Here is a 72089-nt window from a genome sequence, read left to right as displayed (position 1 = left end):
GTATTTCTATATATCCCTGATGATACGACTGAACCATGCTGGAGACATATTTCTATATATCTCTGATGATATGACTGAACCATGCTGGAGACGTATTTCTATATATCCCTGATGATACGACTGAACCATGCTGGAGACATATTTCTATATATCTCTGATGATATGACTGAACCATGCTGGAGAAGTATTTCTATATATCCCTGATGATACGACTGAACCATGCTGGAGACATATTTCTATATATCCCTGATGAGGACTGAACCATGCTGGAGAAGTATTTCTATATATCCCTGATGATACGACTGAACCATGCTGGAGACATATTTCTATATATCCCTGATGAGGACTGAACCATGCTGGAGAAGTATTTCTATATACCCCTGATGATAAGACTGAACCATGCTGGAGACATATTTCTAAATATCCCTGATGAGGACTGAACCATGCTGGAGACGTATTTCTATAATACCCTGATGATATGACTGAACCGTGTTGGAGACGTATTTCTATATATCCCTGATAATACGACTGAACCACGTTGGAGACATATTTCTATATATCCCTGATGACAATGAACCATGTTGTAGAACGTATTCACCGTCACAACTGAACACCCAGTGTAGAGTCCACAACAAGGGCACTAGCCTGTGTGATCAGGCCTACTGACTGCCTGCTTCAACACGCCCGCCAGTGTAAGGCATGGATCCCATCACTCCTCCACATCAGTCGGCACTATACCAGGCAATGGTTTGACCCAGTTATTCCCCACCAATCAAGAGAAGTGCTGGTTACGTATGTCCCACAGGCTGAACATGGCGAAGGGTGAATCCCTCTTCCTAGTGAGTGGCGGAATCTGCACTGGTGAAATAATAGTGTCATTGTTTCCTTCACTTTAAGTAATTCTGTTTCAGATAATCAGTCCTTGAACAAGGTCTTCTTGTTATCTAGGAACAGTATGTGGGTTGTGGAACACTCTAAAGCCCTGGGAGATAGCCACAATGGCTGTGATAAAGACAACAACGGGTTGTCAGGTATTGGAATTTAAAGGGGTTGTCTGTGGTACTAGACTGACATGCCCATGACTGAGTCCAGCCTACGGAATACCAACCGGCCAAGCTTCCTGTTCAAGGTGAAAAGAATACACTTGCACCAGGAACAATGTTTAATATCTGTTTAAGAAAAATGTTTGTACACATGACAATCTTGGTATTGTTTTATGAAGAAGATGTTTATTTTAATTCCTGACACCTCCATCCTCTCACACGTCATATTAAAACACATCGGTTGTGTTGTCAGTATAATGTGCACACTGACATCCATAAACTCCACACAGAGTTACTGTTCCACGATGTAGAGTGAGTGAGTGAATCACTGAAATATGAGTTGCTTCCCTTCCCATCACACGTCATGGCTTCCCATCCAGGATTCAGGGCTCCAGATACTCTCTGAGCCATTGAGTACTTACAAGTTATCATTCAATCGGGTATTGATAATTCATGATTTATTGATGAAATATTCAAAGTAGTACGAAAACACAAAACAGAAAAGATAGAATATATCTTTGCATGACATACTGTCATCTTGTCACATATTAATACTTTATGTGTACATACTTTTTCTTTTGTACTCTTTTGTACCACCGCCAATGATTTGGAGAGAATAAAGTGTTCTGTTCTGATAGTTTTCTATGGGTATTCAATATTGTTTTACAGGGGAGGAGAGGGGCATGGGAGATTAAGTGTGTGTGTGTGTGTGTGTGTGTGTGTGGGGGGGGGGGGGGGGGAAAGCTAGGGGTCTGCAAGAAAAATGACAGTGAAAGGGAGCATGGCAAAATTAATCACACAATAGGGGGAGAGGGTTGGTGAGTGGTGGTGCTTGAAAAAATGACAGTTCTATTTTTTCAAACCTAAAAATTATAAATTTGATCATTATTTATGGAAATGGTTATAACAATAAGGGGGTGGGTCATGAAAAAAAAAAAATGTTACATAAAATAGGGGGGTCAGCAAAATACCAATCGCCCCACCCCTATAATTCAATGATCAGCCCTTTACTCTCTCGGGTCAATTCTACTACCATCATCAGTAACAAGACATCCAAACAGGGCTGTCTGAATGGTTCTATCATCAGAGTGCTTGGCGGTACAAGATACACTGTGCAGACAGGAGAGGCGATAACCATGATAACATGTGATCACATCACGATCACTCAATCAGGAGTGGATCATGCTTGTATTGCAACAGATAACATATTACACAGCACTTCCCAGGCCTCCAGACCTTGTACAACTATCAACCATGATAACTGACCACGTGTAGATGCAGCAACTTGTTCCACTAATAAGACAAAGTGGCAGATTCTGGTGGACTTACATCCTCCACAGAAGGTTAGAATTAAAAACTTGCTGAGCTGGTATGAAGAATCCTCTGTGTACTTAACATGCTCAAAATGGTGAATGAGTATTTCAGCTCTTATATTCTTATGAATTATGATGATCATGAGTGAGTGAGTGAGTATGGTTTTATGCCATTGTGTTGGTATACACGTCGCAAGCTCTGGCATTTACTTGATTTTTAACTTGTATGGTTGGTTCAAAGGGTACAAACTCGAGTGAGTGAGTATGGTTTTATGCCGCTTTTAGCAATATTCCAGCAATAACACAGCGGGGGCCACCAGAAATGGGCTTCACACATTGTACCCATGTCAGGAATCAAACCCGGGTCTTCAGCGTGATGAGCGAACGCTTTAACCACTAGGCTACCTGACCGCCTGATGATCATGATGATATGCAGAGATATGATAAAGAATAAAATGTTCACTTGTCCTTGAGCAAGTAACCTGTAAAAGATGTTTGTTTAGAATTGAAGGCTGTCTGGCCAGAACTAACATGATTAAAGGCACAATATATTTCAGTATATGAATTGTGCATTTCGTGTATTTCAAAACTATGTTCATCATGTTCATTCTAATTATTCGCAATAATTCACACTTGTCACAACAGGACAAAGAAAGATTCAGGAACAATGATATCAAAAACCCCACAGACAGGAAACACATGTTAAGATTGGGAATACAACTCACAAGTTCTAATACAAGTACATAAATGTTCATCTTTACTTTCTTACTGTGTTATCTTCACCACAAAAACAAATATTCTATCAAAATATTTGTTTAAAAAGTGTCCAATGATTGAATAATTGAGTTGGGTTGACCTCTGCTTTTAAAAGTATTCCAATTATATCACAGCATGTCAGCTTAATGTGGGATGAAAGTCCGAAGGGAGGCAGATCTCAGACGTTTACAACTTTGGTGAAACCCATGAGTGCAGGGTATGGTGCTGACAAACCTGGAAGCATAATCATGGTGAACTGGGATTCTAACCAACAATCAAGGTTTCTGGTGTGCAGTGTCCAATGAAAAAAATGACTCCAAAATGTTTGTCTCCAACAACAAATCCCAATGCTCTGAACATACACACAACTCAGCCAGCCCAAAGAAGACAAACTGAGGATCACCATGGAGAAGTAGAAGCCAGTGTTGTCTACACAGATCATGTCACAACAGCCTAACATGTCTCACAGTATTGATTTTCTAGCCTCATTAACCTGTGAATAAATCTCCTGGCAAAACCATAACTACACAGAATCAAAATATCTGATTTATAAATATGCATAGAATATGTAGAATGACTTATTGTTGACAGCTAATAGGAGAGAGCCTGCAGCCTGCTTCAATCACAGCCGCACTGCTACAGGCTCAAAGCTAGGATGGTGAAGCTGCCTTGTTAGAGCCCATTACGTACAATCTCCCGGCAATTTGGTAACAAGCACGACCTTTACATTCAGTAATATCACCAGCACGGAAGTGTGTCATCAATGGTGGTGTTTAACATGCTAAAACTTGTTATAATGAGTTGAAGTATTATGTCGTGGAGCTGTGCCACGCCTATGACTCACACAGTCTGCCTGGAATAGTATTACATCACAAGGATCGCTGCTGGTGATGCAAGTATTTATCCATTATCATTTACCATGTTTACCAGCATACTGCTTATGATCATTCTTATTGGTCCCAACTCCTTAAACTTCATTAACAGCTATTGGCTGACAACAGAAATAAATTGGCAGTTGTCTGCTGGCCGGAGTATCCTGAGAGACTAGAAGAATGTCAAGTGAGGTGAAAGGTCAAATGGGTTCAAGGTTATTGCACTTACGTAGTGCATGCGTCCGTGAGTTGGGTTAATGGAAGTAAAAGTCACATAACATACGGGTGTCATCAAAATAAGTCAGTTTCACAGTGTACTATCTCTACCTTGTACCGTATTCGACGTAATAAGCGCCCCGCTATAATAAGCACCCACGGCGACATTTGCTAAGATATTGGCTAGTGAAAAATCCCAATTAGCACGCCTTCCGATTGATCAATGTACACAAGACTTATTAATTCGCGTATAATACACACTCGTGTGTTATATGCACCCTTAATTATGGCCATTTAATTCAGGAAAAATATATCTGTCGTACATAAACATTTCAGGCTGTCAGCATAAACCAGGAAATTTATTTTTTAACTCTTTTTTTTCCCCACCAAAATAACATTCTAATAAGAGCCCCCTATTTCTAATTTTGAGAGCGCCCTGGGCACTTATTACGTCGAATACGGTATTATATTAACATATTTTACCACTAACATCTGTAACCAGACATCACAGCATGTCAGCTTAATGTGGGAGGAAAGCCTCAAGTGATGCAGGTATTAGACCTTAACAACTTTGGTGAAATCCACAAGCATGGATATGGTGCTGACAAACCTAGAAACATATCAGGCGAAATGTTACGAAGACCTCAAGTATGTGCATGTTTATGTCGCACTAATATCCCTGTCAATAATCAAGCCTGGATCAGGCATTAGCAACGATCCACGTTAACTGGGTACAATGCCACACAATCACCCAGCCCACATTGTGCCAACACAGTCTCCATTGTGTTGGTTTGTACAGTGATCCCTCACGACACCACGACCTTTAGGGTCAAAATAATTGGGTCAAAATTTATAGATGATCAGTGGTTTAACCGAGGTGGAGTGGTAGGGATACATGACCAACACAACAGTACATGCTCTGCCAACCTAACATGATCTACGTCGCTATAGCCTCATGTCACATGTTGCATATCAGAGTTTGAAAAAGATTAAAACATAATAGTTGTTCTTGATTCATAGTGTAATAAAAGATGTTTCGTGTATTATTCACAAGAAAAATACGTTGTATCCCTGCTGCGAATTCAGGTGAACAAATAGATGAAAACAAACTTTGTATGTACAACTAGAACCGTGGATTACTGGGCATCCATACTGCCATAGAATCCCCACTGGCACTATTGGCGGGGACACATCTGTACCTCTTGTGACCAAGGAAGGTATGGCTCTGTGAAGCAGATCTTCATAGTTTCTGTTTACGGATTTGATTGACTATGGCCTAAAGTTTGTTTGTTTGTTGTTTATCGCCGCACTCAGCAATATTCCAGCTATATGACAGCGGTCTGTAAATAATCGAATCTGGACCAGACAATCCAGCGATTGACATCATGAGCATCGATCTACCCAATTGGGATACGATGACATGCATCAACCAAGTCAGCGAGCCTGACCACCCGATCCCGTTAGTCGCCTCTTACGACAAGCATGAGTTGCTGAAGACTAATTCTAACCCAGATCTTCACGGGTGAGCTACAATCAGAAAATACAAAGTAAATAGTTCATGGATTAGAAAGATTTAAGATTACAAAAAGCTAACAGTTAATCTATTAAATAATAACTGATTAAAAATAATGTATAGGATGTTTGTAGTGAATGGCTACACCCTTATCACCCTTGGTAAACCATAAAATTTAGAAAGTTTGGTCTGTTGCCTCCTCATCATGTTCAAAAGTCACTACCATAAGCTACGTGGGAATTGTTTTATTTGTACATCTCTCACATCACAACTTGACATCCGTGGACAAAGGGGGGTAACTCTTTGCAACTGTCAGCTTGCTGTTCTCACTTAGGTACAACATGGGGAAAGGGTTTGACTCTTGTTTAACATCACAGGGGTATAACATGATAATGACACACCTAATTAATCAGTTCTAACATTGCAACCACTCTATTTGATTTTCAGTCCGTTGTTACAATGAGCATGGGGTATTTGGCCGTATTCCCGCTTCAGAATCACGTTTTCAGATAAGAGCAGATGACTGATTTTTTATGGACTACTCTCCATGTTCTGGGGACAGGACAAAAGATCTTTATGGCAATTTTACTTCACTGTAATAAGATTGATATTTCATTGGTATTATATAATCTGTTATGCAACAGATAAGCAAACAAAAACAGATCTGATGTGTCCATACAGCCCCATCATTGCCTTCTGGGTAGCAAGGTTTTGGAGGGTCAGTTGTTTTAATTCCGCCGGACTTTTGTACTTTTTAAAAATCTATTTGTGATGAGAAACGTGAGAACCCTGCCCGGAAGAGGCATATATCACATGCTCTCAAATCCTTTGTCCTTCAGTTCCATATGTATTTTATTGCCCCCATGTTCTGGTGTACTGGTCAAAGGGAAGTAACTCTTGGCTGTTTTGCTGAGAAAACATCCCGATATAATAACAACTAACCCAGCAATAAGAAGTATCATCATGATCATAGAGCTCATGACATGACATGTTCTTCAAGAACAAGAAAGTCAGCGAACAGATTACTGCTGGTACGTTAACACTGGCAATAGCAGGTTAACAAACTTATGGCTGGGTTTATCGAGCATCCCTCCCCTGCAACACACACATTTGTACCCAGCACACTTATTACAGCTGATATGGTAGCTAATGGCACATCTTCCATACTTCAAGGGCATGCTGAATGAACATACTGCATCGAAGCCTGTGAATTAATAATCATGCAGATGGCAGAGCCCCTCCTTAACATGCTTAATCTGTTAGTCCCATATTTACGGTATGTCATAATGTGATGGGTGTTGAAGTGTGATTGAAGTTCGGTGCCATGGAGACGAAAGTAACTACAACCAACATGAGTATTACCGTGATTACTAACGAGCATCAATTGATGAGTAACCATGGTATCAAAAGCTAGTTATATTTTCATTTAACTTTTGTAACATTTTGAGTAAAGTGCCATAAGTTGGTCTTGAGTAAATATAGTAAAATTGTCACAAATTGCGTCTTCAGTACAACAGAAAAGTTTTGGCTTATCCAGAGCTACAGATAATCAGCGTATTTGCGTAAAATACCACCCCCCTCCACCCCCAAATATTCAAAACCCAATTTCTTTCAATTAACTTGTGTACAGAAACGCATGCATTAAATGAAAAACTCAAATGTATAGAAACAGCTCGATACCCTGAGAGGCATTTTCAGCATGCGTACAAAGAAGCTAATTTCCGAAACACAATTACGAGCTACCAGTAATTTACTTCCTGAATCCAGGCTATATATGTAGAACAGTTATATCCATCTAAAACATTATTTCATTTTTTAAAATCTTAAAATGTTCACTAAGTTTGGGGAAAACCCAATGTGTGATGAATAGATGAGTGAAAAAATATTAGTTATCCAATGAAAAATGTAATAACCCAATTAAAATAGAAACCCTGGAGTAAAAACTCAATTGTTCAAAAAGTTATCTGGAGCTCTGCTTCTCCGACAAGCAGATACTATATTGGTTGTTGTCTATGCATTGCTAGTACTTCATGGGTTGCACTACACAACATTCCTCCATCAACCGTCAACCATCAGTACATACAGCTGTATGTATTCACAATGAAGGAGGAGGTGAGTTGGGTTTAACGCCGCTTTTAACAGTATTACAGTTATATATCGCAACGTGGCAGGAAAGCCCAAAGTGATGCAGGTCTCAGACATTTACCACTTTGGTGAAACCCATGAGCACGGGTATGGTGCTGACAAACCTAGAAACATAATCAGGGCGAACCAGACTTACAGGAACTGATAGTACCATACAAGCCTGCACATTCTCTTACATCAAAAGATCATGTGCTAGAGGTGCCAAAGTCACGTACCAAAACACATGGAGATAGGTCATTTCAATATGCTGGCCCATTTGCTATCAAACAATCTGCCACAAGAAATCGAGAAACAGAAAATCTGACAAACTTTAAAAAGACACTCTACACCTGTCTCTTCAAGAGAGCCTTTGACTAGATCAAACATGGTCCAAGCGAATTTGAGCAGTTGTTAATTGGAAAATTCTTAATTTAATTTTAATTTAATTTAACCAGGACAAGCAAACTGTATCAGTGTTCGATTCAGTTGCATCATTACCTTGAGGATGAGGTCAGGATCACTGATACAGAATGCCTTCTTCAATGCAAGCCTGACTGTTTCAGTGTCTTCATTGTCATTGATGTTCATGGACACGGCATTGCTGTCAATGTCATCTGAAACAGAGAGGCATACTGATTAACATACATCATCAACAATACACTTTGTCTTATAGTGACATACCGTTCATGATAGGGTATTGGTTGTCAGTTTTGGACAGTAATAAAGTCATATTATAAGTGCATATAGCATGTATAGATAATCACGTCGAGTCCAGGAACACCACTAGTTGATAGGATAAGGGATGTGAAGAAACACAATCAGCCAGATCAGACATTGTGACCAGCCTCATTGGCTGTTATGACAAGCATGGGTTAATTGGAAAACTATTCTGACAGAGAATTTTGCCAGCGAAACAATATTTATCATGCTATGAAATCAACTTCAAGACCAGATATACCTTTTTCATAAAAAAATATTCAAATATTTTAAATCCACTATTCACCGTGTAGCCAAATGTTCAATCAATTATATGTGTTTTTATTCATGCAGTTACAGGTAAATAAATTACATGATATACATCATTTCTTTTCTTTATCTTCCTGTCAAGTGAGTGAGCGAGTATGGATTTACGCTGGTTTTTCGCAATATTCCAGCAAATGCACAGTGGGGGTCACCAGAAATGGGCTAATGCATTGTACCCATGTGGGGAGTGAACCTGGGTCTTTGGTGCGACGAGCAAACATTTTAACCACTATGTTACCCCACCATCCACCTTCGTGCCAAGACACCTCAGTGGTGTATTAATGGTATAAACCCAAAGGGTCCACCGGTGATTGGGTCCAGTGGACATTTTGAGGAAAGCGTCCCCTGAATAATCTGCCCAATCTGTCAAATTACCATGATCTACACCCTGCTGACTCTTACATTTTCTTAAGGACCATGTGGTGTGGGCTAGAAAACATATATTGCCACAATTATCATGGAAGTTTGCAAACAAAAAACCTTCCTTGCACGCACACTTTGTTATTTTCAGTTGATTTATTGCAACAAATATTGAAAGTGTATTATGGTGAGGTGAGGTGAGGTGAGGTGAAATAGGGTTGAACTTCGCATTCAAGATTATTGCGTGTGTGGCTGCTTGTACTGTACCGGAAATATGCAAAATTTGTAGTGATAGTCCACCAAGATACCATCAAATGAAAGTGTGACAGAATATACACTGGCATAAAAGTGATTGAGCCAATACTGTAACTTTACGAACACCCTCAATGAACACTTATGAGATGGACCAGCAGCAGGGTTACGAAATGAACATATTCAGAAAAGATTGTTGACAGACAAGGAATTAACTTGGCAGAAAGCGTGTGAGGTGAGGTGAAATGGGGTTTAACGTCGCGTCCAAGATTATTGCACTTATATAGCGACGTGCATGCACATGTGTGTGTGTGTGTGTGTGTGGCTGCTTGTACTAGACCGGACTGATGCCGATTTATAGTGCTAGCTCACTGAGATACCATGCCACAGTTTAACATGCTTACCCCCTTTAGACACATTACACTGACTCAAACTTTGTCCTTATCTGATCCTCATTTAGTTTATGTCAAGGGCCAGACAGGGTAAAATGTAGCATCTTTTAACGTCTTCTGGTATGACGCGACCAGGGGATCAAATGAGTGAGCTGCTCTTAATCTATATATCTTTACCATTGGGGTAAAATATCCATGGGCCCTTAGGGTGTAATTTTTGTCAACAGGATGTTTGGAAACAGCCACGAGCATGATGAGCCTTGTCACTGACCAGCTGACTGACTCACCTTCACAGATCTTACTTCTATGACCTTTGCCTTTGGGCCCTTTACTTTCGGTGAATTACATTAAATAATTCATAATTTTCCGTTTTTACTACCTTGGCCTAAGCCTACCACTGACTCTATAAACTGTCACCTTGTAATGTTATTAGTAATTCACGGTTAAGAATGACCTGTCACATACTCAAGAAAATAAGGTGGAGTGTACTTACTGGACTAACATATTGCACTCAACGATGATCGAAAACCCCCCAACCCCCAACCTGGCAGAGGCGACTTAGTGATGTTATGTCATTTCGATTTGTAGGTGGTTTTAAAGCTTTCCAATTGTTTTAAGTCACTGCATATTACCGGATACTTGCACCAATACGTAGATAAGCCGTACATCTAGCTAAAACAATAAATTCCACTCGCAGTAACTTACCATCCTCGTCAAATCGTTTGACAACGACCCAGATAGTCTTACTTGCGGCCATTTTTGTTTACACTCAGCATGAGGTAAGGGAAGTAACTCTTGATCTAAGACGGGCACCTGTTGATTACGTAGCGGTCGTAAAATGTCTAAATCCCCTTGGATTCGATCCCCGGACAGTATGATCAGATGTCTTGTCCACATGACCAAGCATGTTAATATGTGATGTACAAATATCCCCATCTGGGTAAAGACGAAAGTGAAAATAAATGTTGTTTTATGTTTGTGGATATAAAATATAAAGTCGAGTGTGGTGACTAAAAAAATTAGGCAACCCCGAGGATAGGTTATTGGCTTGAGTGAGTGCGGGCGCGCGTGCGTGCGTGACAGACAATGCTGCAGTTATATTCAAGGCGTATTATGTTAGAAAGAGGACACACATTTTCAGACTCACAAATGCCCCTCCATTAACAAATTATGTTGCTTCTTAAGGTGTTAAGTGTTTTAAGTATCCATGGTATTCGTGATAACTCGAATACATGCTTGGGGATTCTAGGTTAGAATAGGTCCCAAGCACGCTATACTGGTCGTAAGAAGCGACTAAATGGACCGGGTAGTCAGGCTCGCTGACTGGGTTGATGGCCTGTTATCGTACTCCGACGGCGTGGATAGTTGCTGACAATATCGATGACTGGATTATCTGGACCAGACTCGATTATCTACAGGCCGCCGTCATTTAGCTGTAAAATAACAAACAAATCGATGGAACCTAGTAGTTTTTCTAGGAAGTGTCGAGAGATGACTGGTGTACCACGTTCTACCGGGTACCCGTTAAGTGTTGGGTGAACGTAAGCAAGTTGTAGCTGAGTCACGAGTCTACAGCGACACAATACAATTGATTGGTCGTGTAACGACCAGGTTCTTGACCTCCGGTCCTGTTGTGTGAACCTAGGCTACATCGACTACACAAACTGTTATTAATTCTCCAGATTATTGACTGAACAGTCAGTGTGACACACCAAAACGCACTACAGCATCTGAATAAATACTATTTTATTTCAACAGTTATTTCTATCAGCAGTATTCCAGCTATTGCATGACTGCTTGTAAATAGTCTAGTATTTATCAGTCAAACCAATGGTTGATAGCATGAGTCATGATTTCATTTCCCCCAGTTTAGTTGGCATTGGGTGCCGGGCATCTATTATAACCCGAAATTATCATACGTTGATAACAATAAATTTAAAAATTACAAGTTTTAACCAACTTTAATTTAAAATTGTAAATAACAAAAACCTGTCCGAATGTGTCAAGTTGTGTGTAAATCATCTAATATTCTAAGACTTGAGTGAATGTCTTTGTAGTTCATGTGGAGACTTGATAAGATCAGACTAAGATTTCTTTCAGACAGACAAACCGACAGACAGACCGACAGACAGACAGACAGACAGATAGATATTTTGTTTATGTCTCACTGAGTGTACAGCATTATTTACAACAAGAATCAATGTACATATATAATAGTACACACACCATTCCTTATGGAGTTATGAGAGACTAAAACGATTTAAAATACATTTAAACAAGGTTGAGAAGATAAAATATAAAATGTAATACTTAGGATTTATACACAAGGTTTCGACGACGGGTAAGTATAAAATAGGCGGTTTCGGCGACATGTTTAACAATGTCAACGGTGGAGAATAAAAAGCATAATTGACCTACATCATTCAGATTATCAAAATCTTCTTTAACATCTCGAACAATATTATCGAGAGATTTGCGGAGATTGTTATACACGGGGCATTTCAAAATCACATGTATTTCATTTTCTGCGTCATTACAACACAGAGGACAAATTCACTGTTCCAACAGCAGGTTTTTCAAAACGCCCAGTCTCCAGTCTTATGGGGGCAATGGTTGATAGTCTTGGTCGCCCATGCGGCTAACCTACTTAACGTTGTCAGCTTGATTTGGCTGTTGAACTGTCAGCTGATATGCTGTTAGGATTCACATAGCTAGGTCTGCACTTATATCTGTTGTTGTGTAGAGGAATACAGGTTATCACTATCACGGTGGGAAACTCCGCTCCTGTGGTTGCCATGACTTGGTGTTTTCGGGGCTACTCGGAAGCCGAGTAGTTAAGTGTCTCTCTGCACCCTAGCAGTAAAATGTTTTGCCTGCTCGATCAAAATAACAGCAGTAACATTTTCCATAAAGTGAAATTCCAAATTTGTACTGATCTCTTTAGCATTAACTGTCAGAAATAGGTATGTGCATATTTAATGAACTTAATGTCTGTATCATTAAAGAAAAATGCTTAATATATAATATTGTGAAAATATGAATTTTATGAGAGATATGACGACATCAATAGAAAAACAGAGAGAGAGATAAGATAAGTAAGGTCCCGGGGGTGCACTTAAGTTTTAACATGCAATATCTTGATAAATATTGTAAATCTGAGACAACCTTTGTTAATATTTTCTAATGTGTGATTGCGTGATCTTCAGGCATATGTGGTTACGATCATACGCCAATTAGTATTTAGATTCCGTGATGATTTTATTGAGTTGTTCAATTCAATATTTTAATTATATCTCTTTGTATCAGCTTAATGGTGGAAGGATGTGAGGCCGGATTCAGATCCTGCATGGGCACGAGTATGGTGCTGACAAACCAAGCATGTAAATCAGTGGGAAATGAGATCCTGGCACGCTAGGGAAAAAAGTATGTTCAGCGAACTGCGGGGCTTTAGACGACAGGGACACCCGTTCCCACGATTCGGAGAACATAAAGTGATATCATCATCATCATCATCATCATCATCATCATCATCATCATCATCATCACTGTCGTCGTCCTGGTCGTCGTCATCATCATCACCGTCGTCGTCGTCATCATCATCATCATCATCATCATCATTCATTATGAGCAGCAGCAGTAACAAACTATTCCAATCACATACTAGTATATGAAGATCAGATTAAACATTTCATGATAATAAAACAACTGCTGCACGAATAAATATTATTGACATTATCATCACATGCATGAAGTATTTATTTATTACATATAATTATCATGTCGTAGGTATGGTCTTAGTTCGTATTGCCAACTACAATTGCCGTGTCATGGGGTCACGTGCGCGTCGATGTCACGGTAATCACCTCCATTGTGTGAGGATTATATGACAACCACGTGAGGGGGCGTGACCACCAGGTGAAAAAAGGGTGTGGTCCTTTGTCGGTCAGTCAGTTTGAATCACAACGATGTCCAGTTCGGAAGTCACCGCTGCTCTTCTACTGTCCGTCATAACGGGGAGTCTGGGGCATATATGCATTGTCTTTCCCCACCAAAGGGGCCCCTTAGATATATCGACTGTGAGTAGATCTATATTTTTAATTTGTTCATAGTCACGCTTCTGTGTGATGAAATGCATGGTAAATGTGATTGGTTATACTCACCTGAATATATGTATTAAAGTTTTAAATATTTAATAATACACATGTCTAACTCGTTTAACGCTACATCAAATGACGGGCATCCCACGTTTATATAACACCTCAACTCTCTCACAAAATAACACCCGTGACTTTACATGAGGTTATTCGTGATCAAGAAATGAGTGATTGAGTGAGTGAGTAACTTTGTGTTTGACGCCGCTGTACATTGTTCATCTAGTTCAAGACTAGTAAGGGCACAGGGGCACGGGGGCACGGAGGCACGGGGGCACGGGTGGCCCAGTCGTCTAAGGCGCCGCGATTCGCTGTGCAGATTTGCGTCCCTTGGGCACGCCAGAAACCTATGATTGTGGGTTCGAATCCCGGTTCGCCCCGATTATGTTTCTAGGTTTGTCAGCACCATACCCGTGCTCGTGGATTTCACCGAAGTGGTAAACGTCTGAGACCTGCATCACTTCGGGCTTTCCTCCCACATTAAGCTGACACGCCGTGATATAACTGGAATACTGTTAAAAGCGGCGTTAAACCCAACTCACTCACTAGTATGGGCACACTTGGGACCTCCCGGGTCCCGGAATCCTCCACCGATGGCGGGGTCCTATAAGCTATCAGGGAAACAGTTTATTCATTTCATGTGACATATGTAATATTATATATTTGTAAGATGACCTAGTTTATCGACGAAAGGAATGCGGAGTTGTAAACAAGTTTAGCCGACTTAATCTGATCTTTGACCCTGTATCGTACTAGCGATCGTGTATCTTATACTACCAGGACACGCTGGTCGTTTGTTCGAATCCCGGATTTGATCCGTTCACGATCTCTTGTCCGTCAGCTTTATGCTCGTGGAGACCGCCTCTGTGGTCTTGTGGTAGAGCGTCCGCCCGGAGAGCGGAAGGTCCAGGGTTCGATCCCGGGCCGCGTCATACAAAAAGACGTTAAAAATTGTACTTGTTGTTACCCTGTCTGGCGCTCGGCATTAAGGGGCTAAAACAAGGACTGGTCGGCTCGGAGTCAGTATACTGTGTCTGAGTGGGGTATTCATGTTAAACTGCGGCATGGTATCTCAGTGAGCTAGCACTATAAATCGGCATCAGTCCGGACTAGTACAAGCAGCCACACGCACACATACACGTGCATGCACGTCGCTATATAAGTGCAATAATCTTGGACGCGACGTTAAACCCAATTTCACCTCACCTTATGCTCGTGGTGGTTCTGCCAAAGTGAGTGAGTGAGTATGGTTTAACGCCGCTTTGAGCAATATTCCACCACACATGGGCTTCACACATTGTACCCATGTCGGGAATCGAACCCGGGTCTTCGGCGTGACGAGCGAACGCTTAACCCAATAGGCTACCCTACCGCCCTGGTTCTGATGAAGAGTTACCAGCGACTCTGTCACACTGGTGTACCCCCAACAAGTAGTGATTAGACTGATTACTGTTTAAAGCGGCGTTAAGTATTTAGTCATTCAGATACTCAGAGATCGTCGTCAAGTGTTCTCTAAATTCACTCACTTCTTTGTTGTGTGGTGTATTATTTGTTTGTTTGTTGTTTGACGCCGCACTCAGCAATATTCCTGCCATTTGACGGCGGTCTGTAAATAATCGAGTCTGGAATAGACAATCCAGTGATTGATATCATGAGCATCGATTCATGCAACTGGGATACGATGACATGCATCGACCAAGTCAGTGAGCCTGACCGCCCGATCCTGTTAGTCGCCTCTTACGACAAGCATAGTCACCTTTTATGGCAAGCATGGGTTGCTGAAGACCAATTCTACCCCGGATCTTCACGGGTCTCGTGGTGTAGTGGATAGAGCGGGTGGTCGGAGGTGCGATCCCCGACCGCGTCTTACAAAAAGACGTTAAAAGATTGTACTTGTTGTGAAACTGTCACTGCACAAGCACACACACACACACACACACACACACACACACACACACACACACACACACACACACACACACACGCACGCACGCACGCACGCACGCACGCACGCACAAAGGAAAATTATATAAGAATTCTAGGTGGAAGTTCAATTCACCACACCTAACCTTACGGCTTTGGAGCATATTGTTTATACGTATGATAAATACGTTTTATGCGAAGAGTTTTAAGACATTGTTATTTCTAGAGCGGCAATCCGTCATGTTTTCGCCATGGCGCGCCTTGCGGGGGACAGAACGCCGAGGACCCTAAAGTGACCTTGGCAGCAGGCGGTACCGCCTTTATCAAGTGGCAGCAGAACTACAACCACTATAGCGTTGGGTACTCAGGTAAATACAACAATAGTATGACAGCTACACCTCGATAATCATGGTTTGTTTGTTTGTTTGTTGTTGTTTAACGCCGCACTCAGGAATATTCCAGCTATGTGACGGAGGTCTGTAAATAATCGAGACTGGACCAGACAATCCAGTGACATCATGAGCATCGATCCACATAATTGGGATACGATGACATGCATCAACCAAGTCAGCGAGCCTGACCACCCGATCCCGTTAGTCGCCTCTTACGACAAGCATAGTCGCCTTTTACGGCAAGCATGGGTTGCTGAAGACCTATTCCACCCCGGATCTTCACGGGTCGATAATCATGGCTTTTATATTAATATGTGTTTGGCACAGCTTCGCATAAGTTGTTGACACATGATACACAGACCATACTTGTTATATATAAACTACTGGGCAAAAGAAAACATACACCCGTGTTTGATGGAGGCTAAAACTGAAACAAACACGAAATGGGTATTGATTCTATGGTACATCTTCCCGAGGCAAGCGCGTCCACTAGGCTTTCATCAAAGTAGAAACTAGACTTTGATGTAGGCTAATGGACGCGTTTGCCTCGGGAAGATGTCCACGGAGATGTATTTGATATGGGTGTCATAGTTGTGCTTAGAACCTCAAGTTGCCACGTATCGGCGACTGTTTTCAGTCTAGAAACGTTGTCATAACGTTTGTAATGTTTTGTCAAATGTACACTTCTTTTGCCGGGAAATGTATGTACTTAATCATTTTGTTGATCAATTCTGATCCAGTTTTTCCATTAAATCGTGAGCGTTTATGAACGCGACTCAAATAAAAAACAAATCCAAAAGCACTATGTCATTATACCAGCAAATTATCATATATGTGCTTCGCGGGAGCACGGGTGGCCCAGTCGTCTAAGGCGCCGCGATTCGCTGTGCAGAGTTGCGTCCCTTGGACACGCCAGAAACCTATGATTGTGGGTTCGAATCATGGTTCACCCCGACTATGTTTCTAGGTTTGTCAGCTCCATACCCGTGCTCGTGGGTTTCACCGGAGTGGTAAACGTCTGAGACCTGCATCACTTCGGGCTTTCCTCCCACATTAAGCTGACGCAACTTGATTTAACTATAAAACTGTTAAAAGCGGCGTTAACCCAGCTCACACACTCATTTGTGTTTAGCGACCCAGCAGCAGTTAATTCCACCAAATCAATATCATGTTGTTCACAGTCGCTTCATCTGTATTTACTGATAGCAACTCTTCAGGAAACTGTTTGGAATCATTATTCCCTAAACGTCCATTTGTGTTCTGAGTGGAATATTGTCAATGTGTCTGACACTCTTACAGGTTACATGGATGTCGCCATTGCCCCGCTCTCTTCAAGTGACTTCCAGCTGTTGGCGGTTGTTTCCGACAAATACGTCTACGCACAGGACCACCAGAGAAACTACACTGTTGTCGTGGTGAGTTCGCGTCCCTCACGTACATAGTATACTGATCTTTCCGTCTTACCGACATGTTTTTTGCTAGACGTTCGAATTCTGTCCATTTTGGCATCATATTCAAGGTATATTCGAGAGAGTGAGTGAGTATGGTTTAACGCTGCTTTTAGCACTATTCCAGCACATTGGGGGCATCACAATAAGGCTTCTAACGCTGAAGCCATACAGGAAATGAAACCCGGGCCTTCGGCGTGACGAGAGAACGCTGTGACTACTAAGTGATTTAGATCTTACGCCGCTTTTAGCAAATTCCTTTGGGACACCAGGAAGGGGTTCACACATTTTGGGGAATCGAACCCGGGTTTTCGGCGTGAGGAGCGAACGCTGTAACCACTGGGCTATTGCATATGCACCAGGTATACTTGAGCTTTCGGTTACAATCACTGAGTATGAACTCTTTATACTTTATGATCCATTAATTTGACGTATTTCAGAGTGTACCCGACATGGAGTGTGACCACTGTGTCATTCGAGTTCGCTACAACGCTCATAAACCGGGCGAGAACACGTTTTACCAATGCACAGACGTGCGTGTGACCAAGACCCAAGGGACACAACTCCTCCCTCAGCTTCCGCCTTACGGGAAGAACGAACACATCTGCCTACACAAAGCTCTCCAGCTGATATCCCCTCCACACCGCCGCACTACAGATGGTGTAACCTTTTACGGCATCATGTACAGCCGCAACCAGCCCGACGTCGCCAACTACGTAGGGGTTGATGCTGCGACCGGTGCAATCGCGGACATCACGACGTTGAAATATGGCGTCGGGTTTTCCAGTGGCCGCCTTGGAGACGTCAATGCCAACTACATCGCTGACGGTGTGGCTGCTGTTGACCCTCCTCGAGGGATAACGGTGATGATGAACCATCTGCTGTCATCGTCGCTAGACGCCCCAGCTAGTACAATGCTTGAGCTCGGCACGAACAATGGCACCGTTGTCCGGCATGGGAATGTACTTGGGTTTGACCAAAGACCTTTTAGCGCTGTGGTGTATCAGAGCTTTGGGCAGTATCTCACCTTCAGCATCGAGGAGGAAACAACAAAGCCAGGTAAGGCTAAAGACGAAACATAGGCAATGGAATAATTTGTTCCAGGCCTTGCATTTCGGAAAACAAACATTAACCTCTTCCACTGGTGAGATAAAATATAGAGGTTTACAGGGGAAAATGATCTCAACAGTGGAAGTATCTGGCCTTCGCCAGATAAAATATAGAGGCATGCAGTGAAAAATGATCTCACCAGTGGCGGGTATGGGCCAATGTAAGTTTTGGATGATAAATGTTTTTAGATACAGCTGCAAAACCAGATATATTTTAAAATTAAGACTATGATCCTAAATATCTTCTCCTTTCCTTTAAAAACAAAACAAACAAAAAACATCTTAATTGCAACGATATCATTTTTGTGGCAAACAATTTCTGAAGCACAGTTATTTTTTTCAAACACTTTCGGGGATATTTTTTTCCACGAAAATCCCAGGTCTCCAGTAACCGTGCTTATCATAAAAGTGAACTAAAGTGGATCGGTTGGACAGTGATCACAGTGTAAAACAAAGAACACGGGTGTTCCAAGTATACACCATTTTAGCCTCTACAGCGTCCCTGGAGTATGGGTCCGGGGATGCGTGTTAAATAGACACATCAATAATGTAATATATATTTTATTTGTTTATGGTGTTAGGAAACTACTACTTCGTGGTGGGTGGTCTTGACTGGTCGGGAAATTGGCAGGAGGCTGTGCGCATGCCTGACACAGAGAACACTTACGTCAACTTCCAGTGGGCGGAGTATGACCCTGGTCGCATGATGTTGTTTGTCCTCATGGGCAACGAAAACGACGCAGATGGTCTCTCGGCCAGGATCTACACGTTCGATGTATCCAACAAGTGAGAGGGGCGGTCGGGTAGCCTAGTGGTTAAAGCGTTAACTATGTCACGCCGAAGACCCGCGTTCGAATCCCGACATGGGTAAAGTGTGTGAAGCCCATTTGTGGTGTCCACCGCCGTGATATTGCTGGAATATTGCTAAAAGCGGCGTAAAATCAAACTCATTCACTCACTCCAACAAGTGAGTTCTGGCTCGAGGATACGTCATTGGACTTGTGACGGCAGGGCTTGTCTTGTCTCGTCATTACTGTGTACCGATGATCTTGTTTGAACCAGAACTGTATTATTTATGTAAGCAGGGTATGAATTTACTCTTTTCCATAATCACATGAAGCTGTTTCTGTATTGAGACACATTGGGTTCTTAAGTGAACGCGTCAGAAAGCTAGGAGAAGTGTTTCAGTGACGACACATGGATGGTGATGTGTTTTGGGGTTTTGTGCAGCTGCAGATGTTGAGGGTTTTAGTGGCCGCGCACCGATGGTGATCGCGTATGGAATGGAGGTCTTTGAGCAACAAATTGCGAGCTTCCCTAGTGACTACGTACAAGGAGATATTTTCATATGGGATGTAAGGATTCTGAGTCACAAAGTTGTTGAATGGCCAGGTAACTGATGGAAAAGGAAGTTTTTGAATGCCCAATCACGGGAGGTGAGGTTGTTGAGTGACCAGGTACATTTATGGAAAAGGGGGTGAGGTTCTTGAGTGACCAGGTAAATTATGGAAAAGGAAGTTCTTGAATGCCCAATCACTGGAGGTGAGGTTCTTGAGTGACCAGGTACATTGTGGACAAGGAAGTTCTTGAATGCCCAGTCACTGGAGGTGAGGTTCTTGAGTGACCAGGTACATTGTGGACAAGGAAGTTCTTGAATGCCCAATCACTGGAGGTGAGGTTGTTGAATGACCAGGCACATTATGGAAAAGGGTGACCAGGCACATTGTGGACAAGGAAGTTCTTGAATGCCCAATTAAGAGTGGTGTTTATTGGAGGTTATTTGGTGATAAGGCGCGGAATATGAATAGTCTTGGAAAGCGAGATCCGAACAGACAAGGCTGTCTTCTACACCAGGAATCTTATGTCCAACAATGGATATAAGAAATGTTTTGAAAGATGATGAAAATCTATTTCTAAATACCAATTGATGAAATATGGTTGCAGATCATTCATGTCGCACGCTGAGGTTGACGTAAGCAACTATACCTTTATGTCCATGCAGCTGTACAGCAAAACAGGTGAGCAATGTGTTGAGAAGGTAAGCAGGGCGCTATAGGTATATGATAAGAATAGTGTTGATATCAGTAAACAGAGGGTTAGATATCAAGGTGGGGAAATCCATGGTTGGTTGGTTGTTTTATGCCGCACTCAGCAATATTCCAGCTATATGACGGCGGTCTATATATGAAATCGGGTATGGACCTGACAATCTAGTGATTGATATCATGAGCATCGATAGACGCAATTGGGATCGATGACATGCATGAACCAAGTCAGCCAGCCTGGCTACCCGATCCTGTTAGTCGCCTCTAACGACAAGCATAGTCGCCTTTTACGACAAGCATGGGTTGCTGAAGACCTATTCTAACTCGGATCTTCACGGGTCGAAATCCATAATGGACCACAGCAGACAGAAGGAGAATCCCCCGTGGGTACCCCGGATCATGATGTGGAACGGAATCCCAGCATCCTAAGCTTGACGTACGTGGCGACTAAATGGATCGGGTGGTCACACTCGGTGACGTGGATGCTTGCGTGTCATCGTACCATGACGGCTTGGGACGATGCTCATAGTATAAATCACTAGTTTATCTGATCCAGATTAAAATATTTACAGGTCAGCGTCATAGCGCTACAATATTGTTGTGTGCGGCGTTAAACAAAAAACAAACATGGGGGGAATAATTGTAAACTATGTGAGGTCTTGAGATGAATGGCCGGGTAAAAGAATTGTACGCTTGAAAATTTGATCTGACCAAACAATTACAAACGTTCTCAAAACTATTGTGAGATATTCATTGCAATGGTGTATGTAATTTCACCTTTGGCATGTTTATGTTTAGTTTGTTTCATCTGAGCCACCATCAAACATGGTGTATACTATCTTTTTCGGCAGTTTAGGTTGGATAAATATGTTCAGAACTCTACTAAATTTGTACTGTAATAATCTCTAGATCTATATATTTTCTGTCTCAAAATGACAATAATATTTAGAATATTACCCATAATGGCACTGATATAGGCAAGTAATTTCTGTGATGATCCCTGAGCATTATAACAATTGTTCCGTAGTTGGCATTGTTTACGAAGAGGCCCATAGCAACGGGGCCACATATGAACGCATTGACGCATATGGTTGAAGATGACGTCATCAATTGTTTACAATTCGTGAGTGACACGTCGTAGAAAGAATCGATTAATGGCATTGTGACAAATTATAAATTGTTTGGTTCACGGACGTGTGATGATGACTTCTCCAAGGGCGTTCTCTGTTCCCTGCAGGTCAGCTGTTGGCTGTGTCCCCCGGGTTGTTTAAAGACACCTACCCCGGGTACAGCCTTGTATCTGTCGACCCCTTCACTGGCGCTGTGGTGAAGCTGGCAGAGATCGCACAAGCAGGTAACGTACGATCTCATTAAAATCAGATCTTAGTTCTCGCTATCGCTAAACAAAGATCCGAGGACATCACATTAAGGGTTACGTCAGTACGACCTTTCATCCAACCAATCAGAGCGTCGCTTACTAGATCACGAAAGTGACAGTCGGTATGTGTTTTCTAATCATGCAACCACGAAATATTTAACACCGGGTAATCCGAACGACAGTTACGGTTTTATGATTATATCCATACAATCTAGGCCATCTATAAGAAATTCCAGAATGTTTTTCTTATCGGTTTAAATTTTTTTAATCGAGAATACGTCAAAATATGTTTCGAAGCGTAGTCGCCAGTTTGAAACTAGTGTCGTAAAGCTCGAGAAAGCTGCTTTTTGATTGGCTGATGTCGATTTCTTGTCAGTCATTTCATTGGTTGGTCAAAATTCGCGAAAGTTCGTACTGAAGTGACCCGTAATGGGATGTCCTCAGATCTTTGTTTAGCGGCAGCGAAAACTAAGATCTGATTTTAATGAGATCAGGTAAGGTATGGTGTTATTTCGTGGTGGCACACATGCAAGGGTCTTCACTCGCTCTGGGGGAGTTGCCATCCACATTTCTTCTGTAGCTTCTTAAAGGGCAACCTGACTCGGACAAACTGTCAGTCGAAGTCAGTCAACCACACATCACGTCTTCTGCTAACCTTTTAGGATTTGTATCAATGTATAAGATAAACTTTCCCCCTTATTTCCATTGGCCACTTGTTTGGGATTATACTGGAAATGGGTACCATTCCTTTGATTATGGTTTTGGAAGCATGGAAATTGGGTACCTCATTTACGTTTCCCCGAATCTCCACAGGGAGGTTTGCATTTGAAAGTCCTACACACATACACTGTCGGTGAAACCCGGTTTGGGTGAAATATGCGCTCCTCGTTCCTACGTGTTCTTAGCGTCATGGCTGTGCTAAACGTCGTAACGTTACGATCACTTTGTGACATGAAGCTCAGACACACGTACCATAAAGCGGTCTTATCGTTACGACTGCCGTAAACATGTTAAAGAATGCTTACCAATCGTTACCATCGCCTTAATGCGAAGATCACGTTGTGGATCATGGCCCTCTTGCAGTGACTAACGTAAGACTACGTTAACGTATGAGCGTCATACCGCTGAGATCGCTTTGTGGAACGGGGCCCTGTATAACAGAACTGATTCAGTTTTGTTTTTTATTGGCAGTCAGGTATTTTACAGCGGCCAGTAAACCAGTGGTCGATAGTGTGAGCAACACATTTGTATAAGAAAGGCTGTAAGTACTTTCCTTGGGTCATCACTAAAAATGTTCCCTTTCAGGAATATTCGAAAACTACTACGGGGGTACTATCTTCAACGGGGTGGATCAAGAAAAGGGATTCTTGTATCACATGTTACGGGTAGCCGACGCGGAGGCTGATGTCATCGCCACCATTACCCTCAGCGACATGACGACGACGTTCTCCAAGATCACCAACATCAGACATGTACACAACTTAGCCAGGGGAATCTGAGTGGAATGCAGGGGTGGGGGTGGTGGGGGTGGTGTTGACAAGGAGAGCGGACCTGGAGGGCTGGCTGGACCAAGTTACGAGTGATGCGAACTGATTTACCCACACGCCGTTCTGTGTATCAAGTTGGAAATTATAAGAAACCCATTTCGTAACAGCTGGTGACAATTTATTTAACTGTTTACGGGAGAGAAATGTTAGTCTGAAAATTGCTCGCTAGAAATGGTCTGATAAAATATATTTTTAATTTGCATGCCTTTGATAATAAAATAATCTCGTTGTTACATTAAAATAAACAAATTGTTTTGAAACATTTCTTATTTCGAAATTACGTTTTCTCAATAATTCAAGGAAGGACTGGCACCTATGTGCGGCTACCCGTGAAGATCCATGCTGGTATAGGTCTTCAGCAACCCATGCCTGTCGTAAAAGGCAACTAAGCTTGTCGTAAAAGGCGACTAACGGGGTCGGATGGTCAGGCTCGTTGACTTGGTTGATGCATGTCATCGTATCCCAATTGCGAGGATTGATGCTCATGATGTCAAGCGCTGGATTGTCTGGCCCAGACTCGATTATTAACAGACGGACGTCAAATAGCTGTAATATTGCCGAGTGTGGCATTAAACAAACAAAACATTAAACAAACAAAAAGGCTAGGTGAAATGGGGTTAAACGTCGCGTCCAGATTATTGCACTTATATAGCGACGTGTATGCACGTGTGTGTGTGTGTGTGTGTGTGTGTGTGTGTGTGTGGCTGCTTGTACTTCTCCGGACTGATGCCGATGTATAGTGCTAACCCACTGAGAAACCATGCCGCAGTTTAACATGAATACCCCACTCAGACACAGTATACTGACTCCGAGCCGACCAGTCCTTGTTTTAGCCCCTAAATGCCGAGCGCCAGACAGGGTAACAACAAGTACCATCTTTTAACGTCTTTTGGTATGACGCGGCCGGGGACTGAACCCCGGACCTTCCGCTCTCCGGGCGGACGCTCTACCACGAGACTATGGAGGCGGTTTTGCCCACCTCGAGTCGTTCATGGCAGATGCTTTGCTTTCCGACCTCGCTAAAGAGGTGAGGTGAAATGGGGTTTTACCTCGCGTTCACAGTACTAGTCCGGACTAAGGCCGATTTACTGACCTCGCTAAAGATTTGTTTGTTTGTTGTTTAACTAGGCACTCAGCAATATTCCAGCTTTATGACGGCGGTCTGTAAATAATCGACTCTGGACCAGACAATCCAGTGATTGATATCATGAACATCGACCCACACAATTGGGATAGACGACATGCATAAACCAAGTCAGTTCTTACGACAAGCACAGTCGCCTTTTACGGAAAGCATGGGTTGCTGAAGATCCATTCTATCCCGAATCTTCACGGGTCCAAAGGCCTTGAATGTTGTGACCCTGATCAAACAATATTTGATCCAGAGCCGTACGTAACGTCCATTGAAAACTTCGTAGAAAGAACATCCTCGAATGTGAAAATGTTCTTTAGTATTCCTCCGTAGCGACTTTAGGTTTTGATAGTCATGTTCAGCATTTGATCAGACTTTATCTGGCACGCCACTGGAATACCATACTCGGCTTCCCACCACGCTGGTTGTGTCGGGGCTGTAGATCACGTGATCAGCGGTGAAGCACGGGATATATATGTCTGTGTTTAGGGAATAACAGGGGAGAAGCACGGGATATATATGTCTGTGGTTAGGGAAGAACAGGCAAGAAGCACGGGATATATATGTCTGTGCTTAAGGGAAGTACAGGTGAGAGGTGAGGTGAAATTGGGTTTAATGTCGCGTCCAAGATTATTGCACTTATATAGCGACGTGCATGCACGTGTGTGTGTTTGTGTGGCAGCTTGTACTAGTCCGGACTGATGCCGATTTATAGTGCTAGCTCACTGAGATACCATGCCGCAGTTTAACATGGATACCCCACTCAGACACAGTATACTGACTCCGAGCCGACCAGTCCTTGTTTTAGCCCCTTAATGCCGAGCGCCAGACAGGGTAACAACAAGTACCATCTTTTAACGTCTTTTGGTATGACGCGGCCGGGGATCGAACCCCGAGACCTTCCGCTCTCCGGGCGGACGCTCTACCACTAGACCACAGAGGCGGTCCAGTACAGGTGAGAAGCACGGGATATAGATGTCTGTGTTTAGGGAATAACAGGCAAGAAGCATGGGATATATATGTCTGTGTTTAGGGAATAACAGGCAAGAAGCATGGGATATATATGTCTGTGTTTAGGGAATTACAAGCAAGAAGCACGGGATATATATGTCTGTGCTAAAGGGAACTACAGGTGAGAAGCACGGGATATAGATGTCTGTGTTTAGGGAATAACAGGCGAAAAGCACTGGATATATATGTCTGTGTTTAGGGAATTATAAGCATAAGGGTGTAATTGACTGCGAGGCATTTATCGAAAACAACCATCAACGGCCACCGTGTTGCCCGTTATGAATGACGCGTTGTCGGACGCCAGGAAGGCGATGGTGCTGGCAACTTCACTGACCTCTCCTACACGACCCAGGGCATGTAATTCCTTGCCTTGCTCCATGCTCTGGAAGATGAAGTGACTCCTCAAGCGACATGCATAACAGCGGTGACGTTCTCACTCAGGTCGCTCACTTCAAACAATTGATCATGAGTTAATAAAAATCGTGTCAACAAAATATTCCATAAACATTCCAGTTACATGACGACGATATTTAAATAATCAAGTCTGGACCAGATAAACAAGTGATTGTTGTTGTTATGCGTAACGTTTGTTTGTTGTTTAAAGCCGCACTTAGCAATATGCCGGCTATATGACTGCGGTCTGTAAATAATCGAGTCTGGACCAGACAATCCAGTGATTGATATCATGAGCATCGATCCACGCAAGTTGGGATACGATGACATGCATAAACAAAGTCAGCGAGCCTGGACACCCGATCCCGTTGGTCGCCTCTTACGACAAGCATAGTCGTCTTTCACTGCAAGCATGGGTTGCTGAAGACCTATTCTACCGCGGATCTTCACGGGTCTCATGCGCAACGATCCATGCCGTTGGGTTACGATGACACGCAATCAAGCAAGTTACCGAACCTGCCTATCTACAACGTGAAGTCGTTCCCTTATGACCAGCATCAGGAGGCGACCTCTTGTAGCCCTATTTCCCCCTTGGGTAATTCAATCAATGAGATTATTAAGAATTGCTTTTTTGCGCTTATGGAGGTAAACACGTAAGAGCCGGTTTGCACATTGTAAAAATCCACAACAGGTTTAATAAAGGATTGACTGTGGATTTTGTTTCGGTTCATTGAGGTATGAATCGCAAAACCAATGTTCAAACTTTGTACATTGGTTTTTCATGTGATCACATGTCACATTGCCAATACAATAGGTGAGGTGAGGTGAAATTGGGTTTAACGTCGCGTCCAAGATTATTGCACTTATATAGCGACGTGCATGTACGTGTGTGTGTGTTTGTGTGGCTGCTTGTACTAGTCCGGACTGATGCCGATTTATAGTGCTAGCTCACTGAGATACCATTCCGCAGTTTGACTTGAATACCCCACTCAGACACAGTATACTGACTCCGAGCCGACCAGTCCTTGTTTTAGCCCCTAAATGCCGAGCGCCAGACAGGGTAACAACAAGTACCATCTTTTAACGTCTTTTGGTATGACGCGGCCGGGGACTGAACCCCGGACCTTCCGCTCTCCGGGCGGACGCTCTACCACAAGACCACGGAGGCGGTCAATACAATAGGCATCAACAGGACATGACAATGGTTTCAGCACGCTCAGTTCCACTGCTTCTGACTCCTGGTCAGAAACGCTTCAAGTTTATCATCTCTCGCGAGAATTGACGTTGTTTGGAAGCAGACCCAGCTCATTTTGTTGGGCGATTTGCAGCCACTGGTGGGTCCAGGGATCACCACTGACCAACCAGCTGTCAAAGTACTGGAAACATCTAACGTCTCCTCTGGACATACCAAAAGTCTTTAAGAGTTAGTACTTGTTGTCACCCTGCCTTGTGCTAGGCATTCAGCGGCTAAAACAAGGACTGGTCCGATCGGTATCAATATACTTGTGTCTGAGTGTGTTATCTATGTTAAACTGCGACATGGCATCTATATAGCATTATAATACCAGCATTAGACCAGGCTAGTACTAGCAGCCACACACACTTAGACGCACGTTGCTTTATACTTGAAATAACCTTGAACGCGACTCCATTACATCTAAAAAAAAATCAATCAAGCCACGCCTTGGTAACACCTGATCCTTGACCTTGACATCACACGCTTGGCTCGCAGTATGACGTGGAAAAAAGGCAAGCGATACTATGGCTATTAGTGACCCACAATACTATCTCAGCACTACAACTGTCGTAGGTCTATGTTAAAGTTGGTCTTAGGCAACGATCGCTTTTAGGATCCTTGCAGGGCCCCGTTGCACAACGCGATGATTATCGTACGTCGAGGTTAAGGTACGGGAGTTACGGCCACCTTAGCACTGAGATCGCTTTGAGGAACGAGGCCCTGGATAGAGTTGTACAAAGCGGTCTCAGCGCTAAGGTGATCGTAACTCCCATACCGTAACATAGACTTACGACGGTCGTAACGCTAAGGTTGTCTTGTAGAACGGACTTATTGGGGTGACAACTAAAGGTTATTGAAATTTCTTAAAAGCTTGTTAAACAATCACAACATGCATTTTGTTTTCACAAATAAGTAAACATCTATCACCTGCGTCAACGTTGGCTTTAAGTTGACACGCCACATAACTGAAATATTTTTTCAAAAAGTTTACTTCACATGCACTTGACATTTAAAACAGCTGACCCGATCCCCTAAAAGCTAACATAGCCCACCTCTGATGACCCGTCCACATGCCATCTCCTCCAGGCAAGGGAGTTAACTGACAATAAAAGTCCACTTTTACAGTCAGTTAACTCCCTTACCTCGGGAAGACGTCCACTTAAATATATAGTCCAGTGAAGATCCGGGTTTGAATTGGTCTTAAGCAACTCATGCTTGCGAAAGAGGCGACTAACGGATCGGGTGGACAGGCTCGCTGACTTGGCTGATGGGTGTCATGGTATCCCAATTGCGTAGATCTGATGCTCGTTATGCCAGTCACTGGATTGTCTGGTCTAATTTACAGACCGCCGTCATATAGCTAGAATGCAGCTGAGTGCGGCGCTAAACAAAATACAAACAACATGTTTATGGCCATTTACCTTGGCAGACTCCTCTTCACTCATTCCAGCTCGTCTGAGGATATTAGTGTCAATCAGCCCAGGACTGTTGACAGTAAACGCATGATTAGAACACTTTAAGCTTCTAAAATGACGTTCTCTGTTTTCCTAGTAAATTACCACTGCTTTGTAAGAGCAAATTAAAATAAGTTTTTCTTCTTGATGATGTGATTATGATAATGATGATGATAATGTTGATGCCAGTGGTAAGTTATAATGATAAATAATATTGATGTTTTGATTGTTTGTTGTTTTACGCCGCACTCAGCAATATTCCAGCCATATGAGGGCGGTCTGTAAATAATCGAGTCTGGGCCGGACAATCCAGTGGTTTTACGGCAAGCATGGGTTGCTAAAGAACAATTCTACCGGGGATCTTCACGGGTTTAATATCATGAGCATCGATCCATGCAATTGGAATACGATGACATGCGTCAACCAAGTCAGCGAGCCTGACCATCCGATCCCGTTAGTCGCCTCTTATGACAAGCATAGTCGCCTTTTATTACAAGCATGGGTTGCTGAATGTGATGCAAATGCTAAGCGATGACGATGCTGCAAATGATAATTGATGAAAATAGACTTACTTTACCGAATTAACCCTGACTTGTTTGGGGGCCAAATCTGTGAATAAAGTGACATACTCCAATCTCATCATAATCAGATCTTAGTTCTCTCTACCGATAAACAAAGATCCGAGGACATCCCATTAGGGGTCACGTCAGAACGATCTTTCATCCGACCAATCAGAGCGTCGCTAATCAGATCATGAAAGTGACAGTCGGAATGTGATTTCTAATCATGCAGCCTCGAAAACGTTAAAACGGGGTATTCCGAACGATAGTTACGGGCTTGACTACTGAATCTATACAATCTAGACCATATATTAGCCATTCTAGAACGTTCTTTTGTTCAGGTTTCAAATTTTTAAGCGAGAATTTGTCAAAATATGTTTCGAAGCGTAGTCGCCAATTTGAAATTAGTGCCGTAAAGCACGAGAAAGCAGCCTTCTGATTGGCTAATGTTGACTTCTTGTCAGTCATTTCATTGGTTGGTCAAAATTCGCGAAAGGTCGTTCTGACGTGACCCGTAATGGGATGTCCTCAGATCTTTGTTTAGCGGCAGCGAAAAGTAAGATCTGATTTTAATGAGATCAGGTAAGGTATGGTGTTATTTCGTGGTGGCACACATGCAAGGGTCTTCACTCTCTCTTGGGGAGTTGCCATCCACATTTCTTCTGTAGCTTCTCAAAGGCAACCTGACTCGGACAAACCATCGGACATTCCATTGGTCGGTCAGAGTTTGCGAAAGGTCGGTCTGACGTGACCCGTAATTGTATGTCCTCAGATCTTTGTATAGCGGCAACGAGAAGTAGGATCTGATTTGAATGAGATTGCGACATACTCTTAATTTCAAGCTACGAAAATGTTAGCACAATTCTCCACAACACTGTATTAAAGCATGAGTACTCACCAAGGGCTACACACCTGGTCAGCTGATCAAGGGCACCCTTTGACATGCAGTAGATCAAGTTATTAGGTAACTGAAACAGGTTGTTGTAAATTAGTATGTACTATTAAGTGTCACTGTAAGCGATATAACATCACAAATAGTAAAATGATAAAGGGAATTGATCCTAGTTCCTTTACGTGAACACCATAACCACTGTGCCTGCTACATCTGGCTTTTGTGGGAACATTAACAACTGAAGTGTTCTTGCAATAGCTAAAACAAGGCCCGGGGTAGAACAGGTCTTCAGCAACCCATGCTTGCCGTAAAAGGCGACTATGCTTGTCGTAAGGGGCGACTAACGGGATCAGATGGTCAGACTCGCTGACTTGGTTGATTCATGTCATTGAACCCAATTGGGTGGATCGATGCTGATGATGTCAATCACTGGATTGTCTGGTCCAGACTCGATTATTTACAGACCGCCGTCATATAGCTGTTATATTGCTGAGTGCGGCGTTAAACAACGAACAAACAAAACTTTACTCTAAATGTATGAACAGAACACAAGAGAACACAATGCCACCTACCGCACGTTGTCCTGCCACACTGGAGACGTTGACAATGTTGCCCTTTGTCTTCAGTAGGTGCGGCACACACAGCATTGTTATATGGTAGACAGACCTTTAAACGGGGAGCAATCAACAAGTGAGTGCCTGCACGACTAAGAGCCATTTATTTCATATATTTCAATGTGTGAATTAAAATTAATACTCATCTGAGTGAAATTTGAATCTGCTAATTACAAGCCTCAAAGCTTTTACGACCTGGTTTATTTTTTGGGAGCAAAATAAAGACTTAAGATTGATAGCGTACGGAAGTCTATGAAGGCCACGACATTTTTTCTTGTCAAATAAGAAATTGAATTTTCAAGACAAAAAAACCCCAAACTCTGTGGCCCTAATGGGATTCCGTAAAATGAGGTGGTTACACCCGGAACACCTATCAATATTGGGGAGGGCGGATGTGACAGAGGCGAGGCGAGTGAGTTGTATGCCTATTGTGAAACCCATAATCATGTGTTTGGTAATATGAGGGCAGCGATAATGTTGGCTAAGTTCTCGCTACTGCTGGGGGCACGGGTGGCCCGGTCGTCTAAGGCGCCGCGATTCGCTGTGCAGAGTTGCGTCCCTTGGGCACGCCAGAAACCTATGATTGTGGTTTCGAATCCCGGTTCGCTCCAATTATGTTTCAAGGTTTGTACCATACCCGTGCTCGTGGGTTTCACCGAGGCGGTAAACGTTTCAGACCTGCATCACTTCGGGCTTTCCTCACACATCATGCTGACACGCCACGATAAAACTGGAATACTGTTAAAAGCGGCGTTAAACCCAACTCACTCACTTACTCTCGCTACTCCTTAACAAATAGCTGAGGGCATCCATGACGGGTCACGTCAGAACCTTCCTATTATTTACAGCACTGTATTCTTACCTGACATTGGTGTTGATTATCTTGTCGAACCGTTCTAAACTTGATGTTTCAATAGAGCTAGGATAATATATCCCAGCATTGTTGACCTGAATAGAAATTGCAATTTATTCACAAAAGAACTTACGTCTGAAAAATATTTAGTCTTGGTAAAAACTATTTTTTTAATGAATCACCCAAGGAGAGTACTTTGAGCAGGTGTCAAAATTCACAATGAGCTGAATGTGCCAGTAAAACCCCAATTGGTACAACTTGCTGACATGTTTCACTTTCGTCAGTCTGAGAGTGTGAGTATATATATGATGCTGGAAGACTCTGTATCCTGACGGGATGAATATGGCACCAAAACCCACGGCTAGGTACCCACGGTCAGCCAGGATTGGCTACACAGGGTAAGCACCTGATCCTAATATGTCCTACACCAAGCTCGGGTACTCGGAACCTATTCTGCCCTTGTTCTCTGACCACAAGGCTATCCAAGGGTAAGAACTGTCGCAAAGATAGATGTCACGGTGGAGTTCCGTACATGATTAATGCACTTATATAGTGCAGAAAGTAATAAATCCGTCGCCAGGGCAACCAGCTACAGTTGGCAATGGCATGCACGGCTATCCAAGCCTTCGAGACACGGCGACACACAATAGGGCTGGTTTGGTTTTCGACTAAAGCCCGGATCAACTTAGGCAGCTCTTCGAGTGAAGCCTCACGTTCGGTACAATTGGTCTCTAGAGAAAGCCTAGCGGCACAGTTGGACTACAGTGAAAGCCGCATGGCACACTTGGACTACAGTGAAAGCCGCATGGCACAGTTGGACTCCAGTGAGAGCCGCATGGCACAGTTGGACTCCAGTGAAAGCCGCATGGCACAGTTGGACTCCAGTGAAAGCCACATGGCACAGTTGGACTCCAGTGAAAGCCGCATGGCACACTTGGACTCCAGTGAAAGCCGCATGGCACAGTTGGACTCCAGTGAAAGCCGCATGGCACAGTTGGACTCCAGTGAAAGCCGCATGGCACAGTTGGACTCCAGTGAAAGCCTTGCGGGGCACTGGTGTACCTCCTGGTGATGTGAGCAGCTTGTCCCCCCCAAAAAGAGGAAAACTGTAGTGGGGTTCGGGGGTATGCTCCCCCGACACCCCCACCCCCCCTGAAATCTTTTAAACATTTGATTGAATTTTAAGCAATTTCGTGCAGTTTCGACAAATAAATAATTTATGTAAAACTTATATTGCACTTATAAAGTGTTCAATTCTACCATCACTTCTGGAAGGGCTTGAATATTTTGGGTCCATGAAGGTTTCAAATCGCAATAACATGCCTCTGACTCGGCCACATCACTGGCTTTACTTCAGCGGGCAAGACTGAAGTTCCAATGCCTTGCTTCATGACGCTACATGTTAGGAAACAGTGCCAGTTGCAGGATTCACGTATATTTGACAAAGAATATTCGGCACTGGACATCATAATCATAATAATAAAAGCGAAAAAAAACCATTTCCATGCTCATAAGAAATCTTATTGTTAAAGGCGTGAATTAAATTACGTTTATAAATAAAAATCAATTTTTGTTCCCGATTGTTTCCATAGTCACGTTAAAAGGTGTTCGCGAAAGCGTGAGATCTGCTACTGACCAATATGTCCAGTCTGCCTGCAGCTGCGATGGCTTCGTCCACGATACGCTGTGTGTCCTCTTCCTTAGTCAGGTCACCAATCAGGAGGACGGGCTGTGGGTGATATACAGTCAAGTCCCGTTAATCCGACATCGATGGTTGCATTTGATTATGTCGGATTAACGAGTATGTCGGATAAAAGAAATTAAGTAGTATCAACGTTCGTGATCGAAAATCGGACAACTACAGGATAGATAAGGATTCAAACACGTAATAAAAAATATAAAATAAATATTCATATTGTTATGTTACATTGTTGGCGGAATATGTTTTCTTATCATGCAACCTCTAAAGTTTAATTTGTAAGAACTCACTTTATAGTGGGATCCCCGTACACCAAATGTGCTCTACACAGTATTTCATGGGGCCCGTGAAGATCCGGGGTAGAATAGGTCTTCAGCAACCCATACTTGCCGGAAAAAGCGACTATGCTTGTCGTATGCGGCGTCAAACAACAAACAAACAAACAAACAAACAGTGGGTCATGGGATTTACATGTAACCTTATATCATTCTTGAATCCCTGGTCACCTAAAATGTTCTACGCAGTAGTTCATGGGTATTCCAATGTGTTAATGACATTCACCTTATATAAATATACTTATATCTCATATTACCTTATATGTTCGTTTGTTTGTTGTTTAACGCCGCACTCAGTAATATTCCAGCTGTATGATGGCGGTCTGTAAATAATCGAGTCTGGACCAGACAGTCCAGTGATTGACATCATTAGCATCGATCCACGCAATTGGGATACGATGACATGCATCAACCAAGTCAGCGAGCCTGACTACCCGATCCCGTTAGTCGCCTCTTACGACAAGCATAGTCGCCTTTTACGGCAAGCATGGGTTGCTGAAGACCTATGTCTTGGGTATATGTTTCGATGCAAGACATGTAAATTCAAAATTCTTTGACGAAGAACTTGAAATCATACGCGCATTCTGATTGGTTTGTCGTATTTTCGCACGTAACATTCATCGATAGGGGGACGAGTCTTCTTGCAGGATACGGAAAGTGGCGAGTGTTGACGAATGCAACTGCCTCTTCCGTGTCAGACTTTAACGAACCGGAACAAATAAAAAATGTCAGGGAGAGGGCGGCTGTTGAATGGTCATTAACCTCCAGATTCAAACATCAGTTTCCCGATAACGAGTGAGTATGGTTTTACGCCGCTTTAAGCAATATTCCAGCAATATCACGACGGGGGACACCAGAAATGGGCTTCACACATTGTAACCATGTCGGGAATCGAACCCGGGCCTTCAGCGTGACCAGCGAATGTTTTAACCAGTACGCTAACCCATCGCCCCTCGATAACGAGAAGACACAGCTGGAAAAATGCGAGTTAGAAATGAAACCGGAGACAGAAATTTGTGGAACGCAGGCGAGGAAACAAAACCGGGCGAGCGAGCGAGACTGCGCGTTTGCTGTTTCATTCCTCCGCGGCATTCAGTCTCGAGGGCGGTTTACGCGATGCCTATGCATGAATTTTGCAATAGCGTCCTGTGCATCACGATACAGGTTAGCAGAAAGGGAATATGAGACTCCGCGACGTTCCGTAATGGTTAAACGAGCCCGCTTCGGTGGGCGTGGCTTAATGTTTTACATTCATAGGGACATGAACGCAATAACAAGTTCAGCTATTCAGCCAAAATATAATTATTGTGTTAATGTTCTTCAACCTTATATTTGGGTAGCCTAGTCACCTGACATGTCGTACACAGAACATGGGTATCCCAGCGTGTTAATGACCTTCACCTTATACTTGGAGTCCTGGCTGCACTGCTCTGCTGTCTTCTTCAGGTTTTCCTCATTTCTCCCCGTGATGATGACACGGGCTCCCAGCTGAGAAAACAATATGGCTGTGCCAGCTCCAATACCTGAACTGGCACCTGAAAATTGTTTGTTAAGATTATTGTTCATGTCATCAGCCAAACCACATGGTGACATTGGCCTTGCCGTTTGTGAAAAAGCCCCAGTACAATGCACATGCAATCTTTGTCATACATAACAGAAGGCTTGCTCATATTTTTATATAAAAGATAAGTCACCTGTAAATTAAAATAGAAAACATTTATACGTGAAGCATTATAAGTCGCAGGCAGATATTATTGCATTGCGAGAACTATTTTCAAAATAGTGAGTGAGTGATTATGGTTTTACGCCGCTTTTAGCAATATTCCAGCAATATCACGGCGGGGGACACCTGAAATGGGCTTCACACATTGTACCCATATGCATGACTGGAATCGAACCGTGGTCTTCGGCGTGACGAGCGAACGCTTTAACCACAAGGCTGTGATCAAACTCTTCGGCTTAAACAATCCCAGGGTATTCAGAAGAGGGGTAAAGACGATATATATTATTATAGCTGTGTCTAAGAGCAAGAAATATTCACTGCACTTATAACGAGGGCGGATTGAGTGCGGATTTCAGGTTTTCTGCACATTGAAATAATAAAAGCCGTGCAACTCGCGACTGTTTATGTTGGATATGGGTGCAGCGCAGTCTCCGCGCAGACGCTGTCATAAGAACTTAAACAAATATCAAATTATAGAAACTTGCATTATAAAGCTGACTTTGGTGTTTCTGTCGCTCTATATGACAGGTAAAACACTTCTTGCTTGTGGTTGAAAACCAAAACACCCGGAGTCAAGAATGATATAGCTCAGGACTGAGGCCCATTCCGCTACCTGCAGTTTCAAATAAAACCTAAATAGTGGAACATGCATTTGTTCGCTGCTCTTGGTATTGTTTTAGCTGGGTTATTGTGGGAACTTGCAGAAGGTATACGTTAGTGCTTCTTCCCGAGGCAGGTGAGTTAAATGACTATATATAAAAGAACAAGGCTGGTATTATAGAGTTACATTTTTTTATCTGGACTAACGAGTCTATGCACAGACACGAAATCGAAATCCGACTCGTAAACTGTCATGCAGATTTCGATCGAGTGTAGGATTGCAAAGCATGTGCACCGCCAAACTCGTTGTCAGCAGATATTCTCCAAATCTTTTCATGTTTTTAATCAAGGTGCGTACGTAATTTGGTGCACTTCAAGTTGTAAGACCCATTTTATCACAAAATAGATCTTGATTATCGATCAGGACATCTTGACTGGTCGACGCCATTTTGTTTGAAACAAATGCAAGTGATTTCGAGAGGTGGAATCTGATTGGTCTTTAGGACAGGCATAGAAGGGACAAAACCCGTAATAGCCACTGGAATCTAGTTCGGTAAGGGTGGAAGCTGGACTTTTAAAGTCAGTCAACTCTTTTGCCTCGGGGAGATTACGTGAGTGCAGCCAAGTGTGGTTGGTTTCATTATTCCTATATTTGGATACCACGAAGCCAGACTGAACCAAACCACAAATATAATAAAAATGGAGTTTGGAGTGTATGCCCATGGATAGAGAGGTCTTTAGTCTTACACCAAACAATATGATTCAGGATGACACAAATATATATTAAACTGGCAGAAACTCCAACCCTCATAGGCTCAATTACCAAAGACAACCATCTACTGGTATCAAAAAGTATAAATGCCTACCATTATATTCCTAGGTTAAGTTCAGTATGGCTTTGAAAACGAAAATGTGATTAAAAATAAATCTAGTCATGCAGATCATATATATTCATAAGTTGTGGTTTATTGTACTGATGGTTCAATAAAATTGTCTGTTTTTTTAAATGATGTAACTTGGGGATAGTTCTCTTTGGCATTATTTTCTAATCATTATTACATAACAGGAGCCATACTGAACATTCATAATACTAGATTACCAGTGTAAATAATCTCTTTTCTCAAACATTCACAGAGAATTTTGTACGAAACATAAAGGGTTGTCAGTTTGTTGCCATGGATACGTTTGAAAGTTACTTCTTTCAGGCATAACAGTTGCTGATGCCTCAAAATGATGTCGAGGTTTGGTTCTACATGGCTCATGATATCCATTTATTGCCTGTATTCAGCACATTAACTCGATATTGTTCAATGTGTGTCATATATACACTCCCGAGACAGTGTGGACCGCCTCCGTGGTCTAGAGGTAGAGCGTCCGCCCGGAGAGCGGAAGGTCCGGGGTTCGAAAAGACGTTAAAAGATGGTACTTGTTGTTACCCTGCCTGGCGGTCGGCATTAAGGGGCTAAAACAAGGACTGGTCGGCTTGGAGTCAGTATACTGTGTCTGAGTGGGGTATTCATGTTAAACTGCCGCATGGTATCTCAGTGGGCTATAAATCGGCATCAGTCCGGACTAGTACAAGCAGCCACAAACACGCACACACACACATGCATGCACGTCACTATACAAGTGCAATAATCTTGGACGCGACGTTAAACCCAATTTCACCTCACATCACCGAGACAGTGTGAGCAAAGAGACGTCTCTCCCAGCTAACAATTTCACGTTGTGACAACGTTGTGATAACGTTGTGTTTGCATTGCGGTAACGTTGGGGATGTAGAGTACTCTACCGGGGCCGTATACTACTATAACGAGCTATATGTGCACTCAAAATATCTTGTCTCCGTGTCTTATTATAAGTGTCCGTGAAAAGATAAGGTACAATGATCAATAGAACAATATGAATCCCTCATCCCTGCACCCTTTAGAAATATCTGCACCCACCGGAAGCGTGAAAGCGGGGTGTTTTGATGCGAAAAGGTCGTGGCGAAGAAAAAAATGTTTGAAATTTCATGTATATCTGCATTCCCTCTTTCAGGAAACCTGTATCATCCCTGTAAAACTCCATTATGATATATCATATACACGATTGTCGCTCAGTCAATGAAAGAAAATTCATATTCAAAATAACTTGGATCGGAAATCTGTGGTCAGTTTTAGAGTATTACTGGGATCGTGAACAAAGGTTCTCGCTTCTTCAACTCCTAAGGTTCCACTCTGGCTGTTGAAAACGCAGAAAGTCTAGCTAAGCGGGGTTAAGTGGAGGTCAAACGTAATATGGCAGAATATGAAAAATCAAAAGATGCCTAAAACGCAAAGTAAATTCCCCAGGGAGCTGAGAATGAAAATCGAATGCACACTGATCCAGTGACCGGATCACATGCCATACATTCAACTACAGAGTAAAAAGAAGTATACTAAATTAGCAATATTTAAAAGTCGGACCAATCGTTTGTGCGTTCTGTTTCAAATAAATAAAGCGACAAAACCCTTTCCATATCCAATAGAAATCTCTGCATGAAGCAAGCGTCGATTGTACGATTCCGACAGACACAATGTATAAAACACTGGGATCAGCGAACACGGGGGAACATTGAACTGATAAGCCTTGTGATTTCAGATATGCAAAATTGAAGATGGACGAGTGTTGAATGTTAAGGTTGAATTTAATTTAAACAATTGAAATAATTTAAATAATTTTTCAAATAAATGGAAAATAATCCAACAAGAGCGTTTTTCTACGTGGCCTAAAAATGAATAATGTCCGTATCACAGCTACAAAAAAGTCAAGTCTCTCGAGCTCTTATCTCTGAGGCATGTGCTGCATGGTGTCACGTCACGCGACTCTGCTCTCAAAATACCTTGTGCAAGTTCTGAGCAAAGGAAGTCGCAGTTGCACACTGCGATGGGTGGAGACGGATCGAGGTTTTTGTTTGAAAAAAGGGTGTGGTGGGTGTGGGGGGTCCACTTGGGCCGCCTTATGTAAACTAAAATCAAATTTACTTAAACAACGAAATCAACACGCTATCAGAACTCCCTCCCTGCACCAGGCACTGATGACTTTTGTAAAATTGATATTTTATCCCTGTAATCTAAGCAGACACCATATATACACAGTCCTAGATCACGTACCTGTCACAAGCGCAACTTTGTCATCGAGTCTCCCAATACACGCCATTTCTCCTGTCAATGAATAAGTAGTCTGACACAAAGAACTGCAGCCAGGACAATGACCTCCTTTTCACCAGTTAACAGAATGAGGCAATAGGCACAAGGGACGTTACTCTCAATCCTCGTCATTGGTAAAATTGCAGTTTGCGTTCAAACCAAGCTCAGTGAATACCACTGCTGAGTGGTAAGAGAGTGAGTAAGTGAGTGAGTTGGATTTATCGCCGCTTTTGACAGTATTCCAGTTATATCGCGGAGCGTCAGCTTAAAGTGGGAGGAAAGCCCGAAGTAATGCAGGTCTCAGATGTTTACCACTTTGGTGAAACCCACGAGCACGGGTGTGGTGCTGACAAACCTAGAAACATAATCGGGGCGACCCGGATTCGAACCCACAATCATATGTTTCTGGCGTTCCCAAGGGACGTAACTCTGCACAGCGAAACGCGGCGCCTTATACGACTGGGCCACCTGAGCCCCCCACTGCTGAAGCCTTTTGTAGTTTTCGGCATTTGATCTTTTTTTTTCATTTCGTAGGAATTATAGAATCAATTTCTCAAATCCAAATGTTAACATTTCCCTTGAATTTCTTTTACAGGAATAACATATATTTTACGAAATTGATGCTGGTGTCCATCTTCCAGAGGCAAGTGAGTTAACCAACTATAAAAGTCCAGTTTCCACCCTTGCCAAACTCGGCTGGAATTTTTAAGCTCGATAGTAGCGCCACCCGTGACTATTACGAGCTATGTCCCTGCTATGTCCCTCCTGTTGACCAATCAGATTCCACCTCTGATCTCAGTTTGGACTTGCCTCGGGAAGATGTTGCGCTGCGATCGCTTTGTGGTATGAACCCTGCACCAGAAAGTTTACAAACACGTGACAGTACCCTATGGCGTAATATGCGAACATTTGTTTAAGAAATAAAGTTTGCTCTTTCCCCATTTGTACTGTAATAAAGCATAGTTTTGCCCTGAACTATTGTAGTTAAAGTAAGAGGACGCTTGTGTTATAATAGTTCAGGGCCCTGTTCCACAAAGCGATCCTAGCGCTAAGACGATCGTAACTCCCATTTTTTAATAAAGGCTTAGGGCAGTCATAGCTCTGCGGTCGCTTTGTGGAACGGGGCCCAGGACAATAGCGGCCGTTTCGTTAACTGCAGTATAAGTTGCTCATTCCTTTGTCCAGAGACAGACATTTAAGTTAAAGGCACCAATGCCTGCCTCACACAGTTTTGTGACTGCTATGGCACGGACAAAGTGGATTAAATATGTTTGTGATAAGCCCGCGGCATGTGAGATGGTTGACATCTCCCCATCTTCCTTCCCACGTAATAATATTCAAATATTTTAGTTCATACTAGTCTGAAGTACCGGTCTAGATCCGGTCTAGAATAGGTTCCCTCTCATTCATATTTGTCTTAAGCAACCGTGAAGATCCGGGCTAGAATAGGTTTTCTCTCATTCATATCTGTCTTAAGCAAACATGAAGATCCGGGCTAGGATAGGTTCCCTCTCATTCATATCTGTCTTAAGCAACCGTGAAGATCCGGGCTAGAAAAGGTTTCCTCATTCATATGTGTCTTAAGCAACCGTGAAGATCCGGGCTAGGATAGGTTTCCCCTCATTCATATGTGTCTTAAGCAACCGTGAAGATCCGGGCTAGGATAGGTTTCCCCTCATTCATATGTGTCTTAAGCAACCGTGAAGATCCGGGCTAGAAAAGGTTTCCTCATTCATATGTGTCTTAAGCAACCGTGAAGATCCGGGCTAGGATAGGTTTATTCTCATTCATATGTGTCTTAAGCAACCGTGAAGATCCGGGCTAGAAAAGGTTTCCTCATTCATATTTGTCTTAAGCAACCGTGAAGATCCGGGCTAGGATAGGTTTATTCTCATTCATATGTGTCTTAAGCAACCGTGAAGATCCGGGCTAGAAAAGGTTTCCTCATTCATATGTGTCTTAAGCAACCGTGAAGATCCGGGCTAGGATAGGTTTATTCTCATTCATATGTGTCTTAAGCAACCGTGAAGATCCGGGCTAGAAAAGGTTTCCTCATTCATATGTGTCTTAAGCAACCGTGAAGATCCGGGCTAGAATAGATCCTCAGGCACGCCAACTTGGTGGATGCATGTCATCGGATCCCAACTGTGCGGATCGATTCTCATGATATCAATCACTTGATAATATGGTCCAAACTAGATGATTTACAGACCGCTGTCATATAGCTGGAATATTGCTGAGTGCGCCAGTAAACAAGAAACAAACAAACCTGTCTGAAGAGCTTCCTAAAATGAGGATTAGATCAACTGGCCACCGAAGTGGCTGACTGCTACCATTGTAACCCTACAGCGTGGTACGTTTTAATCTATCTTCAGAGGACCCTCGAATAACTGGGCGTGACTGAATAAGCCGAATGTGAGATTGGGAACTTTGATCATAACATCAATCGCTGGTTTGCCTGCTCCAGACTCTATTACTTACAGGCCGCCGTTATAGAGCTAGAATATTGCGGACTGATGGCCAGTGATTGATATTATGAGCATCGTTTCCCTGTGACATGCAATCAACCAGGTCATCCAGCCTGTCCACCCAATCCATTATATTCCCTCTTACGACCAGCTAGTACTGCTACAGCTGGAGACCAATGCCTTACCCGGACTTCCCCCGTGCCCGTAGTTTTGTAATAGAAATAGCCAATACATGTGGACAGACAGAGCAGAGCAGGACAAAGCAAGCGTTCAGACGACAAGGTCGCATCCGTCGTGTTCTCATGCGGTCCTCGCTTACTGGACATGTGCTAGACTCCCTGAAAGCCTTGCTTGTCTTCAAAGACGACTAAAATGGATTGTATGTTCGGATAGAAGAAGGAGAAGAAGAAGAATATTTATTGTACAAAACACCCACAGGGGGTGGATATGTGGGGATATGTGACTTGGCGGATTAAGGGTCGTCGTGCCCTGATGGCTCGGTTCATTTGCTCATACTCACCGTCACTGGTGTGTGGGTCTTGACTCACTATGTACAGGCCCTCTGTTAGGTGGATTCCGAGAAGGTAACTGGCAAGACATGACCTACTTCTGACAGTTCTGATGCTTGAAGACCCGTGAAGATCCACGGTAGAATAGGTCTTCAGCAACCCATGCTTGCCGAAAAAGGCGACTATGCTTGCTGTAAGAGGCGACTTACGGGATCGGGGGGGCAGGCTCGCTGACTTGGTTGAATGTCATCGTATCCCAATTGCGTGGATCGATGCTCGTGATGTCAATCACAGGATTGTCTGGGCCAGACTCGATTATTTACAGGCGAAGAATATAGTTGCCTCTTACGGCTAGCATGGGTTGCTGAAGACCTATTCTCTATCCATATCTAGTAGAATAACTTGTTGCAGAGGCATGATGTTCAGAAACAGCTGGATTACGGTTTTGCTGTTACTGTATATAGCTGTGAAAAGTCAACACAAAATCTTTGTTTACAGCATGTGACTGAATTTGACAGATGGATATTAAGTCATTGTATAATTTATTTTCAGTGCAAAACAAAACTGATTAAAACAAATAAAACCTTCCTCACTGATTTCTGATCTGAGTAAGTATATCACAGGCCTGAAATTACAAATGGTAAGTCATTATGTTGGTAGTGTTGTGACGTAGAAAACCCGATGATGAACGAAGAGCAGACCCCAAGTTAGAGCGTTTGTTGCGCGCCGCTCTTGTCTTGTTGCCACCATAACTTTCGAACCAGAAACTGATCTCGGAAATCTGAGTTTTGACCGAGACCGACGTTTTGTGGTTGAAGTCTCTTAATTCATTGACAAATAGAGTGGGTTGGACCAGCAACACACAGAGTGAAGAAAAGCTGTTAACGACGAACATCTTCTTGTGATTGCTGGGGGAACTACGGTAAAGGTCCAAGGGCCCTTGGGTACTGACACTGTACCTCTCGCACATCCCAGATTGTCAGAACCGAAGAAAGAGGGCATATGTAGTTCAGGGAAGGTACGTCAGTCCAGGTGACGGCTACGACTAATCCGTGATATACCTGTGAAGGTTCCGGGGTAGAGTAGGTCTTCAGCAACCCATGCTTGCCGTAAAAGGGGACTATGCTTGTCGTAAAAGGCGACTAACGGGATCGGGTGGTCAGGCTCGCTGACTTGGTTGATGCATGTCATCGATCCCTAATGCGTGGATCGATGTTCTTGCTATTAATCACTGGATTGTCTGGTCCAGACTCGACTATTTACAGACCGCCGTCATATAGCTGGAATGTTGCTGAGTGCGGCCATAAACAACAAACCAACCAACCAACCTACCAACTTATCTGGAACACCCAAACGACCCTACAAATTACCATAATTAACATCGTTTAAATTGGACATAAGCGCGGTGACCACATAAGCCATGTCAAAATAGAAGCCTTTGTGGGGAATACACCTACCTGAAATAGTCACAACTCAGTGATGATTGAGTTAAGATTTAAACTCACCTATTTCAGCCATAACGTGACTTGATCACCTCTCAATAAACTTAATATGTCCACCTTGTAGTGAGTGAGTTGGGGATAATGCCGCTTTCAACAGTATTCCAGTAATATCACTGCTTGTCAGCTCAATGTGGGAGGAAAGCCCGAAGTGATGCAGGTCTCAGACGTTTACCACTTCTGTACCGACGAATCTAGAAACATAATCGGGGCGAACCAGGATTCAAACCCACAATCATAGGTTTCTGGCGTGCCCAAGGGACGCAACTCTGCACAGCTAATTGCGGTGCCTTAGAGGACTGGGCCATGCCGCCTGTCCACCTTGTAGCATCATGGACATCCTCGTCACCTGTGTGATCTAAGATTGGGATTCTTCTGGTGTTGAACATAATATATGTTACAGTCAATGTGTAAATGTGTGTTACTTATTCAATTTATAAATACCAAAACAATTCAGTCATATATACAATATTTTTTCCCCAATATAACATCATGATAATGAATTCCAAACATTTTTATGTTCTATTTCATCACCCAGTGACTGCAAATGGTATGATTAAAAGAACACGAAAGTCAATGTTTATTTTTTTTTTAAATGGCATCTAATACCAGCATAATACCAGGATAAGTAGACTATTGTGATCAGGTCTCTGTTTTGTGAGGTTTCTAAGCCCTTTTGAACTCCTTAATAACTTTTATTCAATCTGACAGAATTATTTTTCATAAACTGACTTAATTATTTTTGGTTATATATATATACATATATATGTTTGATGCCGTTAGTGGCATTTACAAAATTAGGCACTGATGTGTGTGGCAAATAGAATAATATTTCAAGAAAAACAACACTTTGCAACAGTTTCATGATAAATGAGATTTATATCCCAAATAAAGGTCACATGGTATTATTATATGCAGGCTGTGCACAGATATTACAAATAACATCCCAAATGAATTGTCTGAATAAATAAAAAGTGATTCCATGGCATTTGATTGACTTACCAAGCAATGTCCATAAACCTAAAAAAAGAAAAAGGCCACACCCATTAACAGATAACTGTTTTCTGATTGGTTGATAACAGAATGGGCAGGGCTTGTGTTGCATTATTGTGCTGATCAACGTCATGGACTTTGTATGGCTGTTTATAGTTTCTTTGTTTTATTGATTAAATAAGCAGACTGGGAAGTTATTATCATTGACTTAAGTATTTATATGGATTGACTTCAAAATTATTTTGTGTTTACTGGGTAAACGGTAAAAAGTATTGAAATCAATTCTTTAAATAAATTCTAAAAATATAAACAATAAACATTATTTTTATATCAACAAAACAAGCAACAAACTAGATAAAAAAAGGATCACTCTTAGAAACAATACATTTGATAAAAAAAGTTGATAATAATCATCCTATATAATTCTATAATCACTGGATTGTTAAACACAAGAAATATCTGCGACACCACCTCAAAGTTAATCGGTTGGTATAGGAAATAGTTCTGTCATTTGAGTTTGTTTACCTATCAATTCTAAGGAAACAAAAAAATACCTAAATAATTTCCTAGAAAGAATTTACAGGTCTTGTGAAACTCTTGCAAGTTGTCAGTCAGACAAGAAGTAACAGAGATTCTTTCTTTGCCCCAGACAAGTAAAGCTGTCACAACAAGACAGGCAATACCCACCCACAGGGGATGAGACAGCTGTTGTCCATGTCTTCTACAAATGTAGGTTATAAATAAACATAAAATATGGTACCTATCATTAACCAGTCCCAGACGAATTCTGTGATCTCAAAACATGAGTTTTATTAATATTTTTAGGGGAATTGGTTGTTTTTACCACAGATTTACTGCAGAATTTACAAATTTTAGCCACAGAATTTTGGTTATTTTATCTCAGAATTTGATAATTGTATTGCAGAATTCGCCTGTGACTGATATAGTGTATCCATATATCTCACGTACACATCATGAATCACATACCACTGACAACAAAATGGCTGTCAAAACCAGTTAAACTGTGTGATTGAGCTAATTAATTGTCAGGGTAGTACTAAGGTCATAATGCAGCCCTCTAAGTTCGATTTTTATTCGGGAGTAAGTGGCTCCTAACATGAATATCTTAGGAGCCAAACCTAAGTTTGGGGGAGCCAATCTTTTTCCCCAAGGAGCCAGACTGAGAGTCTGAGATGGGGCATATTTCACTTGAGGTAGGTATGTTCACCCAGGTTTCATTGTGTGAAATCTAAAGATGGGTATTCAACTGTAATAGACATGTACACTAAATAATAATGTAAATATTTCCTTTTTGTACAATATCAGTAAGTTCATGCAAATGCAACAGGGTACAAAATAACAGCTATTTATGAAAACCCTGTAATTGTATTAACCATACATAAGAAACAATATGATATATAACCCTTATAAATAATTATGTATACAAGCCTTCCAGATCTCTCCGTTATTATCATTAAACATATTTTATTGTCCAAAAAGACAAAGGGATTGGGCACAAGATAAGTCCCGGAAACCCGTCTCAAAACCTTTGGTCAGAGACCTTTCCAGTTCTGCGCTTCCCCGCTATGGAACAAACTACCATCTGATCTTAAGCTGTCGCCATCGCTTTCATCCTTTAAGGCTCATCTAAAAACACATCTTTTCACACAACACTATCAACTCTACTCCCCTTTCATCGGCATTATTTGCTAAAACTATGTAGCGCCGTGAGCATTAACTTGGTGAATGGAATCTGGCGCAGTACAAATGGATTTATTATTATTATTTTATTATTATTATTATACGACATTGGCCATGCAAACACGAGTTCATAAACAACATCTCAAACAGATATTGTCACCATTTATGTTTACTTAGGTTTAGGTCGCCAAGACGTGAGCAGTAGATAGATTTAGGTTGCAATCATAGATATAAGTTGGATTTGCGACCAACATGGCCGCTACTTAGAGCACTGTTATGTGAGACACTAATCCTCAAACCCAGGCATATATGTTGTGTGGGGAATACAACTTAATTTCCAGGCCATTTATCTGGACACATGACGTGACGACCACCATCCACAGCCACCGTGTTGCCGGTCATGAATGATGCACTGTCAGAGGCCAGGAAGGCGATGAGTTTGGCCACTTCACTGACCTCTCCTGCTCGACCCAGGGCATGTGTTGTCTTGCAATGTTCCAGGAACTGGAAAGAGAACAATAACGCTCAAAAGATTTAATCATCAATAGTGTATAATTCTGGAATAAATTTGAAATGTTCAGACAAGGAAACGATTGGTTTTCTGTGTCATTCATGAGCTCATGTCTAGTCTAACTTAAGATACTTCACAATTCCAACACAGTCAGGTGTTTATCCTAAGGCAACAGGTGAACCAAACAGTGACTTGGTGAGTCCTGCACAATAATGATCATTTCAAGAATATTTCGAAATAACTACATCACCTTGGTCTCTTCCTAACCGACACTTTTGCACATACAGCTTCCCTCACAGCTTTATACTGCAGAGTCACAGAATCACAGCTTTATAGCATGTGGAGTCTCAGCTTGATACCATGTAGCAGTCCTAGACAAAATCTGTGATTTCACAGAACGTTTTGCAGAAAAAGTACTAACCGCAGAACTGCAGAAAAATCATGGAATTTGCCTTTTTTAAATCAATCAATACACTAATTTTCCTTATTATCAAGCTTTTCTATCACATTTTGCATTCAAAAGATGCCCAAACATTTAACACACAATTCAAACATACAAAATATGTATTCTGCAATAAAAACAAATTTGAAAAAAATAATTCTCACTTTTTAATGTTCTTGTGGTATTATGACCACATAAGCTATGCTGACATCTTACCATAAGTAAATATCAGTGACACTATGCATATTTATTTGTATAATTGATCCAATGATAACTGTTAATTATGACAATTTGTGGAATCATTTTGATACGGTTTTGGATTCAAGTTTTAGAAAAATGAGTTGGGGGGGTGGGGGGGGGGGGGGGGGGGGTGGGGGGTGGGAATAGCTATGTTTTTACTGCTGAATTGACCTCAGAAGTTTCTAATTTGAGCTGAAGAATTTTCGTTATTTGACTGCAGAATTTGTCTGGGACTCATGTAGAGTCATACCTTTATATCATGCAGAATAACAGCATTATACCATGTACCATGTAGAATAACAGCTTTATACCATGTAGAATAACAGCTTTATATCAGAATCACAGCTTCATACCATGTGAAGTCACAGCTTTACACTACGTGGAGTCACAGCCTTATACCACGTAGAGTCACAGCTTTATACCATGTAGAATAACAGCTTTATATCAGAATCACAGCTTCATACCATGTGAAGTCACAGCTTTACACTACGTGGAGTCACAGCCTTATACCACGTAGAGTCACAGCTTTATACCATGTAGAATAACAGCTTTATATCAGAATCACAGCTTCATACCATGTGAAGTCACAGCTTTACACTACGTGGAGTCACAGCCTTATACCACGTAGAGTCACAGCTTTATACCATGTAGAATAACAGCATTATACCATGTAGAGTCACAGCTTTATATCAGAATCACAGCTTCATACCATGTGAAGTCACAGATTTATACTACGTGGAGTCACAGCTTTATACCACGTAGAGTCACAGCTTTGTTTCACAGAGGGTCACAGCTTTATACCACAGTACAACAGTTTTATACCATGTAGAGTCACAGCTTTATACTACGTGGAGTCACAGCTTTATACCATGTAGAGTCACAGCTTTGTTTCACAAAGGGTCACAGCTTTATACCACAGTACAACAGTTTTATACCATGTAGAGTCACAGCTTTATACCACGTGGAGTTGCAGCTTTATACCATGTAGAGTCACAGCTTTGTTTCACAAAGGGTCACAGCTTTATACCACAGTACAACAGTTTTATACCATGTAGAGTCACAGCTTTATACCATGTGGAGTTGCAGCTTTATACCATGTAATCACAGCTTTATACCATATTATCACAGCTTTATACCACAGAGTAACAGCTTTATGCCATGTAGAGTCACAGCTTTATACCATGTAGAGTCACAGCTTTATACCATGTAGAGTCACAGCTTTATACCATGTAGAGTCACAGCTTAATACCATATGGAGTTGCAGCTTTATACCATGTAATCACAGCTTTATACCATATTATCACAGCTTTATACCACAGAGTGACAGCTTTATGCCATGTAGAGTCACAGCTTTATACCATGTGGAGTTGCAGCTTTATACCATGTAGAGTCACAGCTTTATACCATGTAGAGTCACAGCTTAATACCATGTGGAGTTGCAGCTTTATACCATGTAATCACAGCTTTATACCATATTATCACAGCTTTATACCACAGAGTAACAGCTTTATGCCATGTAGAGTCACAGCTTTATACCATGTAGAGTCAAAGCTTTATACCATGTAGAGTCACAGCTTTATACCATGTAGAGTCACAGCTTTATACCATGTAATCAAAGCTTTATACCATATTATCACAGCTTTATACCACAGAGTGACAGCTTTATGCCATGTAGAGTCACAGCTTTATACCATGTGGAGTTGCAGCTTTATACCATGTAATCACAGCTTTATACAATGTAGAGTCACAGCTTAATACCATGTGGAGTTGCAGCTTTATACCATGTAATCACAGCTTTATACCATATTATCACAGCTTTATACCATATTATCACAGCTTTATACCACAGAGTAACAGCTTTATGCCATGTATAGTCACAGCTTTATACTACGTGGAGTCACAGCTTTATACCATGTAGAGTCACAACTTTATTTCACATAGGGTCACAGCTTTATACCACAGTACAACAGCTTTATACCATGTAGAGTCACAGCTTTATACCATGTGGAGTTGCAGCTTTATACCATGTCATCACTGCGTTATACTTTGTAGAGTCACATTTTTATCGCATATTGTCACAGCTTCATACTGGGTCATTAAGAAATTCTAACAATGTACGCAAACTTTCACTTGAAATAACTCCATGGACTTGAATTTGTGGCACACAAATCATGGTTGATTGGTGAACAAATAATTCATTCAAACCAAGCAGCGAGCAAAGTGTCATGCTACCTCATTTTTAAACGGCGACTAATGACAGAAAGTTCAAATCAGGACAGATCAACCTACCAATAGAGGATAAACCTATTTACATAGAAACAATGTCTCAGTTTCAGACAAGGCAAGTTACAACATCTCGGCACACACTAAAATGGGCCGCAGTCCCTGTCGTCTAGTCTCTCCTTGCAGCTCCCTCGCCCTTCTACTCCCTGAGTGGGAGTGAGTTGGGTTTAACGCCGCTTTTAACAGTATTCCAGTTATACCACGGTGTGTCAGCTTAATGTGGGAGGAAAGCCCGAACTGATGCAGGTCTCAGGCGTTTACCATTTTGGTGAAGCCCACGAGCACGGGTATGGTGCTGACAAACCTAGAAATATAATCGGGGCGAACAAGGATTCGAACCCACAATCATAGGTTTCTGGCGTGTCCAAGGGACGCAACTCTGCACAGCGAATCGCGGCGCCTTAGACGACTGGGCCACCCGTGCCCCCTCTACTCCCTGAGTGAAGGCTGACCACCTAATCTCAATATAATAGATGCTTGAGCTCTTGGTCATTCCTTGTTATGTTCATTCAGAAAGGCAGTGTATTTTCTATAAAGATTCGTTAGCCTTGACCCTCATTGGCTGACTAGAAAGTCCACCTGACACGACATCCTACGGAGGGTTTGTCAGATCTTCATGCAGGCAGGTATTGCATCAGAATAAGGGATTTGATTTGAATGAGACTGAGCCTTCACATAATGCGTCGGCCGTGAGGACAACTTACCTGTGCATACTTTTCCTCGCTCATGCCTCCTCTTCTATGGACCTCTGTCACTATCACACCCGGACTGTAAAGAATGGATCAGAAACTAAGCATTAAAATCTCTTCCTCTTCATTGATCCTGTTATAAGTAAAATACAGGTTATCTTTACATAGCAAATCAATCAAGAAATGTTTTTTAGGAAGAGGCAGTTTCCACTTTTGTGAAAGACTTGAAAGTGCTCCTATTCATGTAAAACAAACAAAACATCTGAATGTGAATTGAAAGGCCTTACTAATCTAAAAAATAATAGACATCGTTATTAAAGAAGCCGATAAAGGAGGGGCTATTGTTATTACGAATAAATCATTTTATCAAAGAAAGATATTGTTTATTTTCAATAATGATCAATATTATAGCAATTCTAAGGAAAGAGAAGAAAAATCTGTCCAGAATAAGGTTAAGAAATTGTTAGATAAGTATGAACATGAAATTCTAGACAAAGAAAAGGACTATCTCACCAATTTTGAACCTAAGACCGCTAATTTTTATGGCCTACATAAAAGTAAATGTATTCAAAAGGAAATTAATGATAAAAATTGTGACATTATTTCTATCGAAAATCCCAAGGATTTACCATTTAGACCTATTGTGTGAGGACCCGTATTCAGCGTCTTAGCAGTTTCATAGATATTAGTCTTAAGCCCTAATGTAAACATGTAAAAAGTTTTCTCAGGGATGACATTGATTTTTTATGTAAATTACCTACTGAAGTACCGGAAGGATCTATGTTAGTTAGTTTTGATGTTGTTAGTTTGTACAGTAATATTGAAACTGAGCTTGGACTGGAAGCTATCAGATACTGGCTAAAAGAATACTGCCATGAAATACTCGTACCAGATAGATTTTCGGATGAGTTTATCGTTGATGCATTGAAGTTGGTTATTACCAATAACATGTTTTATTTTGATGGATCTTATTATTCACAAAAGAAAGGAGTAGCCATGGGTACTAAGGTAGCCCCTACTTATGCAACCCTTGTGTTGGGATTTTTAGAGAATATGTTTTATGATAAGGTGAGAGATACTCTTGGTGAATCTATGAAAGAACAAATTGAACATTCATGGAAAAGGTTTTTAGACAACTGTTTTATCATATTAAAAACCAGTGAAAGTCAACTTACCGCTGTTCATGAAATTTTAAATTCACTTAATGCGTCACTCAATTTCACTATGGAAAAAAGCGAATCCAGTTTAACCTTTCTCGATGTAAGAATCAATTTAATATCTGGAAGATTTGTACAAACTGATACGCACCAATATTTGGATTTTGGATCATGTCCTGTAATATCCCTTACTGTCTCGCAATTTGTACCATTGTTTCCGGGAATGATGTTAAAACTACCCGCCTTGCTGAACTTAAGAGTTTCATAGTGCATCAAAATTATCCGGCAAAGCTAATTGAAGATAGCATACTGAAGGCGCTCAGTATTTAGCAACTAAAACTGAGAGAAATGTCTGAAAAAAAACAATATGGGGAATAATTTAACTCTAGTATCTACCTTCAACCCTATTCCAGCTATGTGACAGCGGTCTGTAAATAATTGAATCTGGACCAGACAATCCAGTGAATGACATCATGAGCATCGATCCACGCAATTGGGATTGATAACATGCATCAACCAAGTCAGCGAGCCTGACCACCCGATCCCGTTAGTCGCCTTTTACAACAAGCATAGTCACCTTTTACAGCAAGCATGGGTTGCTGAAGACCTATTCTACCCCGGAATCTTCACGGTCTGAATCAAAGTATTAAAATGGAGAATATATTGAACAAATACAAAATTATCAACAGTCAAAGACAACCCCAAAATCTTAGAAAGATTTTGACAAGTTCTAAATTTGATTCTGTTGTCATCACTCCGAAGGTTTCTAAGTGTGGTGACAAACGTTGCCTTACTTGCAGCAATATAATTGAAGGTCTAGATAAATCCCTGTATATATATATATACATGTATATCGGCCTCTGAGCAGGTCTAGATAAATCCCTGTATATATATATACATGTATATCGGCCTCTGAGCAGGTCTAGATAAATCCCTGTATATATATATACATGTATATCGGCCTCTATGCAGGTCTAGATAAATCCCTGTATATACATACATGTATATCGGCCTCTGAGCAGGTCTAGATAAATCCCTGTATATACATACATGTATATCGGCCTTTGAGCAGGTCAAGATAAATCCCTGCATATATATATATATATACACACATGTATATCGGCCTCTGAGCAGGTCTAGATTAATCCCTGTATATATATATATATACATACATGTATATCGGCCTCTGAGCAGGTCTAGATAAGTCCCTGTATATACATACATGTATATCGGCCTTTGAGCAGGTCAAGATAAATCCCTGTAGATATATATATATATATATATACACATGTATATCGGCCTCTGAGCAGGTCTAGATTAATCCCTGTATATATATATATATATACATACATGTATATCGGCCTCTGAGCAGGTCTAGATAAGTCCCTGTATATACATACATGTATATGGGCGTTTAAGCAGGTCAAGATAAATCCCTGTATATATATATATATATATATATATATATATATATATATATGTATATCGGCCTCTGAGCAGGTCTAGATAAATCCCTGTATATATATACATACAGGTATATCGGCCTCTGAGCAAGTCTAGATAAATCCCTGTATATATATATATACATGTATATCGGCCTCTGAGCAAGTCTAGATAAATCCCTGTATATATATACATGTATATCGGCCTCTGAGCAGGTCTAGATATATCTCTGTATATATATATACATGTATATCGGCCTCTGAGCAGGTCTAGATAAATCCCTGTATATATATATACATGTATATCGGCCTTTGAGCAGGTCAAGATAAATCCCTGTATATATATATATATATATATATATATATACATGTATATCGGCCTCTGAGCAAGTCTAGATAAATCCCTGTATATATATATATATATACATGTATATCGGCCTCTGAGCAGGTCTAGATAAATCCCTGTATATACATACATGTATATCGGCCTTTGAGCATGTATATCGGCCTCTGAGCAGGTCTAGATTAATCCCTGTATATATATATATATATATATATATATATATATATATATATATATATATATATATATATACATACATGTATATCGGCCTCTGAGCAGGTCTAGATAAATCCCTGTATATATATACATGTATATCGGCCTCTGAGCAGGTCTAGATAAGCCCCTGTATATATATACATGTATATCGGCCTCTGAGCAAGTCTAGATAAATCCCTGTATATATATACATGTATATCGGCCTCTGAGCAAGTCTAGATAAATCCCTGTATATATATACATGTATATCGGCCTCTGAGCAGGTCTAGATATATCTCTGTATATATATATACATGTATATCGGCCTCTGAGCAGGTCTAGATAAATCCCTGTATATATATATACATGTATATCGGCCTTTGAGCAGGTCAAGATAAATCCCTGTATATACATACATGTATATCGGCCTTTGAGCAGGTCAAGATAAATCCCTGTATATATATACATGTATATCGGCCTCTGAGCAAGTCTAGATAAATCCCTGTATATACATACAGGTATATCAGCCTCTGATCAGGTCTAGATAAGTCCCTGTATATACATACATGTATATCGGCCTCTGAGCAGGTCTAGATAAGTCCCTGTATATACATACATGTATATCGGCCTCTGAGCAAGTCTAGATAAATCCCTGTATATATATACATGTATATCGGCCTCTGAGCAAGTCTAGATAAATCCCTGTATATATATACATGTATATCGGCCCTTGAGCAGGTCTAGATATATCTCTGTATATATATACATGTATATCGGCCTCTGAGCAAGTCTAGATAAATCCCTGTATATATATACATGTATATCGGCCCTTGAGCAGGTCTAGATATATCTCTGTATATATATACATGTATATCGGCCTCTGAGCAAGTCTAGATAAATCCCTGTATATATATACATGTATATCGGCCCTTGAGCAAGTCTAGATATATCTCTGTATATATATACATGTATATCGGCCTCTGAGCAAGTCTAGATAAATCCCTGTATATATATACATGTATATCGGCCCTTGAGCAGGTCTAGATATATCTCTGTATATATATACATGTATATCGGCCTCTGAGCAAGTCTAGATAAATCCCTGTATATATATACATGTATATCGGCCTCTGAGCAGGTCTAGATTAATCCCTGTATATATATATATATATATATATATATATATATATATATATATATATATATATATACATACATGTATATCGGCCTCTGAGCAGGTCTAGATAAATCCCTGTATATATATACATGTATATCGGCCTCTGAGCAGGTCTAGATAAGCCCCTGTATATATATACATGTATATCGGCCTCTGAGCAAGTCTAGATAAATCCCTGTATATATATACATGTATATCGGCCTCTGAGCAAGTCTAGATAAATCCCTGTATATATATACATGTATATCGGCCTCTGAGCAGGTCTAGATATATCTCTGTATATATATATACATGTATATCGGCCTCTGAGCAGGTCTAGATAAATCCCTGTATATATATATACATGTATATCGGCCTTTGAGCAGGTCAAGATAAATCCCTGTATATACATACATGTATATCGGCCTTTGAGCAGGTCAAGATAAATCCCTGTATATATATACATGTATATCGGCCTCTGAGCAAGTCTAGATAAATCCCTGTATATACATACAGGTATATCAGCCTCTGATCAGGTCTAGATAAGTCCCTGTATATACATACATGTATATCGGCCTCTGAGCAGGTCTAGATAAGTCCCTGTATATACATACATGTATATCGGCCTCTGAGCAAGTCTAGATAAATCCCTGTATATATATACATGTATATCGGCCTCTGAGCAAGTCTAGATAAATCCCTGTATATATATACATGTATATCGGCCCTTGAGCAGGTCTAGATATATCTCTGTATATATATACATGTATATCGGCCTCTGAGCAAGTCTAGATAAATCCCTGTATATATATACATGTATATCGGCCCTTGAGCAGGTCTAGATATATCTCTGTATATATATACATGTATATCGGCCTCTGAGCAAGTCTAGATAAATCCCTGTATATATATACATGTATATCGGCCCTTGAGCAGGTCTAGATATATCTCTGTATATATATACATGTATATCGGCCTCTGAGCAGGTCTAGATAAATCCCTGTATATATATACATGTATATCGGCCCTTGAGCAGGTCTAGATATATCTCTGTATATATATACATGTATATCGGCCTCTGAGCAAGTCTAGATAAATCCCTGTATATATATACATGTATATCGGCCCTTGAGCAGGTCTAGATATATCTCTGTATATAAATATACAGGTATATCGGCCTCTCTGCAGGTCTAGATGAATCCCTGTAATGATTGTGCTGGAGATAATAGATTACCAGTGAAATCATGGCAATGATAACTAATGAAAACACAGACTTACTTGACACAGTTTACTCGGACTTGTTTAGGAGCCAATTCTGTGAAAAACAAGAAAATGTGCCTAAAATATACTAAACAAACTGAAAAAGCAACCCTCCTTAAAATCATAGTAAAAGAGAAATTTAGTTCCTAAACTTTGTACAGCATGAATACTCACCCAGAGCAACACACCTTGTCATCTGGTCGATTGCGCTCTTTGACATGCAGTATGACAAGACACCAGAAAACTGAAATTTCAAATTTGTCCATAAATATTGTGCTGTGTTTTCATTTATCATATTAGGGTTTGGAAAATCCTTGAAAGTATGTTGAGTGACAGCTGATGTACATACAAAGATTCATCAAGAAATAGTGAAGGGTTTAAGAGTTAAACTGGAATAGAAATGTGATGGACAGAACCTGCTTCCTATATACCAGCCGGGGACACGGGTGTCCCAGTCGTCTAAGGCGCCGCGATTCGCTGTGCAGAGTTGCGTCCCTTGGGCACGCCAGAAACCTATGATTGTGGGTTCGAATCCTGGTTCGCCCCGATTATGTTTTAGGTTTGTCAGGACCATTCCCGTGCTCGTGGGTTTCATCGAAGTGGTAAACGTCTGAGACCTGCATCACTTCGGGCTTTCCTCCCACATTAAGCTGACACGCCGCGATATAACTGGAATACTGTTAAAAGCGGCGTAAAACCCAACTCACTCACTCACTATATTCCAGCCAAAATTTGTTTGTGTTGGGATTAAAATGAGTTTTGCCTTAGCTGTGGCTTCCTTCTATGCAAATTGTGTGAGTGGCAGAGCAGAACATGCTCCCTCTTATCACCAACACCTGGTGTCAACACCTACGTTCAGTGATTCATTCACATAATTTTCAGCATTACCGTATTCGACGTAATAAGTGCCCACGGCGATATTTGCGAATATATTGGCAAGTGAACAATCCCAATTAGCACCCCTTCCGATTGATCAATGTTCACAAGACTTATTTATTCGCGTATGATACGCACTCATGTGTTATATGCACCCTTATATATGGGCAATTAAATTCTAGAAAAATATATCTGTCGTACATGAACACAAAATTTTTCTTTCAGCTCTGTTTTATTTTCACCAAAATAATATTTTAATAAGAGCCCCCTATTTCTAATTTTGAGAGGGCCCTGGGCGCTTATTACGTCGAATACGGTATTTTGTCTCTTACACCCGATGGAATTTCTTTTGGCAGATAATTGAGACTGATTATTCTAAAAAAATTCTAATAATAATGACATGTGGCCGAACAAGAGATCATTACATTTATGTAGCCTGCTGGTTTTAATAAGATTGGAGATATCTATAAATGTGAAACAACATCACATACTGCTCGGAGTCCTGTGACGCTGGAGACATTGACGATGTTGCCTTTTGTCTTCACCAGGTGCGGCACACACAACATTGTTAAATGGTAAATGGATCTGAAACAGAAGTGGGGGAGGGTGCCTTATGTCACATATCATCACTGCGTGGGTACACACAGATCTGGCTGGGCTAAGGTGAGGTGAGGTGAAATTGGGTTTAACGTCGCGTCCAAGATTATTGCACTTATATAGCGACGTGCATGCACGTGTATGTGTGTGTGTGGCTGCTTGTACTAGTCCGGACTGATGCCGATTTATAGTGCCAGCTCACTGAGATACCATGCCGCAGTTTAACATGAATACCCCACTCAGACACAGTATACTGACTCCGAGCCAACCAGTCCTTGTTTTAGCCCCTTAATGCCGAGCGCCAGACAGGGTAACAACAAGTACAATCTTTTAACGTCTTTTTGTATGACGCGGCCCGGGATCGAACCCTGGACCTTCCGCTCTCCGGGCGGACGCTCTACCACAAGACCACGGAGGCGGTCTGGCTGGGCTCAGACTGCATGTGCTGACCACTTGGCTACTTTGATCTTTTTTTACCAGATATTATAAAGGGTGGCATGGCGTGGTGTGGAGTTTAACATCGCTTCCAAGATTATTGCACTTATATAGTGACATGTGCGTGCATGCTCTTGTACTTGTCTGGAGACCCGTGAAGATCCGGGTTAATATAGGTCTTCAGCAACCCATGCTTTCCGTAAAAGGCGACTATGCTTGTCGTTAGAGGCGACTAACAGGATCGGGTAGCCAGGCTGGCTGACTTGGTTCATGCATGTCATCGACCCCAATTGTGTAAGAGGTGACTAACGGGATTGGGTGATACACTGTGATAAGGCTCGCTCACAAGTACCGAAAATCTAATACAGTTTCCACTGTTTGAAGATGAAATATCTCTGATAATTAGCAAAATCTCATTATATGCCAAAGAATCTCATTCCTTTTGGACCAGAGGAGATATCTCTCAAAGGTAATAAACATTTCCAGGACAATCCCTGAAATACTATTGAAATAGTGTTTTAACTACCTGTACAGCAACTCTATTACAAAAGTTAATAAATAATGTCAATAGTCTCTTAAATTGGAGGGGCGGTCAGGTAGCCTAGTGGTTAAAGTGTTCGCTCGTCACGCCGAAGACCCGGGTTCGATTCCTGACATGGGTACAATGTGTGAAGCCCATTTCTGGTGTGCCCCGCCGTGATATTGCTAGAATATTGCTAAAAACGGTGTAAAACCTTACTCACTCACTCACTTAAATTGGAGTCTCACCTGACATTGATGTTGAATATCCTGTCAAATTGTTCTAAACTTGTTGTTTCAATGCTGCCAGATTCCAGGATTCCGGCATTGTTGACCTGGACGAAACAAAACACAAACCTCTCTGACAAGGACCCTGTTGGACATGGCTGACCAAATAAGCTTGGCTCAGTACCCTGCTGTAGTTTCACCAGCTCAGTTATAGCTACAAGCCATGGAAATACATTACATGCCGGTGTCAAATAATCATAATCATAATCATAATCATTCAACCATATTACTAAACATGATAACTGTAAACATATCTACTGCTGCTTGATACAGACTTCTCTTGACTTGACTGATACTTGATAGCAGCCTGTAATAATATAGAACCATATTGATACCGGATATAGGACTATATTGATACTAGCCTATATTGATACCGGATATAGGACTTTATTGATACTAGCCTATATTGATACCGGATATAGGACTATATTGATACTAGCCTATAATGATACCGGATATAGGACTATATTGATACTAGCCTATATTGATACCGGATATAGGACTATATTGATACTAGCCTATATTGATACCAGATATAGGACTATATTGATACTAGCCTATATTGATACCGGATATAGGACTATATTGATACTAACCTATATTGATACCGGATATAGGACTATATTGATACTAGCCTATAATGATACCGGATATAGGAATATATTGATACTAGCCTATATTGAAACCTGATATAGGACTATATTGATACTAGCCTATATTGATACCAGATATAGGTCTATATTGATACTAGCCTATATTGATACCGGATATAGGACTATATTAATACTAGCCTATATTGATACCGGATATAGGACTATATTGATACTAGCCTATATTGATACCTGATATAGGACTATATTGATACTAGCCTATATTGATACCGGATATAGGTCTATATTGATACTAGCCTATATTGATACCGGATATAGGACTATATTGATACTAGCCTTAATTGATACCGGATATAGAACTACATTGATACTAGCCTATATTAATACCGGATATAGGACAATATTGATACTAGCCTATTTTGATACTGGATATGTTTGATGGAAAATATACTAACCGCCAAAAGAAACGCGATACCAAATATGTTGGTAAATATATGAGGAATTACTCATATTCAATAAATATAAGATTGGTTTGATGCACAAACGAATTTACTTGTATGTTGTGTGAACAGACGCTCATGAACGCATCACATGTGATGCCGTAGAACCATGACTCGAGATGCACCACTTCTCTCTTGCAGGATTAGCGTGTAAAGTTTCGAATTCAAGGGTAGCATATCGTGATAAGAATAAAGACACTCTGTGGTAACACTTGACTGATTGTTAGCTTTGTCATGAATTGGTACAAATTGGAAACATCTCTTCTTAACACATACTTCTCTATATGTTTCTATGGTTCACGTTTCTTTTGGCGGTGAGTATATGCTCTTAAGTTGGTTGTTTAACGCCGCACTCAGTAATATTCCAGCTATATGACGACGGTCTGTAAATAATCGACTCTGGACCAGACAATCCAGTGATTGATATCATGATCATCGATCCACGCAATTGGATGAGATGACATGCATCAACCAAGTCAGCGAGCCTGACCGCCCGATCCTGTTAGTCGCCTTTTACGACAGGCATAGTCACTTTTTACGGCAAGCATGGGTTGCTGAAGACCTATTCTACCGCGGAATCTTCACGGGTCATATGCTCTTTAGAATAATATCTTTGATTGCATTAATTAACTGCAACTTATCTGCTACTGACCAATATGTCCAGTCTGCCTGCACCTGCGATGGCTTCGTCCACGATACGCTGTGTGTCCTCTTCCTTAGACAGGTCACCAATCAGGAGGACGGGCTGTGGAGGACACGTGACTTTAATTCTAAACATGTTAAATGTGTTAAAAGAGTAAACATGTTCAGATTTTGGGGATGTTGTGTTGAGGTGGTGTTTTGGTCGTGACATGACAGCTCATTTCACATGTTTAGACCCCAAACATGTTTAGATAGAACATATCAAATGTGTATTCCGCTTTGAATTAAAAAAACACTCCTAAACACGTCTAGATGTAAACATAATATGTTTCATACTGTTTACATTTTAAACAGGTTTTTTACAGTGTAGGTATTGGATTCTACATTATTTCTGGAAGATAGCTTTGCTTAGAATCAGGGAAGATGGTGGGAATCTGTTGACTTCCTATCAGACTCAGTACTGCCCACGCCATCCATGGTGCCTCTCCAGCAAATTGTCCCACTGTTCCAACTTACTTGCAACCACAGTCAGACCCCATTATGACAAATGTACTGTAGTGAGTGAGTTTGGTTTGACGCCACTTTTAGCAATATTCCAGCAATATCACGGCGGGGGACACCAGAAATGGGCTTCACACATTGTACCCATGTCGGGAATCGAACCCGGGTCTTCGGCGTGATGAGCGAACGCTTTAACCACTAGGCTACCCGACCTCCCCACAAATGTACTGTAACTTGAACCTACTCTCCAGACCACCTCACTATATACCGTATTTGACGTAATAAGCGCCCCGCTCTAATAAGCGCCTACGGCGATATTTTCTAATAATTGGCTAGTGAACAATCCCTATTAGCACCCCTCCCGATTGATCAATGTACACAAGACTTATTTATTTGTGTATAATATGCACTCAAATGTTATATACACCCTTAATTATGGGCAGTTAAATCCTCGAAAATATATCTATGGTGTCTAATACACACAGATTCTTTTACATCATTTCAGGCTGTCAGCATAAACCACAAAATTTAAAATCTTTCAACTCTGTTTTTTATCTCACCAAAATCATATTCTAATAAGAGCCCCCTATTTCTCATTTTGAGATCGCCCTGGGTGCTTATTACATCGAATACAGTAAATATGTTTATATTTGACCGCTTATCGATAATTGGAGATTAACATACACAGCGCTGTGGAACCTTGGAATTTGTCCAAACTTTGACTTTGCTATAAAATTTAGTACCCTTATCTCGAAGTTGGTATTTGTCACATTAACAGTTCTGATAGGTGCAAATAAGCATTTTGCATAAGAATGAGCAATTCTCCTAGATATATATCTAGCACCTCTCCTCACACAATTATCTAACCATTCCTGAAAAATAATGGATTGCTCAAACAAAAGAATTACCGGTATGTCACAGATGTGTCATAAACACTGGTACACTCCATGATACAGGCATCACGGTCATGATCAGTAACATAATCATCTACGGTTTCAACAAACTCATTTCCAATAAACAGCTTTTAGTAACTTTAGCAACATATACTGATAGATACCAATTGAAAAGCACATCGTGCCTTGTCAATGTACATATCTTAAACAGTCGCTGATTGGTGACTGAAAAAATGGTGCTTTTTTACCATGCTAGGTTTTACAAACAAAATGGCTTCCTGGATAGGGAGCTGCATGCAGATGCAGACGGGTATATTAATCATTCATATAATTTTAAAGGATTTACAGGGACTGTTACGCAACAGGTTTTTTTTAAGTTAAAATACCCACATGTCAGGAAACAGGTGGGTAAAAATGATTTGAATACCCAATCAAAATCAAACCTGTGGGTAAATTATCCAAATACACAAAAGCTTATCTAGAGCTCTGTACAATTGCCATCTGGAGTGAGTGAGTGAGTGAGTGAGTGAGTGAGTGAGTGAGTGAGTGAGTGAGTGAGTGAGTGAAGTTTAAGGCCGCTTTGAACAGTATTCCAGTTATATCACAGTGTGTCAGCTTGATGTGGGAGGAAAGCCCAAGGTAATGCAGGTCTCATACGTTTACCACTTTGATGAAACCCACGAGCACAGTTATGGTGCTGACAAGCCTAGAAACATCGGGGCTAACCAGGATTCGAACCCACGATCATAAGTTTCTGGCATAACCAAAGGACGCAACTTTGCACACAGCGAATTGTGGCACCTTAGATGACTGGGCCAACAGCCATGCTTATCTCATCACATCATTGCCAGTTAGTTTCAAATAAACCGGCTCCGTGGTCTAGTGGTAGAGCGTCCGCACGGAGAGCGGAAGGTCCGGGGTTCGATCCCCGGCCACATCATACCAAAAGACGTTAAAAGATGATACTTGTTGCTACCCTGTCAGGCGCTCGGCATTCAGGGGCTAAAACAAGGACTGGTTGGCTCGAAGTCAGTATACTGTGTCTGAGTGGGGTATTCATGTTAAACTGCAACATGGTATCTCAGTGAGCTAGCACTATAAATCGGCATCAGTCCGGACTAATACAAGCAGCCACACAAACACACACACGTACATGCACGTCGCTATATAAGTGCAATAATCTTGGACGCGACGTTAAACCCCATTTCACCTCACCTAGTTTCAAACAATGAACATCACATTCTCCTTGTTGGGATTACTGCAGTTGAACATGTACAGTCAGGGAACAGATACACTCACATGTAATACATGTAATATGTAGGATGCTATGACTTGGACGGACATGTCTAACTGTTTGCTACATGACATGGATGCTGTATCATCTATACGTGACTTGATGCCTCGGATATCCCACACACACATATTCATTTACCTGGTCGCATAATATGCTGTAGTAGTTCATCATAATCAGCAAGTGTTCCTCACGCAATATTGAAATCTGTAATCGCCTAAATGTAGCTCATGGATATCATGGGTATTCCAATGTATTAACATGATTAATAGTCTTCACCCTACACTTGGATCCCTGGTCACCTAATATGTTACACGCAGTAGTTCATGGGTATTCCAATGTGTTAATGACCTTCACCTTATCACCGACAAATCTGCCGGCCTCGGGCCTATGGGCACATGTCTATTTTGAACACTGGTCAAGTGAACACCTTTACCCATTTAATCAAGTACAGATTTACACAAAACAATTGATGGAGCAACTATAGAATATGATCTCCACTGTTTTTATTCTAGGATCCAAGGGCTAAGGAGTTGGGGGTAACCTACTCCAACCTGACCACACCTAACTCTAAGGATCAAAGAGGCATGCGACAATAGAGGGCTGTAATTGTAACAGACCAAGATAGCTAATGCTCTACTAAAGACATAAAAAACATATTGTTAAGCAATTTTCATACAGGTTAATAAAATCTATGTTGTACTGAAATTATAGAATTTGTAAAATGGACGCGTAACTACAGAGATGGCTGAATTTGCTCAGGTAATTCATATATTTCATATTTCATGGATCCCCTTCACCTCATACTTGATCCGGGTTAGAATAGGGATTCTGCAACCCATGCTTGCCGTAAGAGGCGACTAACAGGATACCTGGGTCAGGCTCGCTGACTTGGTTGATGAGTTTTCTTTGTATCCCAATTGCGTGGATCAATGCTCATGATATCAGTCACTGGATTGTCTGTTCTAGACTTGATTATTTATAGACCATCGTCATATAGCTGGAATATTGCTGAGTGTAGCGTTTAACAACATATGAACGAACACCTCATACTTGGATCTCTAGTCACCAAATATGTTATACACTGTACATGTAGTCAATGGGTATCCCAAAGTGTTAATGACCTTCACCTTATATTTGGGTAGCCTAGTCACCTGACATGTCATACACAGAACATGGGTATCCCAAAGTGTTAATGACCTTCACCTTATATTTGGGTAGCCTAGTCACCGGACATGTTGTACACAGTACATGGGTATCCCAGCGTGTTAATGACCTTCACCTTATACTTGGAGTCCTGGCTGCATTGCTCTGCTGTCTTCTTCAGGTTTTCCTTATTTCTCCCCGTGATGATGACACGGGCTCCCAGCTGAGAAAACAATATGGCTGTGCCAGCTCCAATACCTGAACTGGCACCTGAAAATGCATTCAATTTTTTATCATTATTGCTGAAAAGCATTGCTGCGACCTGGACTTAACATACCTGACTCATATTACATCACCCTGACATCACTGATATAGCCTTCAAGTAACGTTTGTGTTGGACAACATCATTCAGTGTCACATGTCAAGTGCTGGGTCTGAAACTCACCAGAGTAAACTGAGAGGACCAGCACATTTAAAAACCCAGTGGAAAAACTGTAGTCCCAAACATTTTATCTGAAGCAGGGAGACATATTCTTGCAATATGAATTACAAAACACAACCAGTCAACCAGAAGCTTTCACTGCTATGATACCAAGTTCCAAGAGACTCGGTGGTGATAGATGAAGCCTACATTTATCAAGGAAATTAGCAGCTTGTGAAACATCTGTCCAGGGTAGATTAGGTCTTCAGCAACCCATGCTTGCCGTAAAAGGTGACTAAGTTTGTCGTAAAAGGCGACTAGCGGATCGGGTGGTCAGACACGCTGACTTGGTTAATGCATGTCATCGATTCTAATTGCGTGGATCAATGCTCATGTTGTCAGTCACTGGATTGTCTGGTCCAGACTCAATTATTTACAGACCGCCGTCATATAGCTGGAATATTGCTGAGTGCAGTGTTAAACAACAAACAAACAAACATGTCATACACCATTTGAAAGGTCTAATTCTTCTGTTTATAAATATGAAGTTATGTTTATCACATTACTCAAATAATGATTAATAAATTATTACTTAGTAAACTGAAGACTGTAAGGACCTGCTGAATTCTAAAACTATCAGCCTGAGAACAAATCTGCCAGCCTCGGGCCAATGGGCACATGTCTATTTTGAACACTGGTCAAGTGAACACCTTTACCCATTTAATCAAGTACAGATTTACACAAAACACTGATGGAGCAACTAAAGAATATGATCTCCACTATTTTTATTCTAGGATCCAAAGGCTAAGGAGTTGGGGGTAACCTACTCCAACCCTACCACAACTAACCCTAAGGATCAAAGAGGCATGCGACAATAGAGGGCTCTGCTTCTTGTGATATTACCCACAATTCTTACTGGGTGGCCATGTTGGTAGGCTTTGATCGCATTGCATGGTAAGCATTTGATTGTAACATACCAAGATAGCTGATAGACATAGAGTATAGACATGTGTACCAAATGATAGCATTTATAAAAAACAAAAACTATCTATAAATATGCCATTGTCAATCATAGGTCTGGGGTATAAAGTTAATGCATACCAGCTGGCACTGACATATATTACCGCTTTAACAAGGATGTTTAACTTTGCTTTGTTAGCATATTAATAGGTTCATTTGTGTGGACTGAATATAAATAACAAAATAAGGGCAGTGGTAATATATTTACAATGAATTTAGTTTGCTATAACAGGCCTCAAAGTTGCGACTAAAACGGTAGCCAATGCGACCAAAACTTCAGTTTGTCTACTGTCCTAAATTCAGAGGTAGCCAAATGACTATCTAGAAAAATATCTTGTGGCGACTAAATTCTATTGCTACACATCTGTAGTCACAAAAATGAATAACAGCTGATATTGGAAAACCCGTCTGCTAATAATTGTTCTTGCAAATAATTCTAAAGTCGACAATGAACCAAAATACATAAAAATTAATGTAATTAGTACTTTATTTTAGTTGACAATGCTCATTGGATAAGCGAGGATATGCCTATATAATCTAGTAACATAAATTGCATCATTGTTCAAGTCACAAGTAACAAAATTCAAGTACAGTTTACATTAAGATACAATTTCCAGATTAGTGCTGTAACTTGTACATATCATAATATACTGAACAACATAAGTTCCTGTGACATTGAATAAGATTTAATGCAAAGTTATGTTTTTTACCATATCTGAAACAATTTCGGTTTGCAACAGATAAAAGACTCCTGTAAGTGTTCAAATGGTTTAATTTGCCATACTGACTTCAGAAAATGTGTGACTTCATTAAAAACATGAACATGCCAAAATGTCAATTTACAAATCAATAGCGTGTGTGTCCACCTCTGGTTGCGATGCAAGCAACACATCTTCGTCTCATGGAATGGACCAGGCGTCGCACAAAGTCCTATGGGATATCTGTCCATATCTGCTGGAGCATGTTTCGAAGTTCCTGCTGTGTCTGTGGAACCATGGTTTACGTCAAAGGCGCCGATCCATCTCATCCCATATGTGCTCGATTGGTGAGAGATCAGGGGAGCGAGCTGGCCAGGGGATGACATTCACGTTGTTTTGTTGATGAGAATCCTGAACAAGTCAAGCAATATGAGGCTGGGCGTTGTCATGTTGAAAGGTAATGCCTGGGCCATGACGATGCAAAAATGGTAGAACAACAGGGCCGATGATCTCGTCGGGGTAGCGCTGTCCATTAAGATCACTATCAAAAGGGTCCTCTGTCTTGCTGTAATCCCACCCCATACCATAACACTGCTGCCCCCGAACCGATCTTCTTCCATGACACAATGATTGACGTAACGTTCACCTCGACGCCGGTACACTCGAATCCATCCATCGCTGTGGCTGAGGTGAAAACGAGACTAGTTAGTGAATAGAACTTGTCCCCACTGCATGGCCGTCCAGCGTAGACGCTGTCTGCACCACTGTATAGGTGCTTGACGGTGGTTTCCTGTCAAAATGGGATGTCTGGCGGGTCTTCTGGCGACAATCCCTGCACATCTGAGGCCGTGACGTATGGTGTGTGAAGATATTCGTCGAAGGCCAGTGATGCTTCTTGCAGTCACTGTTGCTGGCTGGAATCGATTTTGTAGGTGTGTTGTTGGAATCCAGTTGTCTTGTCGATTATTGGTTACGTGTGGCCTGCCACTCCAAGGATGGTCTCTAACTGCATTCGTCTGTTGCCAACGTTGCCATAAACACCAAATAGTGTTTCTGTGGACGTTAAATAGTCTTGCAACATCACGTTGACTGCTTAAAGAATACCTATGGCTCGCAGACGCTCATTTTCGGTCAGGTGTGGCATTTCGTAATGTTGAATAATTGCGTAATTTTGTTGTTTTTCTGAGTGGTTGTTGTCAACACGATGCTAAACAATGCATATGGAACCCTGTTAACGCACATGTTTTTATACCCATTCTTGGGTAGTGAAATGCATGGGGCTTGCATTAAAGTCGACTTTTGCATGGAATGCATGCTTTTCTGTAGCAGTCGTGTTTTTGTGACTTGATTCCATACATGTACTACAATATTGAAAACCGAACTTTACTTTTTTGAAAAATACACTAAAATATTGGTGTCACAGGAACTTTTGTCGTTGAGTATAGTTATTTGATACAGATAATTTCAAATGCTTTTGGCTACCTACAATATTGGCTTAACTTCTGGATTTTACCAATGGCTACTTGGAGAAATATACTTGTAGCCATATGGCTACTTGGTAAAAAATTAAACTTTGAGGCCTGTATAAATATATATATCGATGATTATCTGGTTCTTTAAGATAACTCTGCACACACAACTGTGTCACATACCTTACATTACTTTAACAAACTGAGATACTTGAAAAAAAAGATTCCTCAATAAACTTTCACAACTATAAGATAGTTGGTTTACCACAAATCATAAACACAAAGATATGTAAGATTTGAACAATTATTTAGAAATTTGTAAAAGAAAACTCTTTCATAAAAAGAAGCTATCTTTCATAAATCAGCACTAAATACTTACAAAATATCTTAATGAAAACATAATATAATAAATATTTTGGGTAGTAAATTACCCAAATGGGTGACGTACATATGTTCTGGTATATGAAACCTGTTAGAGACTATATGTTACTCCAACACAATTCATTCAGTGAAATACAAACTACACCAAAACTATTTATTCAATATCCAGCACATAGCTTGTACCCAGATACATGTCTTTTCACTAGTTGATAAGATTTCATTGTTCTTTTTATCTTAATACCTTCCATCTGAAAGAGCTCTGAACATTAAATGCTATTTGTTATGTAATGGCTGCTTGTACATAATCGAGACTCCCCCAGGCATACGAGTACCGTATTCGACGTAATAAGTGCCCCGCTCTAATAAGCGCCTACGGCGATATTTGCTAATATATTGGCTAGTGAACAATCCCAATTAGAACCCCTTCCGATTGATCAATGTACACAAGACTTATTTATTCATGTATAATACGCACTCGTGTGATATATGCACCCTTAATTATGGGCAATGAAATTCTGGAAAAATATATCTGTCATATATAAACATTTCAGGCTGTCAGCATAAACCACAAAATTTACGATCTTTCAACTGTTTTTTTCACCAAAATAATATTCTAATAAGAGCCCCCGTATTTCTAAGTTTGAGAGACCTGGGCGCTTATTACGACGAATACGGTAATTGACATTGTAAGCAACAATCCATGGTGCGATGGTACGCAATCAACGAAGTTCACGAGTTGGACCACCCCATCCCTTAACATGATTAAGTCCCCTCTTACAACTCCCCACTAGGTTTGAATATTAAAATGATGTCCCTATGTTGTTGGATGTTTAGAACTACTTCTCTACGTCTCTAGATGTGGTTGATATGGCTTTCCTTCATAGCCTTATCGTGATTAATTCATTTAAAATGAGTTCTAAAAACTGTCGTTTTAAGCATTAAAAAGACGGTGTCAAGTTGCCACTTTTAATTAAATATGTCTGAGAAATTATGTAACACTGAAAAACATGTACCTTTGTTTTGTCAGTTTTCTTGATCTAATGTTAATTTTATTTTAAAAAATTCATTATTTGCAAATATAAGCTAGATGAATGCCAGAATGAATGAGTTCAATGTCTCGCCAAATATATGAGTTTTGAAAATGCTGTCGTACAATATATATTTATATCACAGGTTAACAATATTTTCAACAAGAATTAGTGAGTGCTGATGTAAGGCGTACATTTACTTCACTATAAGATGCGAACAAGATTTATCTTTCTTGTTTGAAGTAGGCCTAGTTCTTATGTCCATACACCAATATGGAAACCTTCGAGAGGGGCAGGAGTGTCCATTAGGCTTGTCCTGGAATGGGACAGCTTATCAAACATCAAGGCAAGCTGCCACCAGAATATATGGTCTTGATATAATAACGTTTCTTGATACAATGCTCCCTCGCTATTGCGCTCTTCAGCATAGCGCTAACTCAGCGTTATAGCGCATGGTAAAGCAAGGCTCCCAAAATTTACTTACATTTTTAATAAACTCAAGTTTTCCATTCCAATGACATGATGTTTTCCCCAGTCTCAAAAAACATTATCAGCTGATCACCGCGAGCCCGTAACAGCGGAAATACCAGTCAACAACTCTGAACTGATGTACACAATTTAATCCTATTAAATAATATCTGATTATAAAAATGTGTTCAGTGTTTATCTGGACTTATGTTTGCAATATATTTTATTTATTTTAAAATCCATATATGCTTCGAGCAGCTCTGCTATTCTGTGGCCTCTCAATCTGTCCCGCACCATGACTGCCAAATACATCTGCTCTTAATTTAATCCAATCCAATCTACATTCTATAAACAGGGAAGTCTAACAAGACCAGCTGTTTTGCACGTGACAACAGCATTAGAAAGAAAAATGAAGAGAGAAATGTATTGTGCAAAAAATAAGATGTAATTCTCAGATTATTTGTTGTTATTTTATCAAGCAGTGCTTTTGGAGACATCGATCGTTGTAGGCTACTTATTATACAGTTTTATACCACGTACCTGTCACCAGCGCAACTTTGTCATCGAGTCTCCCAATGGAAGCCATCTCTCCAGTCAATAAAATAATCTACCGACAATGTGATCAGTCGAAACTATGCCGTCAGCTTGACAAAAATTAACAGAATGATGACTTGCACACCAGCTTACCAATGCTGATACACTGAAGCATGTGGACACTCTGAACAAGGGAGGTAACTCCCAGTACGTCAAATTCAGTTGAAGCAAAGAATTGAGGTTCAACCCCAGGTATTGAAGATGATGTTACATATATTGAAGAATCATTCAAAAAGAAGATACAACCATACTTAAAAGTCCTGAAAAGTATGTTTATGAACAGAGAAAAAGTACAGGCTACATTGTCAGAATAATTATATATTTTTGATGTAGACGAATTCATAGAATTTCTGATTTTGCAAGATTAGAATTTAACACCAGCCCGCTAGCCCATGGCTTGTATAAATTCATGTGAGCAAGTACAAATTTCCCTATTGTTTTAACATTGCAAGGGTATTTTATATTAACCCGGCTATTAAGATTTTGAGTTTAGTTCTAGCCCTGTTTTGGCTATGTTAGTTTTGTTTTCAATGTTAATGGCCATGATGAGGCTGAATGTACTACCGGGAAGTCTGAGACTGTACTACCAGGGAGGCTGTGACTGTACCACCAGAGAGTCTGTGACTGTACCACCAGGGAGTATGTGACTGTACTACCAGGGAGTATGTGACTGTACTGCCAGGAAGTCTGTGACTGTATCACAAGGGAGGCTGTGACTGTACCACACCAGGGAGCCTGTGACTGTACCACCAGGGAGCCTGTGACTGTACTACCAGGGAGGCTGTGACTGTACCACCAGGAAGTATGTGACTGTACCACCAGGAAGTATGTGACTGTACCACCAGGAAGTCTGTGACTGTACCACCAGGGAGTATGTGACTGTACCACCAGGAAGTATGTGACTGTACCACCAGGGAGTCTGTGACTGTACCACCAGGGAGTCTGTGACTGTACCACCAGGGAGTATGTGACTGTACCACCAAGGAGTATGTGACTGTACCACCAGGAAGTCTGTGACTGTACTACCAGGAAGTCTGTGACTGTACTACCAGGAAGTCTGTGACTGTACTACCAGGAAGTCTGTGACTGTACTACCAGGAAGTCTGTGACTGTACCACCGGGAAGTCTGTGACTGTACTACAAGGAAGTCTGTGACTGTACCACCAGGAAGTCTGTGACTGTACCACCAGGAAGTCTGTGACTGTACTACCAGGAAGTCTGTGACTGTACCACCAGGAAGTCTGTGACTGTACCACCAGGGAGTATGTGACTGTACTACCAGGGAGTCTGTGA

General features: G+C 41.2%; 4 protein-coding genes across 4 annotated transcripts in view; 1 reads left to right on the top strand and 3 right to left on the bottom strand.

The window, feature by feature from the left end:
* The window catches only part of LOC124126445, a 23264-nt gene extending 12637 nt beyond the window's left edge, over positions 1-10627 (bottom strand). Inside the window, exons 1-2 of the mRNA XM_046489888.2 lie at positions 10570-10627; positions 8336-8451 (exon numbers count right to left, since the gene is read on the bottom strand). Coding sequence (XP_046345844.2) covers positions 8336-8451; positions 10570-10621 — 168 coding nt within the window. The 5' untranslated portion in view covers positions 10622-10627. The remainder of the gene's footprint in view (positions 1-8335; positions 8452-10569) is intronic.
* A 3155-nt stretch (positions 10628-13782) lies between these two features.
* Positions 13783-24119, top strand: LOC124127434. The gene is made up of 8 exons (XM_046490833.2): positions 13783-13940; positions 16165-16306; positions 17630-17745; positions 18219-18837; positions 19469-19673; positions 20832-20905; positions 22170-22286; positions 23616-24119. The coding sequence occupies exons 1-8, from the start codon at positions 13830-13832 to the stop codon at positions 23807-23809; spliced, it is 1578 nt and encodes a 525-aa protein (XP_046346789.2). The 5' UTR covers positions 13783-13829; the 3' UTR covers positions 23810-24119.
* Positions 24120-26223: 2104 nt separating this feature from the next.
* On the bottom strand, positions 26224-39621 carry LOC124126456 (3-oxoacyl-[acyl-carrier-protein] reductase FabG-like). Its single transcript, XM_046489903.2, has 9 exons — positions 39495-39621; positions 35439-35572; positions 33640-33732; positions 32013-32098; positions 31109-31202; positions 30543-30612; positions 29657-29693; positions 29052-29115; positions 26224-26382 (listed from the first exon to the last, which is right to left on the bottom strand). Exons 1-9 carry the CDS (start codon positions 39538-39540, stop codon positions 26239-26241), a joined length of 768 nt encoding a protein of 255 aa, XP_046345859.2. The 5' UTR covers positions 39541-39621; the 3' UTR covers positions 26224-26238.
* Positions 39622-44860: 5239 nt separating this feature from the next.
* LOC125371596 (3-oxoacyl-[acyl-carrier-protein] reductase FabG-like) lies at positions 44861-70890 on the bottom strand. The gene is made up of 9 exons (XM_048384104.1): positions 70743-70890; positions 64854-64987; positions 60897-60989; positions 59095-59180; positions 57786-57879; positions 56593-56662; positions 56437-56473; positions 50881-50944; positions 44861-47204 (listed from the first exon to the last, which is right to left on the bottom strand). Exons 1-9 carry the CDS (start codon positions 70786-70788, stop codon positions 47031-47033), a joined length of 798 nt encoding a protein of 265 aa, XP_048240061.1. The 5' UTR covers positions 70789-70890; the 3' UTR covers positions 44861-47030.
* Positions 70891-72089: the final 1199 nt, after the last annotated feature.

This window comes from Haliotis rufescens, unplaced genomic scaffold (genome assembly GCF_023055435.1).
Source record: "Haliotis rufescens isolate VD_foot unplaced genomic scaffold, xgHalRufe1.0.p SCAF_5, whole genome shotgun sequence".
NCBI classification, from domain to species: Eukaryota; Metazoa; Mollusca; class Gastropoda; order Lepetellida; family Haliotidae; genus Haliotis; species Haliotis rufescens.
This window is presented reverse-complemented; position numbering and strand designations above follow the sequence as displayed.

Bases quoted from the DNA above. Each gene is read 5' to 3' on its own strand.
- LOC124126456 (XM_046489903.2), bottom strand. From the start codon at position 39,540: ATGGCGTGTATTGGGAGACTCGATGACAAAGTTGCGCTTGTGACAG. The intron at 35,573-39,494 runs GTACGTGATCTA...AACAATTTTCAG, and splicing joins CAAAGTTGCGCTTGTGACAG to GTGCCAGTTCAGGTATTGGA. The intron at 29,116-29,656 runs GTAAGTCTATTT...TACTGTCAACAG, and splicing joins GTCAGGGTTAATTCGGTAAA to TCCTGGGCTGATTGACACTA.
- LOC124127434 (XM_046490833.2), top strand. From the start codon at position 13,830: ATGTCCAGTTCGGAAGTCACCGCTGCTCTTCTACTGTCCGTCATAACG. The intron at 13,941-16,164 runs GTGAGTAGATCT...TGTTATTTCTAG, and splicing joins GCCCCTTAGATATATCGACT to AGCGGCAATCCGTCATGTTT. The intron at 20,906-22,169 runs GTGAGCAATGTG...TGTTCCCTGCAG, and splicing joins GCAGCTGTACAGCAAAACAG to GTCAGCTGTTGGCTGTGTCC.
- LOC125371596 (XM_048384104.1), bottom strand. From the start codon at position 70,788: ATGGCTTCCATTGGGAGACTCGATGACAAAGTTGCGCTGGTGACAG. The intron at 59,181-60,896 runs GTCAGTAGCAGA...TGTTTCGTCCAG, and splicing joins CAGGCAGACTGGACATATTG to GTCAACAATGCCGGAATCCT. The intron at 50,945-56,436 runs GTAAGTCTGTGT...CATTCTTTACAG, and splicing joins GTCCGAGTAAACTGTGTCAA to TCCGGGTGTGATAGTGACAG.